General features: G+C 35.0%; 1 protein-coding gene across 1 annotated transcript; it reads right to left on the reverse strand.

The window, feature by feature from the left end:
• Positions 1-12,202: 12,202 nt before the first annotated feature.
• LOC142352908 (uncharacterized) lies at positions 12,203-35,283 on the reverse strand. Its single transcript, XM_075405063.1, has 9 exons — positions 35,239-35,283; positions 30,644-30,856; positions 29,335-29,559; positions 24,854-25,018; positions 24,287-24,470; positions 21,335-21,558; positions 13,690-13,908; positions 12,822-13,112; positions 12,203-12,388 (listed from the first exon to the last, which is right to left on the reverse strand). The coding sequence occupies exons 1-9, from the start codon at positions 35,281-35,283 to the stop codon at positions 12,296-12,298; spliced, it is 1,659 nt and encodes a 552-aa protein (XP_075261178.1). The 3' UTR covers positions 12,203-12,295.
• Positions 35,284-72,089: the final 36,806 nt, after the last annotated feature.

A 72,089-nucleotide genomic window follows, 5' to 3' on the forward strand; every position in this document is an offset into this window, starting at 1 on the left:
TTGCAAACAATTTAGTGAACAATTTTTTGCATCCACTAGCCTGAGTCAGCACGCAAGCTCATGCATCCGCTTTTATATCCGCAATTTACATAATAGACATTGGTTTGTAGGGCAGAGCTTTTTATCATGTAGGATCCGACGAAATATCCGACAAAAAGTAACCAGGCAATGCATTATCTGACAAGACATGACAACATTGTTAAAATTTTGTTAGATTTTGTACGATAAAATTTTTTAGAATCTGTGGGGCGCATGCTCTTATCTTAAAACTTGCTCTTATCAGATTTTCCGCTTTGAAAGTTCTGAAAGAAATTGTACTTCAGGGTATACTTTTTTTGCCATTGTAGCATATTTACAAATGATTTGGTTTTAATCCTCTTTCAAGGTCTTCAAAAACGCTAAATTTTTATTAAATTTTTATCACACTATTGGGGTCTCAATTCCGGCTTTCCTTTACACAATTTTTAAAAACGTCAACAAATTACTTCTGTCATTCTACCATCTAACCTATTGACGTTTCGCTCTGGGTAATTTTCAGTTTGTGTTCCTTCCCACCAGACAAAGGATAATCCAGTGTTTTGCAAGCACTGTCGGTATCTTTCCATGACCCCGCAATTGACAAGGAACAATCACTGTTGCGGATGCTGAACCCATTTCCGGGGGCAACCGGGGTTTGGGGTGTTTGAGGCTTGGAGGACTCTTGGGTGCTGAGTTCCTGTGCCGTGAGAGAGGGTGTCAAGTGGGAATCTGCATTGGATCCCAGACATCGCGAGGAGCTACTGGTTCCGATTGTGGGGGTGTGGTCTGCTTTGATTCGATCTTCTAGAAAATTAACTTAAGTTATTTGGATTAATTATCCAGACCATGTCGTTTGTTCTTTGGTTGAGCAGATAGGACCCCCCAAAGTTGTATATCGATTGTTAGAAAAAGTTTACATATTCGCAGAGAAAAACGACGTTACTAAAATGTAACGGCAATTTTACCTTTACGCAATATGTTGTAACAAACATAAGAATTAGAGCGAGCCACCCCCCCCCCCTCCTCCTGAAGTGTATTTTTAATGTACTGGAAGGGGACATGAACGGAAAAATCCAAACATTCATAGCAACTCTTAGTTTTGGGTGTGGAGTCTTTGAAGAATGAGAAAAATTGATTTTTCTTTTTAGTATTTCCACCACTACTGCTCCGAGCAGCAGCTAACCCACTTCCCGTTGACCCTGAACTGACTGAGGAGTGTCTGGGTGAACTGGTGGAGTGCAGTGCCCTCCTGTCCAGAGAACCGCTGGTAGTTTCCAGTTCGGATGATCCACCTTCGCCTCTGCCGTCATGTTCTTCTAGTTGGTTCAGAGGGTTCGTGTTGCTACGCTGCAGTACCTGAATTAACGACATGTGATACCAATTGATGCTCCCCTAGTCTGAAGATCGACTTATGAAAAGACAAATCTCAGAATTTATTAGTTGCGAAAAGATCGTACACGACAGATATATCGCATAAGAAAATTGGCTCGAATTTGTTCAGCTGTCGTCGACATCGACTCCCATAGAACTGTATTTGATATTTTGGTCGGCATTACACAAAAACCTATGAAAAAACTTTGAGTGATAAAATAATAAGTAATAAAACTCCTTCCGCAGAAGCCTTTTTATTAGTGACCTTTATTATAAATATGAGTTCATTTGACATTAAACTAATTCAAATTTAAGTTAACATTTAAAGTACAAAATTCACTTTTTGAGTGAGGTAAGTCACGTAAGAGCAAAACCTACGCACGCAAATGACTTAAAAACTCTTGCCAGAGAGAGAGAGAGAGAGAGAGAGAGAGAGAGAGAGAGAGAATCACGTCATGCGCCGTTAGAGCGAGCGAGAGAGAGAGAGAGAGAGAGAGAGAGAGAGATAGAGAAAGAAAGAAGTCATCTGGTTTCCAAGAGTCTTCCCAACAATTGTTCGGCAAACAAATTTAATTACTTCTTCTGCTAAATCAGGCACCTAGCCAATACTTGACAGATAATTATTAAATAACAGTTAATGATTGCAGAAAACAAAAAACCTGAATAAAAATAGAAATTTGTAGAATTTAATTCAATTATAAGTGCCTACTCTTGCTTTCAGAAGTTACTTTACAGTAACAACACCTATCGAATAAGTTTGAGTTATTAACTCAACGAAAAACGCTCCGAGGCAAAAATTCGGCGAAAAAATTGACAAAAGTTGGCAAAATTTTGCTCGAATTTGCTCAATTTTCTTTGTTGGTAACAACTCAAAACTGAAATCATTCCAAATGAAAGACATGCAAAACAACTAAAACAAAAAACTCTAACAACAAAAAGCGACATGTACAGAAAACAACTCCCCTTCTCCCTGCTCTTCCATTATTTCAGTTGTTTGACCTACACATTTAGTCTTCACGGGCGGCATTGACCTTTACATTCTGTTTTAAATACACACCAACAATTTTATCGACCAAAAAAAAACGCTTTACCAATACACCTCTTGAAGTCATAAGAAACCTCTAAAATCACAATATAGCTGCAATCAGCTTAAAGCTTCGTAGCTAGAAAAACAATTCTTTTCATAGCGCTGACGTGATCCCGGAGAAAAAAGTGCTGTTGTTTTTTTGAAATAAGGCTCAATCACTGAAATCCGACAACTGGATTTAAACGATAATCTCTTTGTTGCGGCGCCAAATGTTCTAGCCATTTTAACAAGTGTTATGATTACGCTGCCGGCCTTGGGTGTGTTTTATAACATCTTTTCTTATTCTTTCATGCAAGCCAAGGCTTCATATATCTATGATGAACAAGTAAAAGAATAATGCATCTGTTAGTATTCTTTAATTTAGCTGAAAAAATCTCTTCTTAACACAATAAAACAATTAAGCAATGTTTTGAAGTGGATCAGTTTACTCCATGAAATTTTACAGTCCAAGAAGCGGTTTATTTTTATGAGCTTAAGTCGAGAATTAATGCCCCGGTCGATAGTTTAAAATTGTACTCATGCTAATAGTTTAACGTTTCAAAAATAAATTAGTTCAAAATTTTTATGTTTGATTTTGGTTGGAAATGTTTTCATTTTGTATCACTCAACGTGAAGGAATCCAGATGCAAAAAAGACATATAGTAAAAAAAGAAAATAGCTGAAGAGGATGTCATTAAAAACAGGGATACGGATTGCCTGTACGTTTCAGGGATATTTGGTGTGACAAGGATTTCAAATGCAAAACCCGCAGATTTTCCAAACAAAGTTATTGAGATATTGATAGCGGACATTGCAAACGCTCGCGGACTGATTATTTCTGAAAAAAATTCCGAATAAATCCACAAAATCACACAATTGTATTGAAGTTTAGTTATAAGTGTCCTATACAAATTAAAACTAGGTTTCAAGTGATCTGGCTTTGTGCATTTCAAATCTTACATTTCTCAGGTCTGATTTTTCTCAAAAGGAATTGTTCAGTTTAAATTGGATTAGATATCTGCAAAAATGACCCACTTTCATTTTGTGTCGGTCGGCAAAGTTGCTGTGGAAGAGTGACCTTTGTTTCTTCTGGTATTTGCCAGGGAGAGAGGAGGAACAGGGTTCTTTATCACCCCCCACACCACTGGAACTGCCTCCCAGTTTGGGATACTTCTGATAGCTCTAAAACAACAGGTCATCCCAGGATGGGGTCCTCAACCCAAAAAAGGTATGGGCCAGATGGGCATGGGTCGCGGACGGGTTCAGACCGAACATATTCAATTTTAGGAAAGGGCCAGACGGAACAGACTTTGGTTTCCCTGGGCCAGATAGAACAGACCCGAGTCTTGGCTCGAGGACTTCATCCTGAGATGCAATGGAAAAACACGTATTTGTTGATCTACTGATACATACGTGTCATCAATTTCATATAATATCAAAATAGCATTTTTTCTGTCTCTATTCTTCAGATGAATGGAGAGTTTTTGACGGCTAAAGCTGGCTTTTTCTTCTGAAAATTTACGATTCACGCCTAATCTGTCACAAAGGGCGATGTTATGACAATTGTTTATTTTAATTGTTTATACAATTCGGTTAACTAGTTGAAAAATAGTAAAATCAAAGTGGAGCACATTGAAAATATTTTTGTAAAAATGTAATTATAATATATCATGACATCAACTAATATATGCCCGATAATATATATTTTATAATGCCAAGAGGCATAATCAGAAAATTTACATGGTAAAAGTAGACTGAAAAGAGTATGATTCAGTACTGATTCACAATGAAACTATGGACAAGAAAAGCTGTAAACCTGTGTCTCAGAGAGATTGTCAGTGTCAGTCTCTCCACTTGTGGCACTGAGGTGGTGATGTGCAGTATTGGAGGATGAGAATGAAGTTCCACCCCCTCCAACTGCAGACCCACCCGAGAATACAAGTGGGTCTGTGTCTGTGTCCAGTGATTTACTCTTCTGAAGTTTCTTAGAGTCCACTCTGCTCAGAAGGGATGTCTGGCTAGTGTGTCGCCTACAACACCCGGAACAAATTCAGAATTTGAAATATAATGTAGCCTGCATTATATCGAAAAAGTCATCCTAATTTCACTCTTGAAAGAAAGAAAAATTGGATCTTTTCCGTTTGTGCCCCCCAGTATTTTATGCTCCCCTCAGTTACAGAGCACGTGCCATTACACAGTAAATCATTATGTAAAAATATGGCACGTGCGTAACTTATGTCATACTGTAACTTCTCATGAAAAGACTAACATGTGCATAATAATTTTGTTGTCTCAATGAGAATCCGCTGATTGTATTTTGTTAACGGCGATGTTCGATTGGAAATCAGTGTCAATTACGTCATTAGGTTTGCTTGAAGAGTTTTGAAGAAGCCAACTGAAACCCGGGCGGGGTTCTTACTTCCAGCCAAACTGTTTAAGACCTTTTTAAATAAATAATCTTCAATCTCTGAATATGAATTAGTATATTATTCTTTTAGTTATACCTTTTGGCAGAACTCAGCTCCAGGAAATTGTCCATGAGGTTGTCAATCTCCAGTTCAATCTGAAAAAAGAGAGTTGCTTATTCCAGCTACACCCTGTGAAGGGGTAAATTTTATCCATTCTGTGGAATTCTAAGTGCATATTGGATCCAAAACCATCCACATGCCGCACATAAAGCTGCTCCTTTGTAACTTTTCTAGAAAATTAGGACTGCTGTAGCGATATTTTGTACTAATTCTGACTGAATCTTATGATATTGTGCTAAATATTGTCTAAACGTGCTTTTTAGTTTTTGCAACTTGGTATGTGTGGCCATGTCATGGTTATTCTTTCGTGCTTATTTCGTGAAGATCTTGTTTTTTGATACCCATGCAAAGATCACGTAATTTTTTTTGCATATCTTGATGATATCTTGCCATGTAACAAATAAAGATCTTGGCAAGATTTTACATGTTTTGACTATTGTTTCTTTTCAAAGGGAACCAGGTTTCGAATCACTGGGTAACAAAAGCTGTGAACAATATTCTTTTCTATTAATTATTGCTATAACTCTATAACTATTGAGTTAATAAATTGATCTTCAAATTTTAAGATGAAACATACTAACTGATGCATTTCAAGTTATTATTTCACCAGTGCAGTCATTAATATTCGAGCTAAACTAACAAAATAATTGAAAAAAATAGCATTTCGCTATTGTGAAGTGACTTGCAGAAAAGCAGGAACAAAACAAAAAAAATTGAGATACCTTTGAAGGTTCTCTGTTGTCATCTAAACTGAACGAACTGCAATCTTCATGTCTTTCAAACGTATAGGATTCCAAGCCGGACATTTTGGAACCCCTTTCTGAGCTACTAATATCTGCCATTCTTTTCATCCGGTTAACTTCAATTTGCAACTCGTAAATCTTGGTCCGATCTGAAAACTTTGTGAGGTCGAGTTCAGCGTTTTTCTTCATTAAATCTTGTTTTTCGCTTTGCCATAATCGTTGCTGTTTAGAGCAGTTGTCGATTGCAAGTTTCATTTGTTCGTGTACCAGATCAACGTTGCGTAGCTGGCCTTCGAGCTGAAAAGAAGTATCGATAGCAATTATAAAATAATCGAAAAAAGAATTGGTTTTGTCATTTGTCATTTTTGTTCAAGTAATGATCTGTTAATTAGCCAGTGAGTCTGCCTCGATGAATTAATTTTAATTAGGAAAAGTTGGCAAAAGAAAATAGGAAAAGTGGGTCCAAAAGATTGCTGCACTTTTTGTTGAAAAATCGAATATTTCTTTGCTATTTCAATGATTCACATCTCAGCAATATGCATTATGTATATATTTTCACATCTCAGCGTTAACACTTTATTCTTAGAAACTAGCACAAATATTTTGTTCGAAATATCAGTTTTTGTTTTTTGTGAAAATTGATTTTGATATTAAAATTGTTCGAAAAAGTGGCTAGAAAGAGGAGATATCTTTTTGGGAAATTTTGAAATAGAGAAAAGTAGTGCATGTGTTAGTCATCAACAGCAGCCTTGTAACAGGCTTTATTCAGATGTTACGAAACTTGAGAAATTTATGTAGAATAAATTATCCTGATCACTGAAAATTCAAATAACCTTACTTCATTCTCAATGCCAATGAAATAGTTGACCGAGTTTTCTTGAAAAGTTAATTTCTAACCAAAAGCAGGAGCACAAGAAAACAAAACAATTTAAATCTGGAAAAAAGATAAATAAATTCAACAAAACAAACGGCAAAAAAAGAAATTTTCCCATAAAAGTATCGGAAAAAAACGATTGAAATCTTAAAAAATGTTGAGATATAGAACCGCAGCGTATTAGTTTTTAATTCTGAAGAGAAAAGAATCACTCAGTTTTTTGAGAGTGAAAGAAATAAGACTAGATCAGATTATAATTAAAAAGGCAAAAAGGAATATATGTCTTTTTTTTGAAGCAAAAAAACTAATTCCTAAAGTATGTTCATCCTAAGTGAGTCACTTAGTGACTATGACTGTGTTCTCGAAGAGCAAAATTTTCACACTACATTTCATTGAAAACAAAATTTTAGAGGCAGTTTAATTAACTCATTTTCTCAAAAATAATGCGATATGAAAGTTAAAGATAATAAGAAATCATATTAAGTTATACTTGATAAGATATCATTTGGCTAAATTTGCACAAAAATTAGCTGGCTGCTATAAAATTCCAAACTCCTAAGCAAGACGGCTCAGTAATGTGCGTTCGCAAATTAAGTTCCGACCCCGCTCATCTACATTTTTCACTTAATTGTCTACCAAATGGGGAAGAGATAAAAAAAAATTAACATATCATTATATCGTTCAACAAATGTCTAAAAGAATAAAACAATCTACTATAGAGGGCCTATGAGACCTGTGGCTACCATAATATGACTACCAGAAAAGACAGCAATAAAATCAAATAGTTATAAATATTAATTACGACCAAATCTCCTTGTCCATCTTTTGAAAACCACTAATAACCAAATCAAATTGGCATCAGATAAAATTTATACTAAAAAGATTAACCGGTACTTTTTTGGAACAAGATTTGGGACTTTTCCTCAATGCGACTTGGCAACAAGTCGACTAAAAGTGAGCAAAATGGGGCAAAGTTTATTAAAAAAAATGCTTTTTATTAAAAAAACAATTAAATTCGAACTGATTAGAAACATTACGCATCAAATGAAATCATTGAGAGAGTCTTTTATACCTCAATAGAAAGCAACTGGGGCCTTTCATTATCCAGGATATGTCATACGACTACAAAAAGAACGACAAATACGTGCAAAAAACAAAAGATTTGCACGAAAACGATGTCCCCCAATCAATTAAATATTAAGCTGATCATTAAAAACAATAAAAATCTTCGTTTGAATTTTTTGCAGTTGACAAAATTTTTAAATAAAACGACGCCCATTATTGTGATACTGTGAAAAGAAAACAAAAACCTACAAAAGCGGGCAAATATACCAAAATCACAAAAATTGGTTTTATGAAAACTGGTTGTTCCAAGAAGAAAGACCATTTGAGGAAAATACACCCGTTACTAAGAGCAAATTGTATTTTAATAGATAAATGATGTGAATTGTATATAGAGATGCTGAGCTACAATTTAACACAAATAAAATTGGCAGATCTCAAAAATCTATCACTTTTTCTTATTAAAAACAAATATTTTCAAAATTCATAGCCAACAAAAGCTTTCGACTAAAAGAGTAGACAGTTTGTCTTGCAACTACTCGGAAAACTAATTGCGACTGTTATTAATGAGAGTAAATCATAAGACTGTGAAATAACATTAAATACAATCTGAACTAATAAGTTTCACAAACAACTTTACGAAACCACAGTTTTGAAGCCATTAAATTTATAAGTTATTAATCGCGAGAATATAACATCTTCATTTGCGTCTCTTCTGATCATCAAAATGTCTTTTTGTAAAACGATCACAAAATGACAACAAAAAGAACCAAAAAAACTGAAAAGTATCTAATCTTCACACAATTCTTCTGATACAAACTGTCTAAGCACTGAAAACATCATTTGAAACGTTTAAACAACAGAAAAATTATTGTTTCATTCAACAAAACATTAAAAAAGTTCTAAATAATGAGGCTAACTTACGAAATGATACAACAAAGTAAAATACGAAAAAAAACCCAAACCAGAACAAAGTGATAAGTTGAAGACCACTATTAATCTTTTTTTAGAAAATTAGTTCGAAAGTCAAAATAACTATTAGCTATTTACCGATATCAGTTAATAAGTTCATTCGCATATCTATACTTGGCCACTGAGACCTTTAATTAAACAGTATCTGGCATATGACAACAAAATTTAACAACGAAACACGGCAAAAAAAAACTCTACCAATTTCTGGAAGAGAACGGTGTCACAGCCCTTCAGACCTTATGTTATGAAAACAAAAAATGTGCTCAGCTTCAAATGTGGTAAAGCTTTTTTCAGTTAGATTGTTAAATAATATGACAATTTACAAAAGAAACAAAAACAATAGCAAAAATGGGCGATTATGCACAAAAGTCAGAAAATTTTGTATGAAAACTCGTAGTACCAAAAGCAAGAAAACCTTCTTTTAAGACAATCGGCCACAAAGTTAGTTTGTATTCTATAAGGAGGAAAGGTTGACCTGTACTTCCTGAGAATAAGGAAAATGTTGACTAAAATAACATAAAAAATTGACAAGTTCAAAAAATCACAGAAATTTCCTTAAAACAAATATATTCAATAACATAAGAGACAATAGATAACAACCGAAAGAAAAAAAAAGGTTCACTTGCACCTATTGACGAAGACATTTAGATCTTTGAGTTGTTAAACTTAAAAATCAGAATGCCAAAGAATTATAATTGAAGGAAAAAGACAAGAATTCAGTTAATTATTAATAAAACTCTTCATCAAAGCCTTAAAAACCCTCTGGTTCCCTTAAAACAAACTGTATCTATATTTGACCTCAAATTTACGTTAAATTGAGTTGTCATTAACGGAGCGGTGAATAAAAAGTGTTGTCAGTAATTAACATTAAAAAAACAAAAGCAAAATAATTTGAAAAAAGGCAGCATCAAAATAAAAACCAAAAAGTCTCTGATTCTAAGAATCCATGATATTATCGAACCTCTCACTGATTTTGTCGCCCGCCCAGCAAACCAACCAAAATTTCCAGGTGTTTGCGAATTAGATCAATTGTTGGGTGAAATTCTTCAAATATTAAAAAAAAAACAAGGATGCATTTTGTATAATTATCGAGTTAAATCTGCAAAAAACGGCAAAGTTTTAATTCCAGAAGACTTTCATACGGCGCCTAATTGCAACTAGCGCTCTTCTTGAGATTATGGAGTCTGTGTTAAGGTTTCTAGGTCACTAAGTCTGGCAAACTTTAACAAAGTGGACCAAAAAGCATATTTTGTGCCATTTTTGATGAAAAAAGTTTGAATTTTAAAAAATTTAGCCAAAAAAACTTTAATCAAACAATTCAGCAACGCTCTTCTATCCCTAACGGTAACAACAACACTCTGCCGTTAAAAATTTTAACTTATTTTGAATTATATTAGCGAAATTGTGCCAAATCGATTGGCCAAAATTGACCGAACAAAAAAAACCCATTTGAGTATATAGTTCCTCCGTCCCCAATAAAGTGGGGATCGGAACAATAAACTGATTGAGGTAACTGAACTGCTGTACGGATATAACAATTCAAGGAGATATTTTGCTGCAGGCTTGGTAATCGACCGAACAAAAAAACAAAAATTGACCGAACAAAAAATTGACCGAACAAAAAAAACCCATTTGAGTATATAGTTCCTCCGTCCCCAATAAAGTGGGGATCGGAACAATAAACTGATTGAGGTAACTGAACTGCTGTACAGATATAACAATTCAAGGAGATATTTTGCTGCAGGCCTGGTAATCGAGTTACCAACAACATTTGCTCGCCCTACTCCTTTTCTTTATCAATCACCTCAAAACAAAAACGGTGAAAGCACAAATCTTCGAAAGAAATAGGAGAATAGGAAGTACTATGTGCCTAACATGGGACAATTCAGCACTCATGAAATTAAGTCAAATTTTCATATGAAAGAATTCTCCAACAATTTCCTTACATAAAGCTTTTTCGGTTCGCAACGTCTATTTAAAACAAAATTTCAATTTTTTCATCTGAAAACTTCTTATGTATTGATTCTGTTTTTTTTGGAACACAGTTAAAATTGATTTTCGACACAATGTGGTTCAATGCAAAATTTTACAGTAAATGATCAAAATTTTCGTTAATCCTTTGAATTTTCAATATGCCCCGAGCTGCTTCTTAAACCTAAAAACTTTCAAAGGTAAATCTTAGTTTCTGTATGATCAGTAGCTGTCCCGTATTTCTATTTAGAAAAAGTTCCTAATTGCAAATTAAACTTCATTTAAGTGCGGAAAAGTTTGATTGTTTTCTTCAACTAGTTTCAACAATTACAGGCTAATAAAAATTAGTTTTTTTGGTAAATTTAATTGTATGATGCTCTTGACATTTGACCTAAGAACCCACCTAATTATCTCAACAGTCACTTGAAAGATTCCAATCTGTATACTTACATCTTTTTCAGTACTGTTGCTTTTGGCGAGGGTTACGAAGTGGATAAAAGCTTATCGTGCACTCTAAAATTCTCCTGTCTTTTTACGCAGTTTTTCGTGTAGAAAAAGGACTTTTGATAAATTTATTAGTTAAATGGGAATGAGAAATCTTGGTGTCAGGACAATTTACCCAATTCCATTATACCCAATGCCAAAATACCCAATGCCATTATTCCCAATTCCAATATACCCAATGCCATTATACCCAATGTACTTTGATATTTTCGTTCAATAATCCGACAACAAATTAGCAGTCGCTATTATTACCCGTATGTTTTAACAAACTTAAGGGCCATGGCCATGCCTCAGCGGCCCGTGGGACTTGATATAAAACTATCACAACCTAACATGGGATTAAATTATCCGATATCTTATTGGTATTAATAATGATTCTACTATGTTTAATCCCAGGTTTTTTAACTCTACGCGCACAATAAGATCACGATACTTTAAATGTTTTCATTAACTTTTCGTATTTGATGACTCATCATGTGTCCATTTATTCACAAGAAATTGCGTAATATTATTGGAGAAATTTTTGAGTGTATAGAGGAATTGAATGATATTACCTCATTGATCCTGGTCGTCAATTTCTGTCTCTGTTTCCACTGATTAACACAGATCATATTTGTATCCATTTATTTTGACAATCAAATTAACCGCTACAGTTCAAACCTGTTTTATCAGGTAAGGACAATTCATATAAAATCACATAATAAACAGATAGCGTTCTCCGCTTTGATCAGACACTAAAACTGATCCAAATTTACTGATTGCCATTTTTATTGTATGCAGAAAGATAGTTCGTGAACACTCTGATCATTGGGTTATGAATTTGACCGAATATTGCTTAAAATAGTGAGTAATTAAGACGATTATTTACTCTGTCACAAAACAAATCTAAATTTAATTTGTTTGTTTCTGTTAATGGAAACTCATTAAAAAATTGGACACTCTTCTTCAATAACAAAACCAAAGTGAATTACAATTGGAATCTTCTTAACCCACACGTGAACTCATAATTACATAAGAAACCCGTAGCTGACCACATTAATTCTGGTCATCAAGTTCTGTTTCTGCTTCAACTTTTCCTCTTTCAAGGAATGGATCTGCTGTTCCAGCACCTCAACCTCCCCCTTCCTCGCATTCTGACTCTTTTCCACGGATATCATTAGTTCCTCGTTGGTGAGTCTGAACTCGTTCACGACATCCAAGGTGTGGCTGCAATCAGAGAGGGCAAATGGTGCAGTTTGGTGGAATCCTCCCAGTTTTCAAGGTTGCGACTGTTGCGGTTCTGAAAATGGACACAAAGTTTAGTTTAGTTAGTAGAAATACGTCCCTAGTAATAAAGCGGTTTCAAATCACGCAAGGTTTTTTTGCAAGATGATTCAGAACTGTAAAGTTCTTAAAAGATGGTTCAATTCTCGGAAGATTCTTGCAAGAAATGATTCATGGCAAATAGTTTCATTCAAGACAAATAATCTTTTTATTGCTCTCAGTTGATGTTCAAAACTCTTATCGATGAAACTCTAATCGCTAACCCGAATTGATAAAAAAGTCAGGCAGTGCTTCAAAATATGGCAAGAGCAATGGAGATTTGTATTCTTCGACTACGAGGGCATATATGAGAACCACTTGAGAGTTAAAAACTCAAGACCAGCGCCCTAGTAGTTCGTTAATTCTGCTGGTTTTATATGCCAGGTGGTGGCTGATACAAAGGTACCCACCTGTTTCTGGTATATTTTGAGCGTGTTCGTATGTCTGTTGAAGATATCCACCACTCGCCTCTGTTCAGCCATCATTTTTTGATGCAACTGAAGACTCTCCTGTTGCTTCCTCTGCAACTCGAACTCCATCTTTCCCAGTTGCTGGCTGCAGGTGTCCAGGGATTCCTGTTTGTTCCTCGTCTCCCTCTGTAAGGCTATTAGCTTGGCACGGTTTTCCTCGATACTCCGCTGGGCTTCTTGTAGTAGATCACTTTTGGTCTCAAGTTGGCGTTCTAAGTCTACTTTCTCGGCCTAAAATTATGGAAGTTCCTGTCGGGTTTCAACTACATGTTGGCTTTTGGGATCCCCTTTGCAAAATAGTCGAGTACATAACGCATCACTTCATGGGAACAAACACTAGATTGGGTAATAAACTGTGACTTCAAAGTACAAAGCGTTTAGTGGAACAGTCTACACAAAAACAACTAATACTTTGAACGGACCAGGACTTGAAACGATCATACATATGGTAGTACACACAACCTATCAGCTAATAAAAATATAGTTTGAGTACGATGAAAAAGAATGGAAAAATAATAGTGAATAAATTGAACCAATTATGGTTTCTACTATCATGTTTTGTCCGAAATTGGGGAGATTGAGTTATTATAAACTAAGTCCTCTGTGGGATCCAAAACTGAGCGATAACAGTAATACCTGAATATCTTTAACGCTTCTTCTTCCAAGAACTCTGTCTACTCTCTTATAAACAGAGCTTCCACCTCCAAGAACTTAGGTAAGTCAGCATTTAAATTGAATTGAATTGAAACCAAGAGAAGCAAAAGAAAGTGCAAGGCTTTATTTTGCTACACGAAGAAAAAATTTTTACCTTTAGTTGAACGATCATATGTTTGCTGGTGGCCAAATCTGACTCGGACTGTAATCTCGCTTCATGGAAGTTGCGTCTGCACTGCTCTAAGAACAACTCAACTCGGCCTTTCACTCCTTCTAGAACCTTCCTGTTTGCCCTGTCCTGATCAGAGAGTCTCAAGAGTAACGAAGACTCTAATTTCCTCATTCGGGTCAGCTCATGTTTTTGCTCAAATACCTGAACAGGAATCAGTTTAAAAGAGCAACTGCAGCACGGAAATTAACCTGTTTCCCATTTCTCTTAGGAAAAACTGGATCTTTTTAATAATTGTTCTTAACAAAATCCGTTAACCAATCAGAGATCAGCAATAACGTTTGACACATGTGCATAATATTTTAAACTAAACAAAATAAACTAGGCCGTGCCATGCTATTTAGACGAATCGAAATATAACTCAAAATGCATTTCTAACTGGCAGATCGGTGGATGTGCTTTGCGCGCGTCATAGCTTCCAAGGACAACCAAGCCGAGCTTTATGGAATACATCCCACAGCACATGAGAGGTATAACCGTGAACAGTGATCGGCAATTCCGCTTGAATTAATATTAGGCTATCTTTTTTTTGCAACAAGTAAATTAAAATTATAACCATACGGTTAAATATACCTGAAACAAAAAATATTTCAAATCATTCAAACAAAATAGTATAATAAACATCAACAATTTTCTCAAAGAATCACATTTTAAAATTTTCTTTCGATTGTTTTCTTCCTAAAGATATAAATAACTTTTAAAAGCTCCTAGGTTACTATTCAAAGGAATTTTTTCATGTTGTGAGAGCAAGAAATCATTCAACGTTTACTTAAAAACGTTTCCATTTTTTGCCAACCGAAGCCAATATGGTAACTTATTCCATTTTTGTACGTATTGACGAATAATCGAATTCATTCCAAAGCTTCTTCGGCATTTTGTCTGACTTTGAATTGTTTTGTTCGAGTATTTTGATGAAGACTCAGATACCCGTAAAAATTTTCAGAATATTCTGGCCTAGCGATATCATAATAAAATTTTCTTAGCGACATTTTTGCTATTATTAGCTCAGCTGGTAGGGTTTTTGTCTGGATTAGCAGATCTCTCGCTTTGTCATACTTTTTGCGTAGAAAGCACACCTTTATACCCCAGTTAATCTGTCGGTTAAGGCGTTTTAGCTTTTTTGCAGATAAATTTTGGAAAAAGATTGCCGAAAATGATAAGTGCGAAAGCACAAGTGATTTTAAAAGAAGAATGCGCGCGTTCAGGGGAACTTGATGTCTTATAAGGTAAATTGATCTTATCGCATGAGCCATCTTTTTCAAGGTTTTATTCAGCTGCTCCTCAAAACTAAAATTCCTGTCAATTTGAATACCAAGATATCTGCAAATTTTTGTGTTGTGAGAACTTCGTTTTTGTAAAAAAAACGATCCGAAATCAGAATTATCGCGCGAGAAAAAGATTAATTCGGTTTTGTTTGTATTCAAAGTTAGTTTGTTCATATTTACATATTCTTCTGTTTTTTGTAAAATTTCCGTGACTTTTCCATGTAAGCTACTTTTGTGTCCACAACAGACAATACTTGTGTCATCTGCGAATTGAATTATCTTTTCCGTTGTGCTTATATTAGATGAGAAATCGTTCACATTTAAAAGAAAAATGAGTGGTCCTAAAACAGTTCCTTGTGGCACGCCGTGATTCAAAATTTCACAATCAGAGAATACGCCATTAGGTTTTACCTTTTGTCTGCGGTTTGCAAGAAATGAAAACAATAACTCTTCCGCTTCCTGGGAAAAACCATACATTTCAATTTTTTAAGGAAAATATTATGCGAAATCGAATTACACGCTTTTGCAAGGTCTAGAAAAATAGCCACAGTTTCTTTGCTTTTATCTAAATTAGCCGAAACTGTTTCAACCAGTTCTAGAACTGCATCTGTTGCAGACTTTTTTTCCTGAAATCCGAATTGCTCTTTGTTTATAATTTTATGCTTATCAATGAACTCTATTATCTGAGTCAGGCGCTCAAAAATTTTTGCAAAACTCGGAGTTACAGAAATTGGTCGATAATTTGTGCTATCTAATTTATCACCTTTTTTAAAAATTGTTGTTACATAGGATAGTTTCATTTTAGTCGGGAAAACATTCTCCTTAATGCACTCATTCAAGGCGAACTGTAGATGTATGCCTATAGCTAATTTGCAAGACTTTATGAGTCGAATTGAGATTTCACCAGGTCCTGCTGCTTTGTTATCCTCAAGCGAGTCAATGACTGAATAAAATTCTTTTCTAGTCACAGTTCTGAATGTGAATTCAAGTATATTAAGTTTATCAGGGTATTTACAAGCAATATCCGAACCCTTGAAAACTCCTAGATTAGCAAATGCTCTATTTAGACAATTGAAAATGTTTTTTGGTTCCCTTGAAATTTCACCTTGAAATGTCTAATCTGATTTCATCAACCTTGACAACTCCTTCACTCGGACTGGTCTTTTGTTTGATGAATTTCCATTTTTCCTTACTTGTTGGTAGTTTTTGGAAGAAATTGATGCAAAAATTGTTGTGCGCCTCCCTTAGTCTCCTATTAACTAAGTTTCTTAAGCGCTTAAATTCACTGTACGTCTCGCTGTCAGAACTTCTTTTCCATTTATTGAACAAAAATGTTTTTGGGCAATCAAATGTTTCAACTCTTGTGTTAACCAGAGCTTAGAATTCTTAGAAATTTCTCCCCCTTTTTTAACACTCTGAATTGGTGCGTGTTTTTCAATAATTTTCTCAAAATATCGATGAATGAATCAAACATATCGTTGCCATTCTCACATTGGTACATTCTAAACCATTCGGCGAGGGCAAGATCTCTGTTAATTTTAGAGCGTGAGAAAAAACGAAAACTTCTCATCGTTATTATGTTGTCACTCTCAGATTTCAATGGGAGGTTTGATTCGAAGATAACAAGAAAATGGTCGGAGTTAAAAGGGGTTGTTGTGACATTGTAGGCAATTATCTGATCTTTTGAAACAAAACAGTGATCAATAAGTGTAAAATTTTCATCAGTACCTCTGATTGCATCCCTTAGATTAACAATTTCTAATCCTGAATTTGACGCAAAAACGTCTAGATTACTTTTTTCTGTCTTGTTCAGATAATTCAAGTTGTAATCTCCCAGCAAAATAACGTTATCTGTAACGCTATATGCCCCCAATACTTCGGTTTTTAACTGATCAAGAAAATACTCACCAAGACGTTTGTTTGGGCAATAAGAAACGTTAACAAGTAATTTTTCAGTCAGAGGGTCTGTTATTTTAACCCAAATGGATTAAAAAAACTCTCATCAACCATTTCAAGGCTTCGTTTAATATCGGCGTTAAATTTTTTCGGGACAAAAATACCTACTCCTCCGCCCTTTGAAGCCCCTGTTTTGTCTGATCTACATTTTCCAAAGAAAGTATGCGACGCTGTTAAAATCTATTTTCAATGTTACAATCAGTGTCCAACCAGGTTTCAGTTACAGCGACAAACGTAGTAATGGGAGCTGTTTGCTAAAAATTAGCAAACTCTTCAAACTTGTTCTTCAAGCTTTGACAATTAATAAGGAAAAATAAAGGCGAGTTGCTTGTTCCACTGTTTTTTAAGTAACTTGAATACTCAATTAAATTTTTTAGATGAGGCCCTGGGTTCAATTCAATGTCCCCTGACAGCATGAGACGTACAAGTGAACAAAAAACTAACAGTTTCAGGAAGAAAACAAAAAAGTATGAATCAACTGTTTTTAAAAAACAACAAACATTAGGCTTGTTGGAATAATACTTTTCAAAAGTTCGCTTATGAATTTCAGCATGATTTTCTCTTCCCATAACTATGCTGAAAATTAAAAATATCAAGAAAAGTCGCATTGTGCTATATTTCAACAAACCATCAGCCAAATTTATAATGAGTTGGAGGTAAAAATGCTTGTTTTGGATGGAAACCAAAAAAATTGTTGTCATCATAGTGATCAAAATTTTTTCCAAAGTTTCGGTTGATAATTTTCGGTTTTATTTCAGTTTCTGACACAGTAAGCCCAAGATGCACGTAAAAGTTCCAAATATTTCTGACAAGTTTAGGTATACCATGACTGACTGATGGGCGTACTCCATCATTGCTGATATCTTTCGTTTCCAGTATATTATTCAAAAAAAAACAACGTCAATATCAAAACGCCACTCAAATCCGTTGCAACATTTTCTAACGCTTCATTATATTTGTCTATGTTTTCGTTATTTTTGCTGCGACCAAAAGAACTATCTTTAACTGGTGGAATTTTGCAAAGTGCAACTTTGAGTGGTGACAGTTTCTTTATAATTTCCGACGCAGTTTCCATTAAAATAGTAGCTGTTTCAAAACCGCTATTTCCCGAATCAATATATATCCAGCATGTATAATAAGATTTTCAATCTTGTGATAACCGTTGTATTGTTTCACAACATTTGATAAGTCTTGAACTTTTGCTGAAGGATAGGAGTGTATAGCAGTACTTGGGCTCAGATTTTTTGCTTGTACTTTTTTGTATGTACTATCCGAAAGAATAAGTGTCTTTGTTGATCTTGGTATAAACTTTTGATAAAAAAATCTTGGTTTGTTGTTGATGTTGTTGAACTTTGTTGTTGCCAAGCATTTGGTTCGATGTTTTTTTGTTTACTTTGTCAATTAGATTATCAACCATTTTGTTTTTTTGTTGTAGGAGGAAAGCATTTTCATCTTTAAGTTGTAATAATAATTATTCAAATTCAAACACTCACTTATCAAGTCTTCTTTCTTCATTTTTTCAAAATCTTTCCTCTCTTTATGTACCTCTGTCATTGTTTCAAAAAAAGCTGTGGTTTGTTTGTGTGTTTTACAAAAAACGCATGCGACTGAACAGTGCAATTACATAAACAGTGCAATTCTCTATTGGGTACCAAGGAGGTGGGGGAGGCATCTGCTGAAAAGATCCAGAAAAACTATTGTCGTAAATTGTTGACATATAATTTTTGCTCAATTTTGCATGGGTAATTGTTTGCATCCTCGTTACTAATACTTGAGTATTGATACTAGCTATCCAATCCAGTTTTTTGGGACTACTAAAAATGTGTACCATCTGTTTTCACAAGAATGTGTAGTACTGTTCTTAGTCACTAAAAACAATTTGCAACGATTAGACAGAATTTTCAGAGTTACAATGAACATAAATGTATGGGAATTTTTCATTGATCAATGTATATCAATGTTGGGATCCAAATATTGTTTATTGTTCTAGATCTTTTTAAAAATTTTTATGGTAGACTAACTAATGTGCCAAAAGAAATGTTAACCGATTGGGATATATCAAGTTTTTTAATTTCCCTTTTTTGTCACTAAGGATGTAAAAGTATGTATAAATTTTGCGCCAATCTTGACAGTTTCCTTCTAACATAAGTCCGGGCAAAAACAACTGTGTTTTATGTTTTTATTCTCGTCTCTGATTAGTTAAAACAGTTGCATAACTTACACCAAACTGCAATCAATTGATCAATCTTTACTCAATTATCATTTCATGTCATTTTACTATAACAACAGTAGTGAGAAATGAGTGATGGAAAAATATAGTCTAAGAACAGAGCAGAGTTTGACTTTTGCGTGATAGTTTTGGTTATTAACTGGGAGCTAAAAAGTTAATTCACCAGTAAGTCACGCAACTGTTGCTACCACGAAAAAACTAATTAAAAGTCAATACTCGCGCCAAAATTTTTTTCCCAGTATTCTGATTTAAGTAATTCCACTCTCTCAAAAATATAATGAAAATTTAATGACCAATTGGATACATGACCAAGTCATCTCAGCATTATATTGTAAACATAAACCGACTAATGTTGGAAGAATTGCTCTTGAACGAAAAACGAGGCAATTTAATTCAGAGGCTCTAGCCTAGATAAATTTTGCTTTACAGGAGAAAAAACAATTTACCACGCCGTGATTCGAACCATTGACCTATCTCTCCCTGACCAGGCGCACTGCCCACTCGGCTGTGAAATCGATTTTATTTTAGCAACAAGCTTTTCATCGGAGTAAGAGCAAAAGACATCACTAAAATATGAAGGAAAATATGATAAAAAAAGCGTGATAGAGCCACTTGAGAAGTCTAGGAAAGTTGTAGAAGAAAATAGCAAATTGGCCAAGCAAAAAATTTGCATACAAAACCAACACGTTTACAATACCAACACTTCGTTCAAGAGCAATTAATCATGATCAGTTGCCTGCTTTTGAACTTTGAAACTCTTTAAGTTACGTTCGGGAGTACTTTTATCATTGAACACTCTAGGCATTAGATATTCCTACGAACTCAAAAAATAAACATTTAATATGTTAAAGATATGGGGAATTAAACAAATAGCTGAAAAGCATCCAACTACAAGTGCTTCCAATTAAGTTTTGCTCTGATCACGTGTCATATAGGTGCAGAGCTACAAGTAATGTGTTGCACAATTGAAAATTCTGACAGTCTTGGGAATGTTTTTGAGCTTGAGATTCCGGAAACAATCCAAATTACTGTATCCTATATATGAAAAAAATATATCGCTTTCAAAAATTGTCAAACCTATGAATAATAATGAGATTAAAAATTTGAATGCAGAAAAACATCAAATTTATAACAATAGACAGCATTGAGGACAAATTTTTAAATTCAGTAAAAATGTTAATTTTGATTAGTTTCATGTAAACATGTGGTTTCGACGACTCAGCCAATCGGAACCCAAAAATATAACATTCTTGATGATAAAATTAAAACACAATGTTTTTAAAGAAAAAAACAGTATATTTCTTTTGTAGAACATAAATTAAGTTAATATATAGAGTAGATAAGAATTGTTGAGAGACCCAGAGAGAATGGGCTACGCGACCATCAAATCGAGAAAATGATTTGCAGAACATAAGAATTTGTTAAGAAATTGTTTGGAGTTTTTTCAAAATGAATTCTGCTACTTTATTTTTACTTCAAACTTTGTTGGGAGATGCGCTGCGTTTTGCAGCAGATGCTTTCTTGACGTTTAAGTTTTAATGTGTTCTTCTCAATGTCTTCCATTATCAACCGCAGTTCGAATTTATTACAAAAGTGTACAGATTAAAGTTAAAGCGATTTCCTCAAAAACGCAATATCTGAATACATCCAATTTTGTCGACCATTCCAAAGCAGTAAAAAGTTTTAATACTACATAAATTTTTATAAAAATAAATATACTGACATTGTTTATCCGTGAAATGCTTTGAAATTGTTTACAACTTGCTTTTTGTTTCTGTCAGCACTAAGCCTTTTCAAACAAATTTTCGAATTATCTGTTGCATTTTTTACGAAAGCTTTCACTTGTCTACTCTTTGATACAGAAACACTACACAAATGCGCTCAAAGCTATCTTGTTGTTTCTTGAAACCGTGGGATCGGTTTTTGACGTTATTAAGAAAAAGAACGGCGAAAACTTGTTCTTGAAGGTGAAATTTGAAATAAATGGCTACACAATTGCCTTCAATCCCTAACAACGGTCTGCAGAAAATTGCAAATTAAATTTTACTACAATGTCATTTCTAAGTTATTTAAAGTGCTTCGACGTTTTATGATAACAATATTACAGTGACAACCAAACCTGCTGCGTCAATTTGGCCTCATTAGTCGACTTCTCAAGCAGCTGTTCCTTTACAGCAATGACGTCACTCTTCAGTTTCGTGATCTCTGTCTCACTTGCAGTGTTCCTTTCATCACTTGACTTTTTCACCTCTCTCATGTCACTCTGCAAATTATTCAGCTGATATTTCAGTTCTTTCTGACGCTCATCCCATTGTTGCTGTTTTGATTTCTGTTGCTGTTTGGCTGAAAATAGGCAACACTTCAATTCTCCAAATTAACTGACTCGAATCTTGTTTGAGTTTTCAGAGGTATCTTTGAAATTGCAGATCATTATATGTGTATTTTAATCGGAGTGCTCATTTTTACGTAAATTTCAGTTTAATATTCAATTAGCTTCTGTTGCGAGGGTGTTGAAAATTTCTTGAAACAAGATTCGTGTCTTCAGAGGATATCTGATAGAGCCTCTTTATCAATAAATTATTTTAATTAAGAAAACAACGCATCAAAACATTTTTTCAAAGGACGTGCATTGATGCAAAAAGAACCCGAGTTTTGGATTAGTCCTGGTCAGTAAAATAACAATTTTTTTAGTCAAAAGTTTTTCTCTCAAAATTTTTCTTCTACTTGCCGCGAATTAGCGAAACTGTAGTTTTTCTGGTTTTTGATCCATCAACAGCATATTTGGCAATTATTGTTCAATTTCCACAGGAATTTTTTAGAAAAGAAATTTTTTTTTATAAATTCAAAATTCATTTATTTGTTAATGCGTAGTATCACGGTAGAATGCGTGGTTTTATGATAGAATACTTTGTTTCCTGCTCAATAAAAAGTTTCTTTACCCTATTTTCTTAATATCTGTCTTTCAAGTAGATTTATATCTTGTTTTTTTTTTAATTTTCATGGCTCTTAGTCGGGGCTTTTTAGCCGGGTGGTTCTGTAGAGGGTGTTTACTACGTACATGCCGAGCTTGCATCCACTTTAAATTTCATTATACTGGAAAAAAAAACGCCGTCGTGTTGGTTGCCAAACTAACCAGAGCTGAGAAGCACTTTTCGACATTTTGTGATTAGTCTTGATAAAAATTGTTCATTTTTATCATTCCCTACTAAAATTGGTTTGAACTTGCTCTCTTTTCCTACAACCTGGTCTGGCAAAATCATGGTTAATCTTTCTCAATGAAATTGCTCGCATCTTTTTTCTTGAAACCCTTGTAAACTTCTGCAAGTTCAAAAAAATGTTTTCCTGCCATGTTCCATGTAAAGATCTTGGCTAGATTTAAATTATTTTTAATGATTTTTTTAAAAGAATATATATTTCTAATTGCTAATGTTATTGTTAGTAACATCATTATGATTGTTTTGTTTTTACTGTTATTTGTATGCTGTTCTGTGAATAGTACCTTTTTACTCAATTTGTTCCCAAAAATCGATGTTTTAGGAATACAAAATTAGGCTGAGAAAACTAAATAACGAAAACAAAATTCAGGCAGCAAAAAACAATTGAGTATTACCTCGTGGTGATTATTACGACGGCGAAGCCGTTTTCTTGAATGGCTTTGAGAGGGCGATAACAACTGTCTTACAGCAATTGCATAATTTACGCATCACAGCAATTGAAGGCTATCGCAACAAGTGTATCAAATATGTATTATCATATTTTTATCAAAGTAATTTTTAGCCACTTTTTACATAGTAAATTTGGTTATAAAAGTGTATGATAACTAGTTGTCAAATTACGAAGCAGACTCCATAGTTTTAATTAGGCAATGACCTGTTTTTTAATTGGTAAATCGGGCAACTCTTGTTATGGCAACGAGAATAGATAAACGGAGTTTCTCACAAAAATATTAAAATGGTAATATTAGAAAAAGTGGCCTAGTGATTTCTGTTGAAACAAAACTTGTTTTCAACATTTTTATAAATATGACAAAAGATGAAATATGCTGAAAGGACCTGTCAGTGATTTTATACAAGCGTAACACAAAGAAGTGATTTGCAGAATTGATATAAGTTATCAACTAATTTTTTAACAGTCATTTTGAACGGCCGTCATATTCTGTATTGATTCCAAGACTTTGCAATTTTGAAAAAGAATAATATTATGGCAGAGCTCTGACCAAATTTTTCGTGCATGGCATTTGCATCATTTTCTTTTGCATACCTGGTCAAATTTCAGAGCATTTCAAAAACAAAATTTCAGCTCTTTTCTGCATTGAAATCTATAATTATTGCCATTTGATTCGATATCAAGGCAGTGATTCACATATTGTAAGAAAAGCGCTGAAATGCACTGAAATGTGCTTAAATTATTTAAGGAACGCGCCAAAATTTTCATGTTTTACATAATGTCAACGCACATCAACGCTTTTCCTGATTATTGGTATAAAATCGAATTAAATATGAAGAGATTTGGGAAGCAATGGCAGAAAGTACTAAACTTTGGAAAATACATCGTATAGCGGGGTTTGAGGCTTAGTGAGGGCGAGAAAAGTTTGAAAATTAGCTGCAATTATTGGAAATTCAGGGGTTTTAAGCGCATTCCTCACAAAGTTTTATCACACTAAAGCGCATAATGTTGGGTTTTGAGTCAAATTTTTTGAAAATTGAGCGCATTTCTTATATAATTTTTAGCAAATTTTTTACCCATGATCTGATAACGAATGACACAGATCACAAACCACAGGCATGGTCTAATTTGCTATATTTTCCTTTTCGAAGGAAAAAAACACAAGGGTCCCCCGTGACAGTACCAATTCAAAGCATTTTTTTGCAAGAAAAACGCTGATTGCGTTGAGATTATAAAAGAAATGAGCTAAAAATTTGTAAATGCCGCGCAATTTCTTACATAAAATTTATCTAGAATTCAGCTCGTCTCCTGCAGAAATTCAGTACTTTTTCTGCGCGTTATTCCAAGATTTCGTGTCATATTGTACATAAACTTTACAAATTTTTTCGCCCATTTATGAACTTACTCTGTTGTAGGAGGGACTTGTCGTCGTTCTCTCTGATTCTGTATCTCTCGTGCAGTTTGTTCACTTCCCCCATCCACTCCTGGAACTTACCAGCCAGGTCACCCCCAGACACCTGTTCTGCTAGCTTGGCCTTGAGGAACGATATCTGTGACTGGCATTCTGTCAGCTCGTGAAGAATCGATTCCTATGAACAAAAAACCCTTCGAAAAAATAATCCTTTTGAAATATTCAGCGAAATAAAAAAAACATTTCTACCGCTAAAAAAGTCGTCGCCTATCCTTATTCTCTCTGTCCGTTTTTTTCAAATCAAGGATGTTGCGCGGATAACTGGGAGCAAGAATTTGTACCCTGTAGATAGTGAGACTCTATCTGATTTAGGAAACCGTAGTTTAGGCCTCACCATGCTGCACCCAAATATCTCAAGGAAAGTCTCTAGCCCGATTTTAGTCTAACCGTAAAGTCTTTTATAAGTCTGGGTCTGGACTAGGCGAACTATAATCCATTGGATGAAAAAAGTTTAAAATATGAAATTAGACTGTAGATATAATGATGGGGGTATGTATGAACCTTTTCCTGTATGAACTTGTTCTCCCTCTCCTTGTAGTGTTTTGTTGTCTCTGATTCCTTGCACTCTCTCGAGCACAGATTCTCTGTCTCTTTCTCACTCAACTGCAACTTCAGTTTTTCCCTTTCCCGCCTCAACTCACCTATCTCGCCTTCTAATGAGTTGACCTAACCAAAACAAATCATTAATCAGTAAAAATTATTGACATTATTAAAGAGTTTACGGAATTTTCTCAAAATATGTATATTGAAAGATATATTTAAATTTATAAACGAAGTTGCCAGTGTTGAGGATAATGACGAAAAACGACAATCATTTTGTAAGAAATCCTCCTTTTCGTCGTTTTCGTCGTCTTTTACTTGACGTTTTTGATCAATTTTTTCCTCGTTATTTAATCGATTCTTCTCAATTCACAAAACACGCTGAGTTGGAAGAAGACGCTGAACACGGATGAGGTAGAGACCTCAACAATAAGCCTAAATATTACATTGGAGGGATATCAGCATAAAATACCCGATGCCAACATACATTACGTGACAAAACACAAAGTATAACTAATAATTTACGAGATTGTTAAATTTAAGTTTATTCCGCATAATAACATCTATGTGAGATAACTTAGAGTGTGATGGCGTATATAAGTTTTTAATGAAAAACTAGCCCATTTAGCCATGCATCAGCAGCCCATGGGACGTGATATGAAACAATCATAACCAATCATGGAATTTCTGTATCCTCATAAGCATCACATAAACTTGCTAGTTTTACCAACTGCTAACTGTTTGAACCCAACCTAGGGATGGGGAAATATAAGCTCAACATTTTTCCAGTCAGTTTTGGGCGATTGATGTATTCATCGTACAAAGTTGTGTATGTGTGTGTGTGTGTATGTGTGTGTGTCTGTGTGTGTCTGTGTGTGTGTGTGTAATTGTGTGTTTTTGTGTGTGTATGTGTGTGTGAGTGTGTGAGTGTGTGAACGTGTGAGTGTGTGAATGTGTGAGTGTGTATGTGTGTGTGTGTGTGTGTGTCTGTGTGTGTGTGTCTCTCTGTGTGTGTGTGTGTTTGTGTGTATGTGTGTGTGAGTGTGTGAGTGTGTGAATGTGTGAGTGTGTGAGTGTGTGAATGTGTGAGTGTGTATGTGTGTGAGAGTGTGTGTGTTTGTTTGTGTGTCTGTGTGTGTGTGTGAGTGTGTGAATGTGTGTGTGAGTGTGAGTGCGTGTGCGCGTGTGTGCGTGTGCGTACGTGCGTGCGTGTGTGTGTGTGTGCGTGTGTGTGTGTGCGTGTGTGTGTGTGTGTGTGTGTGTGCGTGCGTGCGTGTGTAAGTGTGTGTGTATGTGTGTGTGTGTGTGTGTGTGTGTGTGTGTGTGTGTGTGTGTGTGTGTGTGTGCGTGTGTTATCATTAGAACGCCCCAAGCGCAGATTATCTTATTTCAAAAATTAAACACCTCAGAGCCATGAGGTTTAAAATTTTGCGATAATTGAATTTCGTTGTCTTGCTCAAATTTTTCCGTGATTTTGACTCAAACGATTATCAAAATAGCTATCAAAATGTATTAAAATATATTTCACCAATTTCTGTATAACGCTGTAAGACTTTCTGAACGACTTAGAAGAATTAAGCGCTATCTGTAAACGAACAACGACAAAAAAGCCAGGTCGATTTTTACAACCAGCAATCAAAACAAAAATTGTTCGAGAAGTTGTTGCTTTAGAAGTCTTTTTGCACTTTTTATTAGTTTTTTAAAATAATAACAGACAAGTACGATGTAATACCACAGTTCATTTTAATACAGATCCGATTCACGTTTATCTAAAATCCAATCAGCAAAACTTTGTTTCAAGAGAAAAGCTCATGGTTCCTACAGCAGTCTTCATAACCGTAAGAGTTCTTGAGTTTTGAGTGCATCATCCGTTCAATTTAAAGTCTGATTACTTTTTCTCAATAAACAAATGTCTAATTGGCTTCTTGGAAAATAGAGGCGAACCTATTTTTGGTTTCAGCTGCTATCTATTGTATTTGAAAATAATATTTTAGAAAATATTAATAATATTTTTTGAAATTTGCAGCCGTCTTAAAATTAATTCTCTCAAACTGGAACTTAGTCTGATAAACAACAGCTCACAAATGTTCACAAATGTTCCAGTGAAGCAAAAATAAATCTATATAGTGCTCTTTTCAATAATGGAACGTCAGACTTTGAACATATTTGTTTTAAAAAAAACATCGGTGAAATTTTGTATTTTAACACTAGTTGAATCGTTTTTCTTTCAACCTGTAGCTTGGTCGCTTTTATCAGCTCCCATCTCCTTTCGGTTGAGGCAAAAGAAAACGTGCTTAGCAGAAGTTTTCAAAAACTTTTATTATTATTGTTGGTTATATAGTGAATTTCAAGACTCCTTTCTGGTCTCCTTTCAAATTCAATTCAAGTTACGTTGATTATGAATTCAGGCCGAATTGAAAACATAAAATGTGTTTATCGAATTACTTGCGTTTTTTTGCCTCAACGCCTTTCTCGTAAAATTTTTATTGAGTTCCTAATATTTGTATCAACAAAGTTTTTTTGCAGTTCTATGATATATTCTGAAGAATGAAACTTACCAATGGATTAATAATTGAGTAAAATTATTTCAAACATTCAGTTGATATGTAATGGTTTCAAGAACTTTGATTAATTTGATTTTAAAAATACAGAAATAATTTTCAGCTTTGAAAATCATTTACAAATAACTTTGTTTCATTGAAGACAGGCCCAATCCACTTCATTGTGAAATAAAGGAAGTTTTTGAGTTTCCAATAAAGGTGCCAAAATGGGTTTCCAAAAATCTTTGTGAGTTTTCATATTGGTCAATATTGCGGCTCTTTTACTTGTCCTTACACATAGCCCCTTTAAAAAAGGCCCTATTGATATTCAAATGAAACCCAAAGGAACATAGTTAATTTCCTCACTTAAAAGTGCCTCAATGGCTTCAACACTATGTCTTTTCCAAATTGCGAATTTTCGGGTTTTGCTCTTTTTTGTTGTTATTTTGTAGTCTTGTGAATCAGTGTCACTAATGGCAGGTGCCACAGTCTCCCTAATTAAAGGTCCCCTCGGCTTCCTATGGAAATAAATAGGTTAATCTATCTGGCGTTTTTTCAGTTGTTATGACTTTTGTAGTTATTTGACTCCAAAGTTCAAAGTAATTATGAACTTTATCCCTTTTGTTCATCTTTTTGTCAAACTGTTGTATAGTATCGTTAACGACCGGTGACACCCACTTTGCTATAAAGTACAATTTAGTTTGTTTTGTTTAGTTTTTGTTTTATATTATATTTTGACTTTTTTACTGTTTCTGTTTATGTTTTCAAAAATAGATAACAAGTTTTGCCCGTAATTGATATTTCTTTTTGTTTGTGTTTGCTGTTTGTCTTCTCTCGTAGTCTTATTTTTTGCAGGTATCATTGGTCCTCTACGTCAACATTATTTTCTTGCTCATAATATTTTGGAAGTTTTCTAGATTTTTTGAAAATTTGCATTCCTCATTTGGTTGGCAATTAAGTCAAAATTTGGATGGGCGTGGTCGGAATATTGTCTGCCAACGCACATTACAGAGTTTGCAATCAGATCAGAAGATCAAATGTAATGGTTTTTTGGTATTTTGGAAATTGTTAAATTGTTATGTAACCAGCGGGCGATTGCTGCTTTTATTCCTATATTATATTCATTGGTTAAGCTCAATATTACATTAGGAAAAGTGGCCCAGAAGTTGGTTGTTAAACTTATCAGAAGAGCGTTGGGCGGATTGCTCGCAAACGACCGGCTAGCGGTTCGTTTCTGTAGTTGGTGCTTGCTGATCCCAGCTGGGGCTTTAGGACGCTATCCTTAAAGCGTGCGCACATTAGGAGGAGGTGGAGGGGGTAAGCTTTGGGGGGTCAGGCGTTGGGGGTTAAACTTTAAAGATTAAGAAGTGGCCTTCGCACTTTGAATTCACGTTTCCTCAAGACAGTTTTGGTGAATCCATACATAGAGACTAATAAAGCGTAGAACACTAAGAGAGCTGATCAACCACCTAGTTGCTCCAGGCTTTACCTGTTTCTCAATTTTTTCGAGGACGAAAAGTTTAAAACGTGAGACAAAAAACCGGTCAAGAGAAAAATCGCATAAAATAGGCCGCAGGACTAATATAATTGCTACAAACTTCGTATGAGGATGATTAATCAATCTATAGATAAATCATTTTTTTCTGGTTGGCCAGTCCATTGTTCATGTCACCAATTTCACACTGGTTATTCTTAATTTGCGAGTAAGATTAACCGCTGAATTTTGCTGTTAATGCGCGAGAATTTCCGCAAGGGTAAATGTCTAATAATTCAATTTGCGTACCCACATCATAACCTCATAACCATTAATCTAAGTGAGCGGAAATGCTCTGATACCCAAATCCGGGGAATGCTTGCGAATTAATTATCAAAAAACAACCACTTTCACATTTAATCGCATACCATTGATTGCGTCTCCAAGTTTTCCTTCTCCAATTCATGTAGTTTTTCCACATTACGATCCAGGAGGCCAGAGCCACGATCGCCAGAACCATTTGGAGCCAGAGAAGAGTCCAATTCGTCGCCCGATTCTCCAGTAGATGCATCAGGAGAAGTGGGACTCTGAGATTGTGATGACGTCACCAGAGCGTCAACTTCATGTTTGACCTTTTCAAGTTCGAATTGCAGCTTCAGTTACTTTTTCTCTGATTCGCGTAATTTGGAGCTGAAGTCGCTCAACTCTTGCTCTAGCTAGAAAAGAAACAATGCATATTTAAACACACACGTGCAGGTTTTAGAGTGCCGGAAATCTGCAGTGCCAGAAATTAACAGTGCCACAAATTCCTATATACATAGCCAGAAGTTCCATGAACTTTTGGCACTTTCAAACTTGCCAGTTGCGTGTTTTAAGTAATACACGTGACTCTGCAGAACTTACCATGAAATTCTGAACAAAAATCTCGAACCGATACGCAGTTCTCGACAAGCGCCTGAAATTATCAGTGACACCCATCCTAAAACTAAAAGATCAAGCACAGATTTACTTAACCTACAATTAAAATTAAAATGAACCAGAGAAAGCGCTTCCCATTATAGCCTCCTCACTACTGCAACTTTACCATGGCTAAGAACTGTAATTTCGTGCTAGGGGCTATAATAGGGGACACCCGAAAAAAGAATCTTAATAATAGAGAAATTTTGATTTCAATTGGAGGCTGCAATCTTTGAAATCCCGGAAAATTGACAAAGTTCTAGATCCTTTTTATCATCATTATCGCATAGGGGAAATGAAAATGTTATTCACTTAGATACAAGAAAATCAATAGAACGCCCCCACGAATGAGCTCTCATTTTATTGGGGAGCGCACCCAAATTGATCAACTCAAAAACGAACTGGAATATCGTATATAAAATTTCTTAAATATAACTTATTTACTTCGAACGGAAGTTGCAGAGTACCTGTTCCGTTTGCTTATTAGATTCCCGGAAATTAAAAGAAGTCATTAAGAACGGATTAGAATTCTTCGTAACCATTCCCGGGTTGATCACCATAACGGAATCTATGGAACCTTTGAAACCATAAACAAAACCATTTATGGTTCTTAGAAACCATAGCAAGAACGTACAAGAAATTTTGGCCCTTCTTCGATGGAACCATTTATGGTATTACGTATGGTTTCCAAGAACCATTTATGGTCTTTTCATGGTTTCAAAGAAGGGTCAACCCGGGTTATCAGAAATGAGAGGTAATATTTTTGAAAGTTCAACTGACCTTTCTGACTTCAGCAGTTCTGTTTCGTTGTACTTCTTCCAATTTGAGCCTGAGTTTCTCCTTCTCACATGCCCACTGCTGTTTCTCTGCTTTGAATGCGACATCCTGGTCACTTCTCTCTCTTAAAGACTTGACAAATCTCTGCTGAAGCTGTTCTCTCTCTTTTTGCACCAGTTCATTGCTTCGTTTCTGCTTCATTATACTCTCGTCCAACTAAAATAATCAACACTAATCCAACTAAAAAAAACCAACACTTAACAATTACAAGCATCGTTGCTTATTTAAAAAAATGCTATAGTTTAGAATTTCACTTGACTTATGATATTTAAGTTGTTGTAAATTACTCGGAGTTCCAATCAGGAAAAGATCTATAATAAACTATATATCTATGACTTCGACTATCAATTCCAGCATTTTTTTTAATGCAGCAATTTAACAGTTCTCATTATTAAAAGTTTGCATTACTTTTAGATTGTTAGAAGAAATTTGAACTAGTTTGAGCACTAATAATTGCGATATACTACAATGGCCGCAGAGTAAGCCGACGAAAAATTTGATTATTTAAGAAAGTAAACCTAAAAACATACCGACTAACGTCGGAAAAATAGCTCTGGAACTACTATTGGGAGCTCGAATCAATTGCGGCCGACTTTGATCGGGGGCGGGGTAACTAGTTTTAGGCGGCTTCAAATGTCATTAGAGGCCATTTTATACCACTATAACCACTAATAAATTATAAAGTAGAAAATTTACACCAATTTCGACACACTTTCCATCTGACTTTTAAAAATGAACTGCCACCACTTGAGTTCAACTGCTCTGTGAACCATATAGAAATTTAGAACACGCAAAACAAATAAGTCAACGACGTGAAAGTCTATCGCCGTTTAACAAATCACCAAAACAAATCACCAAAAAGATTTACAAATATCTTCTCAACAAGCCAATGGGACCTGTTTTGGCGAGGATATGTCATAACATTGGAAATTAAAATCAAACACAGAAACTCAAAAAAATATACAAACAATTTACGAAAACACAAAGTGCTGAAGACATTAAAATCGTTAGCTGTTAACTAATTTATCCTGGTTATTATTTATATTGCTTGAGTTGTTATGTAAGTGAAGAACATATATGTTCCCCTGAGTCTCATTTGCAAATCTATGGGGTCTTTTGTTAAAGGGACTATGCCAAGAGAGAACAAAAGGAACAACCATTATTGTGTACTCACAAAACAAGCGCACCATCAAAGGCAAGAACACCAATTAAAAAATAACGTCATTAAAGACATTTAATCTAACTTCAAAAGAAGCATGAAACAGCATCCTTTTTAAAAGTGGGCAAATTTCTCTTTCTCTTTTGATTTATTGTTCACAATCATATCTGCCATTAGCTATTAATTCAATGCATCAAATAAGTTCTCTTGATCCTCTCTAGAAATCTCATTGGTCTTGTGATTAAATGGAATATCTCATAAGACTACTTAAAAGGCAACAATAGCAGGTAAAGCTCAAAAAAAGATTAAATTTTTATAAAAACACAGTGTCAAAGCCATAAAAATCATGAGCTGTTCCCTATAACAAATTATATGTTTTATTGGCCACATTTAATTAAAATAAAACCTGTTACTAATAGAACTTTGAAATGAAAATTGACTTGTATGTAGTTGACATGAAAAAAACTGTGAAAATGAAAGAAAAGATTGCTCCAATACACTTCGAATCCTCTTTATTGTTAAAAGGCACTTTAAGAGTCTCTCTATTGTTCCCCATCAAAGAAGAACACGACATAATTGTTCCAAATCATAGTTTGAAAAACCTTGTTTCAATAAATTTTAAATTAAACAAAAGGGCGCTCAATTAAATCACACTTAAACCCGGTTAATGCTTCGAAAAAAACGAAAATCAACAACTTTTTTAATTATAATTGAATTTGTTCAAAAAGTGCTGAACTGAAATTGCAATGTACAAAAAAAAGCTGAACTGAAATTGCAATTTTTGCGCTGGAAGTGTTAATTCTCAAAATTCATATTTTTTTCAAGTTTCATCAACGCTGTTGAACGGATTTTAGCCTTCCAAAGATTTTTGAACTTGATTGCACAGAAAAAGGTAAACAGACAAACGAATATATTCTCTCAAACGACGGTCAGGAAAAATTATTTAACGACGGGCAGAGGACGTTGTAGCGAATATAAACTATTTTAATGTGTGACTATTGATATTTAATTTTTTGTTAAGCAAAATAATCTGCTAACAAGAGTTATCCAGGTTGAAATGTTTGTGCATTTAATGAGTAAATCAATCAAGAGTATCTTTTTAAAAAATTTAATCAACAGGCAAAGTTTTCCCATGTGCAAATCATTTTATCAACTCATACAATAATAATTGATGAGCCGCAAAGTTGGAAAATAGCTATTAACAAAAATTATGTTTTTCATTTTAATTTACATTCGTTTCTACTTGCAAAGAGCTTAGGAAGGCTAAAATCCGTTCGTTCAACGGCGTTGATAAAAGTTGAAAAATATATTTTTCTGAATTTTGGGAATGAACACTTCCAGCGCAAAAATTGCAATTTCAGTTCAGCACTTTTTGAACAAATTCTAATCGCTAATTCACTTTTCAAACACAAATTCAAACTCAATCATTTTTGAATTCCATCTTAAAGACATTAAAGACATTTAATCTAACTCATTAAAGACATTTAATCTAACTTCAAAAGAAGCATGAAACAGCATCCTTTTTAAAAGTGGGCAAATTTCTCTTTCTCTTTTGATTTATTGTTCACAATCATATCTGCCATTAGCTATTAATTCAATGCATCAAATAAGTTCTCTTGGTCCTCTCTAGAAATCTCATTGGTCTTGTGATTAAATGGAATATCTCATAAGACTACTTAAAAGGCAACAATAGCAGGTAAAGCTCAAAAAAAGATTAAATTTTTATAAAAACACAGTGTCAAAGCCATAAAAATCATGAGCTGTTCCCTATAACAAATTATATGTTTTATTGGCCACATTTAATTAAAATAAAACCTGTTACTAATAGAACTTTGAAATGAAAATTGATTTGTATGTAGTTGACATGAAAAAAACTGTGAAAATGAAAGAAAAGATTGCTCCAATACACTTCGAATCCTCTTTATTGTTAAAAGGCACTTTAAGAGTCTCTCTTTTGTTCCCCATCAAAGAAGAACACGACATAATTGTTCCAAATCATAGTTTGAAAAACCTTGTTTCAATAAATTTTAAATTAAACAAAAGGGCGCTCAATTAAATCACACTTAAACCCGGTTAATGCTTCGAAAAAAACGAAAATCAACAACTTTTTTAATTATAATTGAATTTGTTCAAAAAGTGCTGAACTGAAATTGCAATGTACAAAAAAAAGCTGAACTGAAATTGCAATTTTTGCGCTGGAAGTGTTAATTCTCAAAATTCATATTTTTTTCAAGTTTCATCAACGCTGTTGAACGGATTTTAGCCTTCCAAAGATTTTTGAACTTGATTGCACAGAAAAAGGTAAACAGACAAACGAATATATTCTCTCAAACGACGGTCAGGAAAAATTATTTAACGACGGGCAGAGGACGTTGTAGCGAATATAAACTATTTTAATGTGTGACTATTGATATTTAATTTTTTGTTAAGCAAAATAATCTGCTAACAAGAGTTATCCAGGTTGAAATGTTTGTGCATTTAATGAGTAAATCAATCAAGAGTATCTTTTTAAAAAATTTAATCAACAGGCAAAGTTTTCCCATGTGCAAATCATTTTATCAACTCATACAATAATAATTGATGAGCCGCAAAGTTGGAAAATAGCTATTAACAAAAATTATGTTTTTCATTTTAATTTACATTCGTTTCTACTTGCAAAGAGCTTAGGAAGGCTAAAATCCGTTCGTTCAACGGCGTTGATAAAAGTTGAAAAATATATTTTTCTGAATTTTGGGAATGAACACTTCCAGCGCAAAAATTGCAATTTCAGTTCAGCACTTTTTGAACAAATTCTAATCGCTAATTCACTTTTCAAACACAAATTCAAACTCAATCATTTTTGAATTCCATCTTCTAACAGACTTCAATACCGTGCTCATTGCAGAGTGCTCGAAAGAAGCTGTCTTTTTTGAACCCAAGGGCACTGATAGACTAACTTTTGATTCGAAGAAACTTTTCCCTAAATTTGATCAAGGTTCAATTTCGAAAGCTGGAACTGTATTTGCAGACAGGGCAAAAAATTCAGAGAGACCCACAAACACAAACTTACAGCGCGAAATCCCCATAAAGACAAAAAGATGAAAGGAAAATTTTTCGCTGTAAAATCCGTTTTAATTTTTTGGCGCTATTTTTGAGGTGTTTTGAGGTGAAAAATGCTCTTTTGTATTTTTGAGGTGAAAAATGCGCTCGGTTTTACTTCTGCAGCTCCCCGCCCCCACTTTTCATTTTTTAAATAAGTAAATTAAAGTTATAACCAGGTGGTTAAATATACTTGAAACAAAATAAAATATTATTTCAAAACATTAAGTTAAAAACATCAATTTTGTTAAAAGATCATCTATTTCCTCGACCCTGATTGTATTTGTTACGCTATACCGACCTGCTCGACGTTGAAGTTGAGTTCGTCCACTTGTACCTTGTACATCTCACTGTCATTCTCTAATCTGTCTATCTCTGACCCCAAATGGGCACAGTGCAGCTCCAGGTCCTGTTTCTCCTAGTCGCGACCCTCTCCTGCAAAACGGCGGGGGAGGAAGTTGGGTGAGGCAGAACGGGATCTGAAAAAAAAGAAAAGTTTTGATAGCATTTTAGAACGAGGCGCGTTAATAGCTCGACTTTAATAGTGAAATGGACCGTGTGATTATGGTCAAAATTGACCACCCCCTGCTAGATATTTAATGTTTTTTGGGGGTTTTCTGTGGGGTCTTCTGTGGTGAGTATATACTCTAGTAAATAAGTTGTGCTCATAAGATGGAGCTTGAAATGATAGCTCAATATAAGAGCATGTGGACCAGTTGGCTCAGTGGAGAGCACAGGATTGCAATCAATTAAAAGATTTTGGGGTCGCAACCCACAAACGTCCCAAACTTTACTCTCACTATAACGGTGTTGACATAGAATCAACATAACGAGCAAAGAGTTGCGCTAATAGTGGTGTAATATGTAGCCTACAACATTCGTAAAAAATTGGAAAAGATAGGAAAAGTGGATTATGGTACCTGGAATTGGGGGTAGAGGGTATGGACAGTAGATTGGGAGGGACTGCCGATTGAGCTGTGTTATGGTCAGAGGTTCCGGCTGAGGAGGCTCCTCCGGTGGTAGAGGATGACCCCTGTTTTGACGAGGACACGGAGGTAGGAATTGTCAAGGGTGGCAGACGTTGCTAAAATTGTACCAGAACGTCACTCTCATATGAAACCAAAACATAATCACAGCTTGATACATTTATCAAGACATGTAAGATCTTGATACTCAACGAGACATGAAGTTTTTCTGTTAAAATCTTCATTAAAATCCATCTTAGGAAGTTGTAGTTTTTTTTGGTATCGTAGATGTTTACATCAAGTCAATTTCTGTAAAAAATATTTCTGAAAAATGTTATTCTCAAAATAAAATTTAAACTTTACAAAGAAAAACGAAGCAGGTATGGCTTAACAACAGTTCTATACAAACGATTCCGCAAAAATGATTCGTACGTTGTTATTATCGGAATGAGTTACTTAATATGATTAATAATTGAGAATGACTCACGAGAAGTACTTCGTCAGTGTCGTCTCTCTCGTCAGCACTGTTAGGGTCGGAATGGCTGGTGGGGGAGGAGTCGAACACGAGGGAGGGGGAGTCACCTCTCTGTTCATCCTCCTCTTTGACGAGTCAAACAAACCGCCTATCTTAGCCTCCAATTCCTGTAAATCAAAACCAATCAATAATCTAAGAGCTAAGGCGGGTTAAGGTCCTCGTTCAAAACGAAAATACCCAGGCAGACAGAAATCAGCTACGATCCAGACTTTGGCTCAGTATAACTTTGGTTGCGTTCATGTGCTCCTTTTTCCCCCAAATTGACAAGTAAATTTCTTTCATAACCAGTCGGTTTGTTAAGGTTTATATAACATCCGTTTTATTTCTCCAGTACAATATTTTGAAATCATAACTAAGGGTTTCGTATTTTTCTAAACATAATAGACGTATCCAGAGCGAAATGGGACATGATTTAGTGCAAATTTTATTACCGAAAAGCTTGAAGACACTTTTGTCAAAGAACCTTCCCGGAGTTAGGTCCCACTGGGTTTCAGCGCTGTACCATTGACTTTCAATTTTAACCAGTACTGAACCAGACAAATAGAAGTATAAACCTTTTGTCAGTCTGCCCAGACTACATCCCACTCTGTTCCTCTTCTTCGCAGCCTAATTTACATTCTTGGTCACAACTGCACAGAATGTTCCACCATCAGACTGTGCAGACAAAGAACTCACAGACTGCACATAGCAAATTTTGAAAATTTCGAATAACTGATCTCATGCTTGAATTTTTTAAAATGGTGATACCCTGAACAGCCATTCTAGCTCTAACTAAACCATATATTGGTGGGTTCATATATAAACCATATATTGGTGTATCGGAGGCGGCGGAGATCGGTGGAGGTCGGTAGCGGAGGTCGGAGGTCGGAGGCGGAGGTCGGTAGCAGAGGTCGGAGGCGGAGGTCGGAGGCGGAGGTCGGTAGCGGAGGTCGGCGGTGTAAAAAAGGTCTCTATGTGCTCTCGTAATATCAAAAAACATTTGCCGGTAGCGGAGGTCGGTGGTGAAGACAGTTTATGATTCATTCTGTCAAGAACAAAGGAAGTTTATTATTTCATACTATGCAGCCCATCGACATAGTAGAAGCTAAAAAGACATCATAAACAGTCCATAAAGTGTCATGATCAGTAAACTTGACATAATAAAACACATAATTGAAATGTAATGATTCAGCACTGAAATAGTATGTGAGGTAGGTCCGGGTTTATCATCAATTGATAATGAAAACACAATTGGCTCAAGTCCTGTGATTGACAAATAACCCAAGAAATGCCCGTGAGTTTCATTCTGGAACGCTTCACAGAAATTGGCTACAGCAAAATCTGCCTTTCAGGTATTCCATATTGATCTGACCATTAATGCCCATCTGCAATTGAGTAACATGCGCACCAGGAGAGTTATCGTTTAAGATTTTGCCATGATCTTGAAAAGTATTCCGCGAAAATTGATAGGCACATACATTACGAGCGTCTACCGGTGCCAAAATTTGTAGTAAATTTACTCGTTTTTATTACCAGATTTCACTTTTCCTAAGTTAATACATTGTGCGTGTGAAACATACTTTCGAACTTTGCGGATCAAAATGCGGTGCACTATATGGAAATTCCAGTCAGTGTTTTTCACTTTTAAAGTTGAAGTTGAAAAGTGAAAACTGATACAATTCCGTAAAGAGGGAAAGAAACAGTTTGAGAAGGAATTGATACTGACAGTGACTTTGTGTTCGAGTGTCTTCTTCTCCTTGTTCCAAGTCTTCTGTTCCATTTTGTATTGGAACTCACAACTCTCCTTCTCAAACTTTAGTCTCTTCTCCAGTTTGTCTTTCTCCTCTTGCACCTATTACGTAACATAAACAAGTGTTACATAACTCCATCCTGTTTGAAAAACATGCCTTCAGGCAAACTCAGGTATGAAAAAGTATGAAATTTGTTGTCATGTATTTATAGTTTGATGACAACTATCGATTTAAAAAATGAATTTTTTTTCTCATTTTGTCTATGTGCTGTTTCAAATAATCGGAAATCATTTTTGTTAATTTAATAGCAAAACAGAGAAGTTCTGATGAAGATCTTTTCGTACCACACTCAATTTGCCTGAACTTCAACCACTGAACCAAGTGTGGTTTTTGTTTCTCCTACTTTAACTGCCCACTACATATTAATGCGGTTTGAAGTTAAACTATTATAAACCTATTAAATTCCTTGATTGTTTTTGCTAATTTAGGATAATTTTATTCAACAAAAAAACAAAAAGTTGAAAACGTACTTAATAAATTGCAGCCCTACAAATTGCTCTGAATAATCAGATTAAACTAAATTGACCTATTGCGAAATATTTTGTCAATTAATACTTTTTGCTATGTTTGAAGATCAAAAAAAAACATTTTTCAAACTGATTTTACGTAGCATAATTTTCCAAATAGGAACATCTGATCTAGGAAACTAATAAGCCCAACGAATGCCAACCGAATTCAGACTGAAGCACAAACCATTCCTTAAAACGCGTTGGCGCAGTTGCTGATGAGAGAATTGATTTGCTAATTCAAAATTCTGTAAAGAAAACTTAAAAATTTCATGCTTAGAATTCGGTGAATCGTTTGATGAAAAAAATAAAGAGGGCAATCAACAGGCATGCTTAACAATATTTGATTAGCTTAAGATAAAAAAATTTTATCAATGGATAATTTATTCATCTGATTTTTTTTTTCAAGTTGGTTTCTTAAATATTTTCAAATGAATGCAATTTTTTTCTATAAGATGAAATTTATTGTATTTCATGGTGCCCATTCGTGTTTCCTGAGCACACTAAGGCAAAAACTAGGATGTGTTTGAATTATTTTGTTGGTCTTCTTGTCTATAGTAAATTCAAGCCAAAATGAATTTGCAGGGAATAACAAAAAAGTAGATTCAATCAGTGACAAGTTCTGGGGACATTTATTATTAGTTATTTTTTCCAATTGAAGATCAACCTTATATCCATTAGAAGCAGAACGAAAAACTCACATTATATAAATAGCTCAAAGAAACAAATATTTCAAAACTAATTTGTATGGGTCCTAAAATCTACGTAAACTTTTCTACGTAAACTGTACCAAAAACATTCTGATTTCAAAGGCCATGTTTTTTTAATGCTGTCGACCGTCTCAAATGGATTGAAGATTTTCTAACGGACACAAATGGATTATTTTGTCGTTCAGTTTAGGTTATTAAGCAAAACTACCAAAATAGTTTGATATATGGAATTTACTTTCATTATTAATCAAAATTTGTATTCATCTGGCCTCTAGATACATGTTGATTTAAATTTTGAACAATTTTTGAATTCTACTTACGTTGAATCTTCAATTGGATCTGATTGTTTTTGAGCATACAAGCATACAAAATGCGTTAAGAAGTACGATAAGTGAAAAAAATGGAAAATTCATAACCCCAGTTTTTTCTTCAGGTATAAAAAAACTCCAAAAAGACTGTATAGAACCCTCTCAAACTTAGTTTTTACAGAGCTTTTCAATGTATCCAAAATCATTTCTTGGCGGACATTAGCATTTTGTCAAATAGAAGGCGAGAAATGGTGTTTGTGGTGACAAACTTTGTTATGTAGAGGTATCCGCCAAATGATACTGTAAAATTTTAAGAGAGACACTAGCGGATAGACAACAATCAAGAATGGCAAAATGTGTAAAAGAGAATAAACTTTTAGATGTACCTCTTGATAATGGTAATGGATTCTGTGTCATGAAAAAACAACTTATCAATTAAAATTTAACAAAAGACTCGAACGCCCCTAAATTTCGAGGCAAAAAACAACAAATGACAAGATAGTCCTCACAATAGAAAAGGACATTAAAGGAAATTTTTCTAAAATGTTAAAAGAAGATCGCAATACAAAAAACTAATAAAAAACTCTACGAACGACAGCACACAACCAGCGCGACTGTATGGGTTGGCAAAAATTCGCAAAGAAAACACGCCAACGCGGCTTGTTTAATCTATTCCGGGAAACCTTAACTTCAAAACCTTTTGGACTCCACTTTGTGAAAAATTGCGGGAGCTAAAATCGAAGCATCGAACATTATAGCTAGAAAATAACTTGCAACTCTGTAGCTTGAGATGACAACTATCGATTTAAAAAATGAAAATTTTTTCTCGTTTTGTCTATGTGCTGTTTCAAATAATCGGAAATCATTTTTGTTAATTTAATAGCAAAACAGAGAAGTTCTGATGAAGATCTTTTTGTACCACACTCAATTTTCCTGAACTTCGACCACTGAACCAAGTGTGGTTTTTGTTTCTCCTACTTTAACTGCCTACTACATATTAATGCGGTTTGAAGTTAAACTATTATAAACCTATTAAATTCCTTGAGTGTTTTTGCTAATTTAGGATAATTTTATTCAACAAAAAAATAAAAAGTTTAAAACGTACTTAATAAATTGCAGCTCTACAAATTGCTCTGAATAATCAGATTAAACTAAATTGACGTATTGCGAAATATTTTGTCAATTAATACTTGTTGCTATGTTTGAAGATCGAAAAATATATTTTTCAAACTGATTTTACGTAGCATAATTTTCCATATAGGAACATCTGATAAATGAAACTAATAAGCCCAACGAATGCCAACCGAATTCAGACTGAAGCACAAACCATTCCTTAAAACGCGTTGGCGCAGTTGCTGATGAGAGAATTGATTTGCTAATTCAAAACTCTGTAAAGAAAACTTAAAAATTTCATGCTTAGAATTCGGTGAATCGTTTGATGAAAAAAATTAAGAGGGCAATCAACAGGCTGGCTTAACAATATTTGATTAGCTTAAGATAAAAAAATTTTATCAATGGATAATTTATTCATCTGATTTTTTTTCAAGTTGGTTTCTTAAATATTTTCAAATGAATGCAATTTTTTTTCTATAAGATGAAATTTATTGTATTTCATGGTGCCCATTCGTGTTTCCTGAGCACACTAAGGCAAAAACTAGGATGTGTTTGAATTATTTTGTTGGTCTTCTTGTCTATAGTAAATTCAAGCCAATATGAATTTGCAGGGAATAACAAAAAAGTAGATTCAATCAGTGACAAGTTCTAGGGACATTTATTATTAGTTATTTTTTCCTATTGAAGAGCAACCTTATATCCATTAGAAGCAGAACGAAGAATTCACTTGATATAAATAGCTCAAAGAAGCAAATATTTCAAAACTAATTTGTATAGGTCCTAAAATCTACGTAAACTTTTCTACGTAAACTGTACCAAAAACATTTTGATTTCAAAGGCCATGTTTTTTTATGCTGTCGACCGTCTCAAATGGGTTGAAGATTTTCTAACGGACAAAAATGGATTATTTTGTTGTTCAATTTAGGTTATTTAGCAAAACTACCAAAATAGTTTGATATATGGAATTTACTTTCATTATTAATCAAAATTTGTATTCATCTGGCCTCTAGATAAATGTTGATTTAAATCTGGTTTTAAATTTTTAACGATTTTTGAATTCTACTTACGTTGAATCTTCAATTGGATCTGATTGTTTTTGAGCATACAAGCATACACAATGCGTTAAGAAGTACGATAAGTGAAAAAATGGAAAATTCATAACCCCAGTTTTTTCTTCAGGTATAAAAAAATTCCAAAAAGACTGTATAGAACCCTCTCAAGCCTAGTTTTTACAGAGCTCTTCAATGTATCCAAAATCATTTCTTGGCAGACATTAGCTTTTTGACGAATAGAAGGCGAGAAATGGTGTTTGTGGTGACAAACTTTGTTATGTAGATGTATCCGCCAAATGTTACGGTAAATTTTTAAGAGAGACACTAGCGGATAGACAACAATCAAGAAAGGCAAAATGTGTAAAAGAGAATAAACTTTTAGATGTACCTCTTGATAATGGTAATGGATTTTGTGTCATGAAGAAAACAACTTATCAATTAAAATTTAACAAAAGACTCGAACGCCCCCAAATTTCGAGGCAAAAAACAACAAATGACAAGATAGTCCTCACAATAGAAAAGGAAATTAAAGGAAATTTTCCTAAAATGTTAAAAGAAGATCGCACTACAAAAAACTAATAAAAAACTCTACGAACGGCAGCACACAACCAGCGCGACTGTATGGATTGGCAAAAATTCACAAAGAAAACACGCCAACGCGGCTTGTTTAATCTATTCCGGGAAACTTTAACTTCAAAACCTTTTGGACTCTACTTTGTGAAAAATTGCGGGAGCTAAAATCGAAGCATCGAGCTTTACAGCTAGAAAATAAATCTGTAGCTTGAGATGAATGATCAACATGTATCACCAGATGTCAAAATTTTATAAACTAATATCCCCGTCTCGGAAACCATCGAAGTTCTTCGACGATGTATTTATTCCAGTGACACCGCTCCCGCTTGAAAACCATAGATTTCCTGGATATGGCAGTCTACGTTGATGAAAAAGGCAAGGACCTAAGCCAACAGACAATGGAACAATTTTAAATTACCGTAGCTGCGCTCCCTCCCGCATTAAAAATATTCTACAGAACACTATCCATAGACTTTTTCTATCTACAAGCAACTGGCAATATTTTGACGAAGTCCTAAAAGCCAACAAAAAATTATATCGAAGAAACTAATATCCGAAAAACTGGTATTCAGGCGTTGTGAGTCAGATAATTGGACAAAATTTTAAGTGGCTCTAAAAAGACTGGAAAGTTGATTTAATAGTCAACAGTTGTCATGTTGCTCAATTCGAAAATTCAATTTTAGCGAATCAAAACATTGAAACGTTCCAGGATGTACTCGAAGCGGTAGGAAGTCAGTTACAACTTAAAAAATCTAAATTCAAGTATCTTGAATAAAATAATGAAAAACGAATTGGAAAACGAAGTTTCTGAAAATTTCGTTCTAACGATAAACAATTTTCCACGAACCTGTTATTTTACTGTTTTGTTTATTAATTGAGTTCAAAGCATTTCAATTATAAATAGAATAACATCAAGTTGCCTTTTACCTGATGATGCTAGATATGGCGAAAACGTTTGAACATTAAAATTTTGTAATTGACTTTGCTTTTTTGACAACTTATAGTATCATATTTGTATCGCTCCAAAAAAAATTGTAGTACAAAGATCACTAACACCCAATTAACTTTGGAAGTTCGAATAGTAATGCAAAAGCTCTGACGAAATTGCTTGCAGATGAACACCCTAACTTGACAAGCAAGCAAATGAAAGCCGATGATAAAAATTTGTGATCAAACTCTATCTTCACATTATAGGAAATGACGGAATGATAAAATAGGGATGATGAGCAGCTCATTTTTGCAGTCTACTAACTTTTAGTGTTGACTCTGCGGGACTTTTGCGTTCTTGCATTAGGTACAAGATGAAATCCACCTTCAATTTTCACAAACTTACAGAAGTAACTCTTGGTGACTATCTAGTTTCAGAAATTCTGAATTCGTCAATTTGAGTCATTATATCCATTTAGCTTAGTCTGTATTGTTAGATTTTTTTTACGATGCATTATTAACTACATCCAGCATTGAATTGGTAATCTAAAATCTTTTGGCATAAAGTGGCTGGCTAAGCTGAAACCAACAAACCAACAAACACCACCCATTGGGTACCGCGGGTAGCTAAAAATGTGGGTGAGGGTTTACTAAATAATGTACTGTTGAGAGTTATAGAATCGAGACTCTAGATGTCATGCTCTAGATTGAATTGGAACAACGTAATTGTGGTATTAGCTAACACAAAATACTGCTAAAGAAAAAGTTGAGAGGAGTCGAACCTACTATTGTGGAAATCCCGGCCCGGCATGCTACCGCTGCACCAAAGTTGTGGTGAAGGTTCAACTTTTTAGAGTCGTATACCACAAGTTGCGTTATCATAGAATCATTCAACCAGATAGAGTAAATTCCTCAATTTTAATAACCGATAGCGAATTTGACTTCTGTACAGAAAACCAGAGGTCCAATTCTTCTGATAACCCAGGTCTAGACCTCGACTCATGAAAAGACTTTAAAAGTCTAGTGGGGGGGGGGGCCAATATTGACTAAAATTACACGGTCGAGGTTCCTAGTAAAAGTCCAGCTTCAGTCTTTTCATGGGTCGAGCTAAAGTCTTTTCATAACAGATAAGAGTCGAGTTAAAGTCTTTTCATGGGTCGAGTTGAGGTCTTTTCATGGGTCGAGCTAAAGTCTTTTCATAACAGATAAGAGTCGAGTTAAAGTCTTTTCATGGGTCGAGTTAAGGTCTTTTCATGGGTCGAGTTAAGGTCTTTTCATGGGTCTAGTTAAGGTCTTTTCATGGGTCGAGCTAAAGTCTTTTCATAACAGATAAGAGTTGAGTTAAAGTCTTTTCATGGGTCGAGTTAAGGTCTTTTCATGGGTCGAGTTAAGGTCTTTTCATGGGTCCATTTTTAGTCTTTTCATAAGCAACAAAGTCCAGCTAAGGTCTTTTCATGGGTCCATCATAAGTCTTTTCATAAACTGATTTGAGTGTCTTTATTTCGTGAGCTCTCTTTACTGTCCAAGACCACAAGAAAAATTCAGAATTTTTCTTGCAGCCCCAGAAAAAACCGAGGCTCTTATAAGACACTTTTTAAAATCTAAAGGAATCCCGGATAGGCCAGGATTCTATAAACATCTAAACAAAAGCACAAAGAAACAAGGCACAATAAATAAATAAACAGCACATGGGAGAAGGTCCCTATAAGGGCACAAAAGGGAGGGACATTTATCAAAAAATCATTTTTTTTAAATTTCCCCCCAAAACTTGCAAAATTTGGCCATGATGTAAATTCTTTACATCATGGCCAAATTTGGCCTGCCACACGTTTGTTATATCAGTTTGAACCGCCTAGACCCAATAGTCGAGAAATAACAAGACATTTTACATAAAAAACAGTCGAATTTTTTGCGTTTCCGAACTTAACATTTCTACTCTACCACTTTTTGAAGTATTGACCCCAAAGCAAAAATTGCAAAATTATTACAATCTAATTGAATAGTAGATACTATGAAAAGAGTCTGAGCAACATTGAACAACTCCTTGACCCAGAGGATCACATCATATTTTTGAAATACGAAACGACATTAGAGAAACATTGGACGAAATTGCAAAACTTGACTTCATATATCACTAATCTTGAAATTCTTTACATCATGGCCAAAGTTAGCCTGCTACACGTTTGTTATATCAGTTTGAACCGCCTAGACCCAATAGTCGAGAAATAACAAGACATTTTACATAAAAAACAGTCGAATTTTTTGCGTTTCCGAACTTAACATTTCTACTCTACCACTTTTTGAAGTATTGACCCCAAAGCAAAAATTGCAAGATTATTACAATCTAATTGAATAGTAGATACTATGAAAAGAGTCTGAGCAACATTGAACAACTCCTTGACCCAGAGGGTCACATTATATTTTTGAAATACGAAACGACTTTAGAGAAACATCTGACGAAATTGCAAAACTTGACTTCATATATCACTAATCTTGAAATTCTTTACATCATGGCCAAAGTTAGCTTGCCACACGTTTGTTATATCACTTTGAACCGCCTAGACCCAATAGTCGAGAAATAACAAGACATTTTACATAAAAAACAGACGAATTTCTTGCGTTTCCGAACTTAACTTATCTACTCTACCACTTTTTCAAGTATTGACCCCAAAGCAAAAATTGCCAGTTTATTACAATCTAGTTGGACAGTGGATTCTCCATACCAAGTTTGGTTTGATTTGGACAACTCCTTGACCCGATAAAAAAGACCTATTTTTAAAATTATTTATTTGAAATATTAGCAAATTTCCGTACGAAAAACTAACTTTTTTCCTAGGCAAGCTATACCAACAATTCTTTTTGTTTTACCATCTAGTTACCCATGGGATACTCGATACCAAGCTTGGTTCAATTTGGACAACTTCTTGATCCGATAAAAAAGACCTATTTTTAAAATTCCTTTTTCGAGAAATTCAAAAAGTTCCGTATGAAAACCCAATTTTTTTTCCTAGGCAAGCTATACAGAAAATTCTTTTTGTTTTACACTCTAGTTACCCATGGGATACTCGATACCAAGTTTGGTTCAATTTGGACAACTTCTTGATCCGATAAAAAAGACCTATTTTTAAAATTCCTTTTTCGAGAAATTCAAAAAGTTCCGTATGAAAACCCAATTTTTTTCCTAGGCAAGCTATACAGAAAATTCTTTTTGTTTTACACTCTAGTTACCCATGGGATACTCGATACCGAGTTTGGTTTGGTTTGGACAACTCCTTGACCCGATCAAAAAGACCTATTTTTAAAATTATTTATTTGAAATAATAGCAAATTTCCGTACGAAAAACTAACTTTTTTCCTAGGCAAGCTATACCCAAAATTCTCTTTGTTTTACAATCTAGTTACCCATGGGATACTCGATACCAAGTTTGGTTCAATTTGGACAACTCCTTGACCCGATGAAAAAGACCTATTTTTAAAATTCAATAATTTCAAGTTATTCGAAATAACAGGAAATTTCCGTATGAAAAGCTAACTTTTTTCCTAGGCAAGCTATACCAAAAATTCTTTTTGTTTTACAATCTAGTTACCCATGGGATACTCGATACCGAGTTTGGTTTGGTTTGGACAACTCCTTGACCCGATCAAAAAGACCTATTTTTAAAATTATTTATTTGAAATATTAGCAAATTTCCGTACGAAAAACTAACTTTTTCCCTAGGCAAGCTATACCAACAATTCTTTTTGTTTTACCATCTAGTTACCCATGGGATACTCGATACCAAGCTTGGTTCAATTTGGACAACTTCTTGATCCGATAAAAAAGACCTATTTTTAAAATTCCTTTTTCGAGAAATTCAAAAAGTTCCGTATGAAAACCCAATTTTTTTCCTAGGCAAGCTATACAGAAAATTCTTTTTGTTTTACACTCTAGTTACCCATGGGATACTCGATACCGAGTTTGGTTTGGTTTGGACAACTCCTTGACCCGATCAAAAAGACCTATTTTTAAAATTATTTATTTGAAATAATAGCAAATTTCCGTACGAAAAACTAACTTTTTTCCTAGGCAAGCTATACCCAAAATTCTTTTTGTTTTACAATCTAGTTACCCATGGGATACTCGATACCGGGTTTGGTTCGATTTGGACAACTCCTTGACCCAGAGGATCACATTATATTTTTGAAATACGAAACGACTTTAGAGAAACATCTGACGAAATTGCAAAACTTTACTTCTTATATCACTTATCTTGAATTTCTTTACATCATGGCCAACGTTAGCCAACCACACGTTTGGTATATCACTTTGAACCACCTAGACCCAATAGTCGAGAAATAACAAGACATTTTAAATAAAAAACAGACGAATTTTGTGCGTTTCCGAACTTAACTTTTCTACTCTACCACTTTTTGAAGTATTGACCCCAAAGCAAAAACTGCCGGTTTAATACAATCTAATTGCTTAGTAGATACTCCATGCCGAGTTTGGTTTGATTTGGATAACTACTTGACCCGATGAAAAAGACCTATTTTTAAAATTCAATAATTTCAAGTTATTCGAAATAATAGGAAATTTCCGTATGAAAAGCTAACTTTTTTCCTAGGCAAGCTATACCAAAAATTCTTTTTGTTTTACAATCTAGTTACCCATGGGATACTCGATACCGAGTTTGGTTCGATTTGGACAACTCCTTGACCCAGAGGATCACATTATATTTTTGAAATACGAAACGACTTTAGAGAAACATCTGACGAAATTGCAAAACTTTACTTCATATATCACTTATCTTGAATTTCTTTACATCATGGCCAACGTTAGCCAGCCACACGTTTGGTATATCACTTTGAACCACCTAGACCCAATAGTCGAGAAATAACAAGACATTTTAAATAAAAAACAGACGAATTTTTTGCGTTTCCGAACTTAACTTTTCTACTCTACCACTTTTTGAAGTATTGACCCCAAAGCAAAAAATGCCAGTTTAATACAATCTAATTGCTTAGTAGATACTCAATGCCGAGTTTGGTTTGATTTGGATAACTCCTTGACCCGATGAAAAAGACCTATTTTTAAAAATACTTATTCAAAATTGTTCGGAAATAATAGGAAATTTCCGTACGAAAAACTAACTTTTTTCCCAGGCAAGCTATACCAAAAATTCTTTTGTTTTACAATCCAGTTACCCATGGGATTCTCGATACCGAGTTTGGTTTGGTTTGGACAACTCCTTGACCCGATCAAAAAGACCTATTTTTAAAATTATTTATTTGAAATAATAGCAAATTTCCGTACGAAAAACTAACTTTTTTCCTAGGCAAGCTATACCAAAAATTCTTTTTGTTTTACCATCTAGTTACCCATGGGATACTCGATACCAAGTTTGGTTCAATTTGGACAACTTCTTGATGCGATAAAAAAGACCTATTTTTAAAATTATTTATTTGAAATAATAGCAAATTTCCGTACGAAAAACTAACTTTTTTCCTAGGCAAGCTATACCAAAAATTCTTTTTGTTTTACAATCTAGTTACTCATGGGATACTCGATACCGAGTTTGGTTTGGTTTGGACAACTCCTTGACCCGATCAAAAAGACCTATTTTTAAAATTATTTATTTGAAATAATAGCAAATTGCCGTACGAAAAACTAACTTTTTTCCTAGGCAAGGTATACCAAAAATTCTTTTTGTTTTACAATCTAGTTACCCATGGGATACTTGATACCGAGTTTGGTTCGATTTGAATAACTCCTTGACCCGATGAAAAAGACCTATTTTTAAATATACTTATTCAAAATTGTTCGGAAATAATAGGAAATTTCCGTATGACAATCTAACTTTTTTTCTAGGCAAGCAATACCGAAAATTCTTTTTGTTTTATGCTCTAATTATACAGGGGATACTCCATACCGGGTTTGGTTTCATTTGGATAACTTCTTGACCCGATAAAAAATACCTATTTTAAAATTAGTTATTCGCAAATATAGCACATTTCCGAATGCGAACCTAACTTTTTTACTAGGCAAGCTATACCAAAAATTCTTTCTGTGTTACGCATTAAATACCCAGGGCATTCTCCATACCGAGTTCGGTTTGGTTTGGACAACTCCTTGATCCGCTTAAAAAGACGTATTTTTAAAATTAGTTATTCGCAAACAACGCAAATTTCCGAATGCGAACGTAACTTTTTTACTAGGCAAGCTTTACCAAAAAATCTTGTTGTTTTACGCTCTAATCACACAGGGGATTCTCCATACCGAGTTTTGTTTGGTTTGGACAACTCCTTGACCCAATAAAATTTCTATATTTTTGAAAATAGAAAAAGCTAATAATAAGCGAATAAGTCGATATTTCCGATTAAAATACGAACTTTTTTCTACAAAAAAGTAGACGGACCATTCTTTTGGCATTACAACCTAAATAGTACTGGTAGTCTGGGATACCAATTTGGTTCACATTGAACAACTCCTTGACCCGATAAAATTTCTATATTTTTGAAAATAGAATAAGGGAATAAGTCGATATTTCCGATCGAAATCCGAACTTTTTTCCAAGCCAAACTATACCAAAAACTCTTTTTGTTTTACGCTCTTATTACACTGGTGATACTCCATACCGAGTTTGGTTTGCTTTGGACAACTCCTTGATCCGCTTAAAAAGACCTATTTTTAAAATTAGTTATTCGCAAATATCGCACATTTCCGAATGCGAACCTATACAAGAAGACAACACGCCAAGGCAAGGGAGACGGATATATTTTTAGTTTTAATTAGAATTGATGGTATAAGAAGACAACACGCCCTCTATCACCGCTAGTAACGCACATCACAACCATTAAACTTTTCATTCTACTTAGAATCAGTATGCAAGAAGACAACACGCCCTCTGGTAAAATTGATAAGGCAAGTCAGACGGAATTATTTTCAGTTTTACTTAGAATCAATGGTGTAAGAAGACAACACGCCCTCTATCACCGCTAGTACAGCACAATACAATCCTTAAACTTTTCCTACTTAGAATCAGTATGCAAGAAGACAACACGCCCTCTGGCAAAATTGGTAAGGCAAGGGAGACGGAATTATTTTTAGTTTTAATTAGAATTGATAGTGTAAGAAGACAACACGCCCTCTATCACCACTAGTAACGCACATCACAACCATTAAACTTTTCTTTCTACTTAGAATCAGTATGCAAGAAGACAACACGCCCTCTGGCAAAATTGGTAAGGCAAGTCAGACGGAATTATTTTCAGTTTTACTTAGAATCAATGGTGTAAGAAGGCAACACGCCCTCTATCACCACTAGTACAGCACAATACAATACTTAAACTTTAACTTCTACTTAGAATCAGTATGCAAGAAGACAACACGCGCTCTGGCAAAATTGTTAAGGCAAGTCAGACAGAATTATTTTGTTTTAATTAGAATTAATGGTGTAAGAAGACAACACGCCCTCTATCACCGCTAGCAATGCACAAAACAACACTTAAACTTTTCTTTCTACTTAGAATGAGTACGCAAGAAGACAACACGCCCTCTGCCAAAATTGGTAGAGCAAGTAACAAACTTACTTTTAGCATTACTTAGAATCAATGGTGTAAGAAGACAACACGACCTCTAGCACCGTTGGTAAAGCATAAAACAACACGCCCTAGATTTCTTGCTGATTACTTGAACAAAAACAACCGAGAGACAAAGTTTTAATGAAGAACAACTAAATACTTTAATTCATAAAATTTGACAAATAAGATACAAATACACTAGTTCCTATCTCAATTTGAGTTTACAACAAGGTGGAAGTTTAGTCATGTTCAAAGTGTTGCAACATTGTAACAAAAAAAAAGATTTTCTTGAAATTCTATCGGGAAAAGCTTGCAAGCGATGGTGGACAACGGAACATGAACGAGTTTTTCAGTTTCCTCAGCGATGTACCCAAAAATGGTATTACTTTGCGAACCTCTTTTTTTAAAAGTCTGAGTCGACGTAAAATTTTGTAAACTTTCAGACAGATTGCTCTTCCGTTGTCATTCTCATAAAAAACTGGAGTTCTCCAATCACAATTTCGTCCAATTTGATGGCTACAAACTGATCTGCTTTTCTAGCCTTACTGTAAACTGATGACGTAAAATAAAACTTTTTGTGCAAGCGACCAAAGATTTGGCAATTTGGATTGACGGAAGCAAATGACCGCGAAGCTTCGGTTTCTTTCATGCTGAACGTCTCGTCAAACTTTTTCTTATCAGAATGCACAAACGTCGCCATACAGTCATTTTAAACCTTCAGTTTTTCGATTAGTTTGTTCCGGAGATATCGCGTTACTAACAGCTGGCAATGATTAACTGTTCCAGTTAGTGGACAAATAACACGATGGTTTGCGGATTCAAACATTGAAGCAGATGGAGCAAACAGTGGTCCAATATTTTTAGCTTGCCATCCTAGATGTCTTAGTAGGTGAAAGTTTATCGACTCGAATTGATTCGTTTTTTCACTCATGCTCAGGCAAAACTCGTTCAAAAGGGTATCGCACATATCTGCCTCGTTGTTACTTTCATACAGTGAGCGAACTGCGAAAACAAGATTATTAAGGTCCTCAATATCACGGTTTCGGTCTTCACCACAAAAGAAGTCAGGGAACACAATGGGCGCCAAATACAAGAGATACACTTTGAACTCTTTCGCTTTGAAGGTTGCAATGTCTTTCAACGGCCGTATTTTTCGAGTGATTTCTTTTGGCGCTTGTATTTTAGAAACTATAAGGTCCAGTTCCGTTTTTTTTCTTTTCGCAATCTTTCGTAATAGTAGAGGAAAAGATTTTTACAAACACCTAGAAAAAGCTGGTGCATTACATCAATAGGAGATGTCAAGGGCTGGTGAGGTATCAATGAAAAAACGGAACTTCTTCCCTTGACACCCTGAGTTTTCATTTCAAAATCCGATTTGCGGCCATTCTTCTTTTTCAAGCGCTCTTGGCTTCCATTCTCAAGGGCCTTCAAGTTTTCAAGATGCGAATTGAGTGACCTCAGATTGATAACTTCGTCATGAGGGTAACGATGAACCCTATCAATATGAAATCCTCTTTGCGTGCACATTGTACATCCGTAATAACCATTACATTGTTTCATATTAAGGATCTTTGCCTTTCCAATCCGGTCCGCTATCAAAATTAGAGGCGCGTAATTTACAGTCAGGCAGTTTCCTTGAAAGTTAAAGGTATCTGGTGAGCTCAACTCTTTTTGCAAAAAATCAAAAACATCGTTGAAATTTGGATGCTCAGTTCCAACATACAAAGCCGCCATTGATATGTTTTGAAATCGCTGGCGCTCAAAGGGCGGTAAATCAGCAACTGCTATGAATAATGGCCATGCTGATAGAGGGGGTGACTTGCATACAACAGCTCCGTCAGTATTCAGAATAAGACTGATTTTGATTGTTTTGTCCCGCACTTTGAGTTTTGGAATTAAGAGATCACATTCGGGTGCTCGCTGTTCAGCATATTCCAACATCAGGGCAAGGTTCTGTTCAATAATTTTCAACAAAAACAGCTTGAATTTCAGGAAAATGAGCTCTCCATGTGTAGAACTTTGCTTAGAGTGCTCGAATTGAGTTACTTCATTTAAGAGCTGAGACTTCATGGACCAGGGCGAAACCGTTTTTTTACTGAACAAGCATTGATCTCTTTTAAGCAAAGCAGCCAGAAGCTGATCAGAACCACTGTGTTCTGCAACAATTGATAACAGAGAAGCCGCTAAATTTCCGGAACTCAATGGAAGCACATCAGAGATTTGCGCGTCCTCCTTCACCAGTGAAAACAGTTCGCTATACTCGGGCTCTTCCACTTCCTCGCCAATATTATCAGTATCATAGTTGTGGTCCTCGCTGTCAGAAGAAACTATTTCCTGCAGGTTATTGATGCAAATTGTTTCACCATCACTAACATCGGAACTCAAATCACTATTCACAGCGCTCAGGAAATCTTCTTCTATGTCCCATGTCTCATTTACAGGAGCATCAACATTATTTTCTTCGAAAGACTGAATACTTAGGTTGGAAGTTTCGTCGAAAAAATTTACAAGTGTTTGCAAGCCTGAAGGTTTTTCATCGCTAACGCATTTGAATCGCGGCATCGTTCTACGTTTACGCTTTGACGGAATTTCAGATGACTCAATTCTTGTCTCATGCAGGTCTTTATTTTCGCAAAGGCAATCGCAGTTTCCCAATCCGAAAACATCATCATTATAATAAGCGCAAAGCTCATCCCCAGTTTTTATATCTCTTAATGCGCGTAGCCTAATACAGGGCCTGCCTCTGAATCCTCCTTTCATGTAATAATCCACGTTCGGTCTACAAGAATGATTTGCCCAACGAGCAACTCCAACGAGCAGCTTTTCGCCCTCCATAATAGAAAAATCACCATAATCTTTTCCAGGAGGACTTTTAACCAGCAAACCGACTGCACTACGGATCTCGCCTGCTTTTATTGTCTGCTTTGAATTATTTCTGAGACAAAATCCTCCATAGCTATGAGGCTCGATTTGTAGACCATCCGAAAAAGCGGAATCATATGCTGCTGCTAAAACATTATAGATGGTCTTGAGTTTTCTATTATTTTGTAATTCACTTAGAAATACATCTCTTGGCCACAATTCGGTAAAAACATGAGGACTCCTTTCAAAACGAGATAGGTATTGTAAAGACAAAAAGCCTTCAGCTTGGGCAAAATACTCAGCGTTGTTCATAACAAGACAACAATTATTCTGAAACAAACAAACTTTAGAGCACAGCAAATAAAATTTTTTCAAATTTTTCGAAACTATTAAGTGGCCGCGTTCTCCGGCAGCTCTTACTTTCAACCGATCAACTCTAAAAGAACCAGATAGCCCTCAACATGGTAAACCTAAGCACAATAAATAATGTTCAAAAGAACGATAGAAAACATTGATGATCTAGCAGATTTAGATTAACGTTGATGTTTTTAAAGCCAAAATCAGCGCCTGGCAAAATTTTTTTCAAAATCTCCTGCTTCAGTGTTCAAGACATTCAGCTAGTTTTCGCAAAATTTGGGGAATGGAGTAGGCGAATTCGAAAACCTGCGATTATTTGGAACTACCACTCAAGATCAGTTACAAAATAGCCATTAAATTGGGCACCCTTCAATTAGTTTCATGAATTGAATTGCATTACCATGTTCAGCAAAAAAATGGCGAAGCAGCAACTTAGAAAACGCAGAACTCTTAAGAAGGAAAAAGTCACTTGAGCAAACATAGCCATGAACCAATGTAAGACTATGAAGCTCGCTATGTTCAAGAATACCTATTTTCCTAGCCAAGAGGGAAAATTTTGCCAAAAGTACTGCTTAAAATATCTGAATTCAAACACTCAATAAAGTTACAGACACTTCTGTACACTAAATATCTTCAATAGCTTTAACTGACTCAATACAAGCAACAACTAATTTCGAAATAAAAGCTCCAAACAATAAAACATGTCTACAGAACATTGCCTTAACTATTTTCCACCATCAAAACTTCACCATTCAAAACTTCAATACATCTGCGAACTCACTGAAACTGATCGGGCAGTGCCTCAGCAATTGTGATCAAAATTTGAACCATCGGATTGACAGCTAGTTCTTGCATCTCCGTCATGTCGACTGTCGACAACCAACCCAAAAAGACTTGAAAACCTGGCTCTCCTATGTAAAAATCCATGTCCCACTCAAAAATTCCATACCCGACGACCATGGTCAGCTTTTGAAAACCATTCACGATATCAAGCACTACTCCGCTGAAGTGCAGCTGAAATTGTATTACCTCAAACTGATCACACATGAGTGTACCAGGAACATCAATAAGGAGAACACAAGACATTTGAAGCTGAAAATCTTGAGAATACATAAACCGGGGTTTTCAACATAAAATTATTCGCAATATATCGTTCAGGCAACAATACGCGTTACAGTTTCGGTTTTTCTTAGAATGAGTAGCGCAACAAGACAACACGCTTTCTAGCTTCACTAGTAACGCACACAGCATCCAACAGAATTTTGAATTTAATTAGAAAGAAGAGTGCAAGAAGACAACACGCCCTCTAGCGCCATAAGTAAAGCACAAAACGTCCCCTATATTTCAGTTTGCGGAGAATTAGTAGTGCAAGAAAACAACACGCCCTCTAGCAACACTAGTAACGCAAACAATAAGTCCTTAAATTTACTTAAAATTGTTAGAGCAAGACAACACGCCCTCTAGCACCACTAGTACTAACGCAAACAACAAAGCCTTAAAATTAATTAAAACTGTTAGAGCAAGAAGACAACACGCCCTCTGGCTCCATTGTTAACACACACAAGAACACGCCCTTAATTATTGATTTGGCTTAGAATTTTTAGTGCAAGAAGACAACACGCTCTCTTGTTCTTTTACAAGTTCAAGCAACAAACCCCAACATTTTGGTTTTCTTAAAATTCGTGCAAGAAGACAACACGCCCTCTAGCACAATAATTTATGCACACAGTACCGACTATTTTTTTACTTTGCTTAAAATTAGTAGTGCAAGAAGACAACACGCCCTCTAGCTCAATTAGTAACGCACAAAACAAGACGCCTTGAAATATTGATTTGGCTTAAAAATTGAAGTGCAAGAAGACAACACGCCCTCTAGCACCAATAGTAACTCAAACAATTCCTTAAATTTTGGTTCGACTTAAATTTGGTGCAAGAAGACAACACGCCCTCTATTACCACTGATAACGCACACAAAACTCCCTGAACTTTTCGCTTTACTTAGAAATTATTGAGCAAGAAGACAACACGCCCTCTAGCTCCATTAGTAAAACACACAATAACCCGCCCTAAATTATTGATTTGGCTTACAATTTGTAGTGCAAGAAGACAACACGCCCTCTAGCACCACTAGTAGCACACACAACACGTCCTAAATTATTGATTTGGCTTAGAATTTGTAATGCAAGAAGACAACACGCCCTCTAGCTCAATTAGTAACACACACAACAAACTTACTAAACTATAGATTTGGCTTAGAATTTGTAATGCAAGAAGACAACACGCCCTCTAGCATTAGTAACGCAAACAACTCCTTAATTTGGTTTCGACTTCAGTTCGTGCAAGAAAACGCGCTTTCTATTACCACTGATAACGCACACAACGCACCCTAGCTTTGTTTTGCTTAGAAACTATAGTGCAAGAAGACAACACGCCCTCTAGCACCATAATTTATGCTCATCACCGACTATTTTTTATTTTGCTTAAGATTACTAAAGCAAGAAGACAACACGCCCTATAGCACCATTAATAACGTACACAACCCGTCCTAAATTATTGATGTTACTTGGAAGAAGTAGAAAGAATTGTACAAAATCAAGCTAAAAACGCATTGCAATCCTTTTCACTAATAAAAAATTCTCTTTCACATTTTGGCACTCTATTAAAAATTCAGACTTCAAAGTTGTAAATTTAAATACACTAACGTCAGGACTCATTCAAGATAGACCTATACAAACAACTTACTCCTAATTACTTCGTACAAAAATCATCACATCTATTTCATCAAGGGGTTAACTTTAGTTTGAAAGTAAGGGCATTGAATCGGGCACCGCAAAGTTTAAACAAAATAAAGAGCTATTTGCATAATTGGGCTAAATAAAACTACATTTCGAAACAAACAAAAGAAACGACGAAGAATGGTTTTTTGCAATCGTTTACGTAGAACAAAGTATTGCCAAGGATTATCCCAATGTTCTGATTTTGGGTTCTTTAAACTTGTTCGCTTTCGCTGCTCGGATCTTCCTGTCTGTTTAGAAAGATTTTCCTTTCTCTCCCAGCTTGATTCGCACTTTCTCTGGCCTTTCTGTACTCCAGCCTTGGAGTACGCGGGTACTTTTGATGGACAACGTCTGCAACATACAGTTTTTACCATAAAAATATGAGAATTATTTACAGAAAAGAAAATTAAGATTTTTCAACACATCTCCTACTAGAGTTGATCCACAAAATTTACCCAAAACTAAGTGACACAGCAGAAAAATGAATAAATCGCTATAATCTGATTTCTTATGTTTCGAAAATGAAACCCATAATTCAAATTAATTCAAACAAATAAGGCAAAAAGGCTTGAAAGCTTCAAAGTAGGTGGTCAAAGCACTCTGGGGAAAGACATGAACAACAAATTACCAAAAAATTTGCGGGTTAAAGCTGGGTCCGCCTCCTTTCGATTTAGAGAATTTTCAGCTTCCATCATTTCATCGATAAGGCCGTCCTCACCAAAAAGTTCTTTCCTTAGAGCTCGTCCAAGTCGTGATGGATACTCATCAGCCGTTAGCTTGTGCATTAGATCAACTCCCTTGTGCAACACAGGGGTAATCGGATTTGTCCTAAGAAGCTCTTCGTCAAAATCGACACTTTCGAATCCAGCAGCTTGCAGCAAATGGACCTCATCTAACTCGGCAATCTGAACCAAAAAATTAAGATGAAGTAAAAGTCTGGTACAAGCTAACTACTCTCAAACAATTACGTGATCAGATAATAACAATAAATAATTTCCTCCAATGATCAACACGTAGCTAAATGAGTAGAAACCTCCAAATTCAAGATTCAATTGAATATGGAACAAAAAAAAACAAAAATTTAATTCTAATTCACCTTTTCTTCGAAGTCTGTAATAATTTTCGTCTTCTTTTTGTCAGCACACTTTTTGAATTTCTCCGAGGCTTCTTTAGCTTTCAAGACTCGTTTTTCGTGGCCATCAAGAAAACATTTGAATTCTTCCCCGCCGCAAGCAGTGCCTTCTTGTAACATACATGGGTCCTCCTCTGCGATTTCATCAGTTAGCGGCTGCATCAGAAGAGGAATTGCTGGAGGCGCGGCTGAAGCACTTGGCTCTTCTGGCTGCGTCAGAAGAGGAATTTTTGGAGGCGCGGCTGAAGCACTTGGCTCTTCGGCAGAAACTTGACTAGAACATCGTCGTTTCTCACCAGACTTTTTGACCAGAGTGGACTGAGGGCCAGCTTGACTATCATAATCGTCCTACGAAAAATCGCTGTCGCATTGACTATTGGAACGCCTTTTCGTTGCACTAGACGGGCCACTTCTTACCTGGTTCAGTTTCGTCAATCTTTTTCTCTCTCGCGACATGCTTTCCGAACTTCCCTTCATAAGGAACTTTACGTCAACTTCAGCCTTTTTCCGAAAGATTCGAACAAACGAATTTGGAACTAGACTCAGCTTCTCGTCTAAAGTAACACCCCGCGGCCAGCATTTGGATTCGACTTTTAGGGTGAAGTATTCATCTCCATCCACAAATAAGAAGGCCGTATCCATATTAGCTTTTCGAAGCTGTCGTGTCGGATTATCTTCGGATCCAGAACTGTAAACTGGAGCTTGAATTTTCCTACCAGTTCTAGTCTGTGACGCCATTTAGTTATTTGGACCAAGAAAGATCTACAAGCAATTTAGACGTTGAACAACTCAATTCATACCGATTTTTAAAAATGTCTAGTAGCTCAAATCAACTTCCACGATCAAGTGAATGCTAATAGTAGTGCAAGAAGACAACACTCCCTCTAGCACCCCTAGTAACGCAAACAACTCCCTAAATTTTGGTTCGACTTATATTTGGTGCAAGAAGACAACACGCCCTCTTATACCACTGATAGCGCACACAAAACTTCCTGATCTTTTCACTTCACTTAGAAATTATAGAGCAAGAAGGCAACCCACCCTCTAGCTCCATTAGTAATACACAAAACAACACGTCATAAATTATTGATTTGGCTTACAATTCGTAATGCAAGAAGGCAGCACGCCCTCTAGCACCACTAGTAGCACAGACAACATCACACCCTAATTAATTGATGAGGCTCAGAATTTGTAGTGCAAGAAGACAACAAGCCCTCTAGAACCACTAATAACGCAGACAACTCCTTAATTTTGTTTTGACAAAAATTCATGCGAGAAGACAACACCTTTTCTATAACCACTGATAGCGCATACAAAACTCCCTAAAATTTTCGTTTTGCTTAGAAATCATAGAGCACGAAGACAACACGCCCTCTAGCTCCATTGGTAACACACAAGATCACGCCCTAAATTATCGATTTGGCTTAGAATTTGTAATGCAAGAAGACAGCACGTCCTCTAGCTCAATTAGTAACACACACAACAAAACTTAATAAACTATTGATTTGGCTTAGAATTTGTAATGCAAGAAGACAACACGCCCTCTAGCATTAGTAACGCAAACAACTCCTTATTTTTGTTTCGACTTAAATTCGTGCAAGAAAACAACACGCTTTCTATTACCACTGATAGCGCATACAAAACTCCCTAAACTTTTCGGTTTTCGATAATCAGAGAACAAGCTAAGAATGACTTACAAAGCTTTTCACTCCTCCAACATTCCACTACACTTTGACTTTCTAGTAAAACTCAGTTGACAAGGTTGTGAATTTAAACATGCTATCTTCAAGACAGAACGGTGAATAAAAAACTAACAAAATTATAAACTAAAAAAAATTCATCAAAAACTTAAAGATTGGTATAAAGCACCTAAATTGTTTAACAATTACACTAAATCTGAGTCTCGAGTGCAAACTCCACACAAATTAAGTTGAAGCATTTTCTCTCAATGTAACTAGCACCTTTTATCTAGCAATAAAGAAAATTTCTGAAATGGGTTGAAGTGATTCAAAATCGAAGGACAGCAAAATCCTGAACATACATAGTTGTTTGTCAAACAAACAAAATACTGTAGCACCAGCTCTACCAATTGTGCTCAGCAATTAGATTTGAGAAGCGCCTTCGGTCGCCTTTTTTTGAGCCATCAGTTCCCTCTTTCGAGCTTTTGCGTCCTCACTGTACTGTCCTGTCTCATTAATGCGTGCCCTTGCATTGAGTCCCGCTTTATTCGCTGCAGTGATTGCAAGCTTCATAGCAGTTGGAAATTTCTCATTGGGGAATTTTCTCTGCACCGACCCTGTTTGTAAACAAAACAGCTTTTTAGGATAGTGTAGTCGATAAACAAACATATGCCAAGAGCCAAAAAAAGAACTCCAGCTTTTGTAAAACAGAATCAGGGAAAAATTGAGAGAGAAACTAATTGCGTTATGTGTTGGAGCATAAAACAGTCTTTTTTTGAAGCCTAATTGAACAGCAAAATATTAGATTACGCGTTGAAACAAATAAAAATTCACTGAGAAACATAAGCACAAGATCGTTTGGTGCCATTTGTCTCTGACTTTTCTTCCTAGGCAAAATCATATTTTGGGAGAGCCCATTTTTTCCAAAAATGAATGGTCGCAGAGCCAGTCCGTATTGATCTGGCAGGTGTCCAATGTAAACGTAGTCCAAGTCTTGACCATCTGTTCCATACTGTTTAGTGGGTTTTAGCTCAACTTGTGACATCAACCCGGTGTCGTCAACGAATTCGGTTGCTTCTAGGCGTCGCTCTAAGTTTTCGGGAAGGGGGTCAAACCGCTTAATTGCAGAACTCACCTATAAAAAATGAAAATTATCATTCAAGAAAAAACACAGCTGTTAGCAATAATGCACATATTCCGTCCAATTAAAATCATTGTTGCAAAAACAGTTTCATTGAAAAAAATTGAGAAAAATATTGAGAACTAACTTGATCACCTAATGCGTTCTTCATTTTGGACATTTTTTTTGAGGTAGTCGTTAATGGCACCTTGGTAAATGACACTCATCTCATGCATGTGGTCCTCAATTTTCTGACACCTTTTTGCCAACCTCTTGTGCTCACTGCAACACTAAAAGCACAGCAAGTGCATCAGAAAGCATAGGACTTCCGATAGAAGCGTACAGCAACAAGGCCAATACTTCTAAGACAACAGGAAAATTGAAACTATCGGAAATTTAGCAAGCATAACATTCGACTTATATTCAAGTTAAAAAAGCTAACGTTAACACGCTGAACGGCATCGGTGGGCTCAGCAAAAGAGGGTTGATTGTGAATCGGTGAATTTGGATCAACAGGCAGTGGAGGTTGCGTTTCAGACAATGTAGATTGATCAAAAACAGCATGTGCTTGCGATGATGCGTTTTCGAAAGCAGTTGGGTCGACGGGATGGATACCGAGTTCCTTTCTGTATTTTTCCTCCAGGTCTTTTAGACTGAAGAGGCTTTGCTTGAGGACAACATATTCTTTCCCCACACCATCTGGGAAGAAAAGTCTCACGTCGTTTTCTTTTGAAACCAGTTTCTCAATTACAGTAGCATTCCCCCAGATTTTATCACTGGCAGTTATTATTCTGAGGTCATCGTGATTGGTTGACATGATTAACCATTGATTACTGAGTTGCATTTCGGCTCTAAGATAACATGCCCTCCAGAAGCATAAGTAACACAAGCAGAACTTTTCCTACTTAGAATCAGTATGCAAGAAGACAACACGCCCTCTGGCAAAATTGGTAAGGCAAGGGAGACGGAATTATTTTTAGTTTTAATTAGAATTGATGGTGTAAGAAGACAACACGCCCTCTATCACCGCTAGTAACGCACATCACAACCATTAAACTTTTCTTTCTACTTAGAATCAGTATGCAAGAAGACAACGCGCCCTCTGGCAAAATTGGTAAGGCAAGTCAGACGGAATTATTTTCAGTTTTACTTAGAATCAATGGTGTAAGAAGGCAACACGCCCTCTATCACCACTAGTACAGCACAATACAATCCTTAAACTTTAACTTCTACTTAGAATCAGTATGCAAGAAGACAACACGCGCTCTGGCAAAATTGTTTAGGCAAGTCAGACAGAATTATTTTTTTTTTAATTAGAACTAATGGTGTAAGAAGACAACACGCCCTCTATCACCGCTAGCAACGCACAAAACAACACTTAAACTTTTCTTTCTACTTAGAATGAGTACGCAAGAAGACAACACGCCCTCTGCCAAAATTGGTAGAGCAAGTTACAAAATTACTTTTAGCTTTACTTAGAATCAATGGTGTAAGAAGACAACACGCCCTCTAGCACCGTTGGTAAAGCATAAAACAACACGCCCAATATTTCTTGCTGTTTGATGCTCTAAACAAATTGGTGTTACCCCATACCAAGTTTTGTTCAATTTGAACAACTCCTTAGTCCGATAAAAAGAAACCTGTTTTTAAAATTCGCTATTCGCAAAAATCGCAAATTTCCGTATGAGAATCTAACTTTTTTTCTAGGCAAGCAATACCGAAAATTCTTTTTTTTATGCTCTAATTATACAGGGGATACTCCAAACCGGGTTTGGTTTCATTTGGATAACTTTTTGACCCGATAAAAAATACCTATTTTAAAATTAGTTATTCGCAAATATAGCACATTTCCGAATGCGAACCTAACTTTTTTACTAGGCAAGCTATACCAAAAATTCTTTCTGTGTTACGCTTTAATTACCCAGGGCATTCTCCATACCGAGTTCGGTTTGGTTTGGACAACTCCTTGATCCGCTTAAAAAGACCTATTTTTAAAATTATTTATTTGAAATAATAGCAAATTTCCGTACGAAAAACTAGTTTTTTCCTAGGCAAGCTATACCAAAAATTCTTTTTGTTTTACAATCTAGTTACCCATGGGATTCTTGATACCGAGTTTGGTTTGGTTTGGAGAACTACTTGACCCGATAAAAAAGACCTATTTTTAAAATTCAATAATTTCAAGTTATTCGAAATAATAGCAAATTTCCGTATGAAAAACTAACTTTTTTCCTAGGCAAGCTATACCAAAAATTCTTTTTGTTTTACAATCTACTTACCCATGGGATACTCGATACCGAGTTTGGTTCGATTTGGACAACTCCTTGACCCGATGAAAAATACTATATTTAAAAATTAAATATTTGAAATAATAGCGAATTTCCGTACGAAAAACTAACTTTTTTCCTAGGCAAGCTAAACCAAAAATTCTTTTTGTTTTACAATCTACTTACCCATGGGATACTCGATACCGAGTTTGGTTTGGTTTGGACAACTACTTGACCCGATCAAAAAGACCTATTTTTAAAATTATTTATTTGAAATAATAGCAAATTTCCGTACGAAAAACTAACTTTTTTCCTAGGCAAGCTATACCAAAAATTCTTTTTGTTTTACAATCTACTTACCCATGGGATACTCGATACCGAGTTTGGTTCGATTTGGACAACTCCTTGACCCGATGAAAAATACTATATTTAAAAATTAAGTATTTAAAATAATAGCGAATTTCCGTACGAAAAACTAACTTTTTTCCTAGGCAAGCTATACCAAAAATTATTTTTGTTTTACAATTTAGTTAACCATGGGATTCTCGATACCGAGTTTGGTTTGGTTTGGACAACTCCTTGACCCGATCAAAAAGACCTATTTTTAAATATACTTATTCGAAATTGTTCGGAAATAATAGGAAATTTCCGAATGCGAACCTAACTTTTTTCCTAGGCAAGCTATACCAAAAATTTTTTTTGTTTTACAATCTAGTCACCCATGGGATACTCGATACCGAGTTTGGTTTGGTTTGGACAACTCCTTGACCCGATCAAAAAGACCTATTTTTAAATATATTTATTCAAAATTGTTCGGAAATAATAGGAAATTTCCGAATGCGAACCTAACTTTTTTCCTAGGCAAGCTATACCAAAAATTATTTTTGTTTTACGATCTAGTCACCCATGGGATACTCGATACCGAGTTTGGTTTGGTTTGGACAACTCCTTGACCCGATCAAAAAGACCTATTTTTAAATATACTTATTCAAAATTGTTCGGAAATAATAGGAAATTTCCGAATGCGAGCCTAACTTTTTTCCTAGGCAAGCTATACCAAAAATTATTTTTGTTTTACGATCTAGTCACCCATGGGATACTCGATACCGAGTTTGGTTTGGTTTGGACAACTCCTTGACCCGATCAAAAAGACCTATTTTTAAATATATTTATTCAAAATTGTTCGGAAATAATAGGAAATTTCCGAATGCGAACCTAACTTTTTTCCTAGGCAAGCTATACCAAAAATTATTTTTGTTTTACGATCTAGTTACCCATGGGATACTCGATACCGAGTTTGGTTTGGTTTGGACAACTCCATGACCCGATCAAAAAGACCTATTTTTAAAATTATTTATTTGAAATAATAGCAAATTTCCGTACGAAAAATTAACTTTTTTCCTAGGCAAGCTATACCAAAAATTCTTTTTATTTTACGATCTAGTTACCCATGGGATACTCGATACCGAGTTTGGTTCGATTTGGACAACTCCTTGGCCCGATGAAAAATACTATATTTAAAAATTAAATATTTGAAATAACCGCAAATTTCCGTACGAAAAACTAACTTTTTTTCCTAGGCAAGCTATACCAAAAATTCTTTTTGTTTTACAATCTAGTTACTCATGGTATACTCGATACCGAGTTTGGTTTGGTTTGCACAACTCCTTGACCCGATAAAAAAGACCTGTTTTTAAAATTATTTATTTGAAATAATAGCAAATTTCCGTACGAACAACTAACTTTTTTCCTAGGCAAGCTATACCAAAAATTCTTTTTGTTTTTACGATCTAGTTACCCATGGGATACTCGATACCGAGTTTGGTTCGATTTGGACAACTCCTTGGCCCGATGAAAAGTACTATATTTGAAAATTAAATATTTGAAATAACCGCAAATTTCCGTACGAAAAACTAACTTTTTTCCTTGGCAAGCTATACCAAAAATTCTTTTTGTTTTACAATCTAGTTACTCATGGGATACTCGATACCGAGTTTGGTTTGGTTTGGACAACTCCTTGACCCGATAAAAAATACTATATTTGAAAATTAAATATTTGAAATAACCGCAAATTTCCGTACGAAAAACTAACTTTTTTCCTAGGCAAGCTATACCAAAAATTCTTTTTGTTTTAAGATCTAGTTACCCATGGGATACTCGATACCGAGTTTGGTTTGATTTGGACAACTCCTTGGTCCGATGAAAAATACTATAATTGAAAATTAAATATTTGAATTAACCGCAAATTTCCGTACGAAAAACTAACTTTTTTCCTAGGCAAGCTATACCAAAAATTCTTTTTGTTTTACAATCTAGTTACTCATGGGATACTCGATACCGAGTTTGGTTTGGTTTGGACAACTCCTTGACCCGATAAAAAAGATCTGTTTTTAAAATTCAATAATTTCAAGTTATTCGAAATAATAGCAAATTTCCGTATGAAAAACTAACTTTTTTCCTAGGCAAGCTATACCAAAAATTCTTTTTGTTTTACAATCTAGTTACCCATGGGATACTCGATACCGAGTTTGGTTTGGTTTGGATAACTTCTTGACCCGATAAAAAAGACCTATTTTTAAAATTCGTTATTCGCAAATATCGCAAATTTCCGTATGAGAACCTAACTTTTTTCCTAGGCAAGCTATACCAAAAATTCTTTTTGTTTTACAATCTAGTTACTCATGGGATACTCGATACCGAGTTTGGTTTGGTTTGGTTTGGACAACTCCTTGACCCGATAAAAAAGATCTGTTTTTAAAATTCAATAATTTCAAGTTATTCGAAATAATAGCAAATTTCCGTATGAAAAACTAACTTTTTTCCTAGGCAAGCTATACCAAAAATTCTTTTTGTTTTACAATCTAGTTACCCATGTGATACTCGATACCGAGTTTGGTTTGGTTTGGATAACTTCTTGACCCGATAAAAAAGACCTATTTTTAAAATTCGTTATTCGCAAATATCGCAAATTTCCGTATGAGAACCTAACTTTTTTCCTAGGCAAGCTATACCAAAAATTCTTTTTGTTTTAAGATCTAGTTACCCATGGGATAATCGATACCGAGTTTGGTTCGATTTGGACAACTCCTTGGCCCGATGAAAAATACTATATTTGAAAATTTAATATTTGAAATAACCGCAAATTTCCGTACGAAAAACTAACTTTTTTCCTAGGCAAGCTATACCAAAAATTCTTTTTGTTTTACAATCTAGTTACTCATGGGATACTCGATACCGAGTTTGGTTTGGTTTGGACAACTCCTTGACCCGATAAAAATGATCTGTTTTTAAAATTCAATAATTTCAAGTTATTCGAAATAATAGCAAATTTCCGTATGAAAAACTAACTTTTTTCTAAGGCAAGCTATACCAAAAATTCTTTTTGTTTTACAATCTAGTTACCCATGGGATACTCGATACCGAGTTTGGTTTGGTTTGGATAACTTCTTGACCCGATAAAAAAGACCTATTTTTAAAATTCGTTATTCGCAAATATCGCAAATTTCCGTATGAGAACCTAACTTTTTTCCTAGGAAAGCTATAACAAAAACTCTTTTTGTTTTACAATCTAGTTACCCATGGGATACTCGATACCGAGTTTAGTTTGGTTTGGACAACTCCTTGACCCGATAAAAAAGCCTTTTTTCTAAAATTCAATAATTTCAAGTTATTCGAAATAATAGCAAATTTCCGTATGAAAAACTAACTTTTTTCTTAGGCAAGCTATACCAAAAATTCTTTTTGTTTTACAATCCAGTTACCCATGGGATACTCGATACCGAGTTTGGTTTGGTTTGGACAACTCCTTGACCCGATCAAAAAGACCTATTTTTAAAATTAGTTATTTGAAATAATAGCAAATTTCCGTACGAAAAACTAACTTTTTTCCTAGGCAAGCTATACCAAAAATTCTTTTTGTTTTACAATCTAGTTACCCATGGGATACTCGATACCAAGTTTGGTTCGATTTGGACAACTCCTGACCCGATCAAAAAGACCTATTTTTAAAATTAGTTATTTGTAATAACCGCAAATTTCCGTACTAAAAACTAACTTTTTTCCTAGGCAAGCTATACCAAAAATTCTTTTTCTTTTACAATATAGTTACTCATGGGATACTCGATACCGAGTTTGGTTTGGTTTGGACAACTCCTTGACCCGATCAAAAAGACCTATTTTTAAAATTAGTTATTTGAAATAATAGCAAATTCTTTTTGTTTTACAATCTAGTTACCCATGGGATACTCGATACCGAGTTTGGTTTGGTTTGGATAACTTCTTGACCCGATAAAAAAGACCTATTTTTAAAATTCGTTATTCGCAAATATCGCAAATTTCCGTGTGAGAACCTAACCTTTTTCCTAGGCAAGCTATACCAAAAATTCTTTTCGTTTTACAATCTAGTTACCCATGGGATACTCGATACCGAGTTTAGTTTGGTTTGGATAACTTCTTGACCCGATAAAAAAGACCTATTTTTAAAATTCGTTATTCGCAAATATCGCAAATTTCCGTGTGAGAACCTAACTTTTTTCCTAGGCAAGCTATACCAAAAATTCTTTTCGTTTTACAATCTAGTTACCCATGGGATACTCGATACCGAGTTTGGTTTGGTTTGGATAACTTCTTGACCCGATAAAAAAGACCTATTTTTAAAATTCGTTATTCGCAAATATCGCAAATTTCCGTATGAGAACCTAACTTTTTTCCTAGGAAAGCTATAACAAAAACTCTTTTTGTTTTACAATCTAGTTACCCATGGGATACTCGATACCGAGTTTAGTTTGGTTTGGACAACTCCTTGACCCGATAAAAAAGCCTTTTTTTTAAAATTCAATAATTTCAAGTTATTCGAAATAATAGCAAATTTCCGTATGAAAAACTAACTTTTTTCTTAGGCAAGCTATACCAAAAATTCTTTTTGTTTTACAATCCAGTTACCCATGGGATACTCGATACCGAGTTTGGTTTGGTTTGGACAACTCCTTGACCCGATCAAAAAGACCTATTTTTAAAATTAGTTATTTGAAATAATAGCAAATTTCCGTACGAAAAACTAACTTTTTTCCTAGGCAAGCTATACCAAAAATTCTTTTTGTTTTACAATCTAGTTACCCATGGGATACTCGATACCAAGTTTGGTTCGATTTGGACAACTCCTGACCCGATCAAAAAGACCTATTTTTAAAATTAGTTATTTGTAATAACCGCAAATTTCCGTACTAAAAACTAACTTTTTTCCTAGGCAAGCTATACCAAAAATTCTTTTTCTTTTACAATATAGTTACTCATGGGATACTCGATACCGAGTTTGGTTTGGTTTGGACAACTCCTTGACCCGATCAAAAAGACCTATTTTTAAAATTAGTTATTTGAAATAATAGCAATTTCTTTTTGTTTTACAATCTAGTTACCCATGGGATACTCGATACCGAGTTTGGTTTGGTTTGGATAACTTCTTGACCCGATAAAAAAGACCTATTTTTAAAATTCGTTATTCGCAAATATCGCAAATTTCCGTGTGAGAATCTAACTTTTTTCCTAGGCAAGCTATACCAAAAATTCTTTTCGTTTTACAATCTAGTTACCCATGGGATACTCGATACCGAGTTTAGTTTGGTTTGGACAACTCCTTGACCCGATAAAAAAGCCCTTTTTTTAAAACTCAATAATTTCAAGTTATTCGAAATAATAGCAAATTTCCGTATGAAAAACTAACTTTTTTCCTAGGCAAGCTATACCAAAAATTCTTTTTGCTTTACAATCTAGTTACCCATGGGATACTCGATACCGAGTTTGGTTTGGTTTGGACAACTCCTTGACCCGATCAAAAAGACCTATTTTTAAAATTAGTTATTTGAAATAATAGCAAATTTCCGTACGAAAAACTAACTTTTTTCCTAGGCAAGCTATACCAAAAATTGTTTTTGTTTTACAATCTAGTTACCCATGGGATACTCGATACCAAGTTTGGTTCGATTTGGACAACTCCTGACCCGATCAAAAAGACCTATTTTTAAAATTAGTTATTTGAAATAACCGCAAATTTCCGTACGAAAAACTAACTTTTTTCCTAGGCAAGCTATACCAAAAATTCTTTTTGTTTTACAATCTAGTTACTCATGGGATACTCGATACCGAGTTTGGTTTGGTTTGGACAACTCCTTGACCCGATCAAAAAGACCTATTTTTAAAATTAGTTATTTGAAATAATAGCAAATTCTTTTTGTTTTACAATCTAGTTACCCATGGGATACTCGATACCGAGTTTGGTTTGGTTTGGATAACTTCTTGACCCGATAAAAAAGACCTATTTTTAAAATTCGTTATTCGCAAATATCGCAAATTTCCGTATGAGAACCTAACTTTTTTCCTAGGCAAGCTATACCAAAAATTCTTTTTGTTTTACAATCTAGTTACCCATGGGATACTCGATACCGAGTTTAGTTTGGTTTGGACAACTCCTTGACCCGATAAAAAAGCCCTTTTTTTAAAAATTCAATAATTTCAAGTTGTTCGAAATAATAGCAAATTTCCAAATGAAAAACTAACTTTTTTCCTAGGCAAGCTATACCAAAAATTCTTTTGGCTTTACAATCTAGTTACCCATGGGATACTCGATACCGAGTTTGGTTTGGTTTGGACAACTCCTTGACCCGATCAAAAAGACCTATTTTTAAAATTAGTTATTTGAAATAATAGCAAATTTCCGTACGAAAAACTAACTTTTTTCCTAGGCAATCTATACCAAAAATTCTTTTTGTTTTACAATCTAGTTACCCAAGGGATACTCGATACCAAGTTTGGTTCGATTTGGACAACTCCTGACCCGATCAAAAAGACCTATTTTTAAAATTAGTTATTTGAAATAACCGCAAATGTCCGTACGAAAAACTAACTTTTTTCCTAGGCAAGCTATACCAAAAATTCTTTTTCTTTTACAATCTATTTACTCATGGGATACTCGATACCAAGTTTGGTTCGATTTGGACAACTCCTGACCCGATCAAAAAGACCTATTTTTAAAATTAGTTATTTGAAATAACCGCAAATTTCCGTACGAAAAACTAACTTTTTTCCTAGGCAAGCTATACCAAAAATTCTTTTTCTTTTACAATCTAGTTACTCATGGGATACTCGATACCGAGTTTGGTTTGGTTTGGATAACTCCTTGACCCGATCAAAAAGACCTATTTTTGAAATTAGTTATTTGAAATAATAGCAAATTCTTTTTGTTTTACAATCTAGTTACCCATGGGATACTCGATACCGAGTTTGGTTTGGTTTGGATAACTTCTTGACCCGATAAAAAAGACCTATTTTTAAAATTCGTTATTCGCAAATATCGCAAATTTCCGTATGAGAACCTAACTTTTTTCCTAGGCAAGCTATACCAAAAATTCTTTTTGTTTTACAATCTAGTTACCCATGGGATACTCGATACCGAGTTTGGTTTGGTTTGGACAACTCCTTGACCCGATCAAAAAGACCTATTTTTAAAATTAGTTATTTGAAATAATAGCAAATTTCCGTACGAAAAACTAAATTTTTTCCTAGGCAATCTATACCAAAAATTCTTTTTGTTTTAAAATCTAGTTACCCATGGGATACTCGATACCAAGTTTGGTTCGATTTGGACAACTCCTGATCCGATCAAAAAGACCTATTTTTAAAATTAGTTATTTGAAATAACCGCAAATTTCCGTACGAAAAACTAACTTTTTTCCTAGGCAAGCTATACCAAAAATTCTTTTTCTTTTACAATCTATTTACTCATGGGATACTCGATACCGAGTTTGGTTCGATTTGGACAACTCCTTGACCCGATCAAAAAGACCTATTTTTAAAATCAGTTATTTGAAATAATAGCAAATTTCCGTACGAAAAACTATCTTTTTTCCTAGGCAAGCTATACCAAAAATTCTTTTTGTTTTACAATCTAGGTACCAATGGGATACTCGATACCGAGTTTGGTTTGGTTTGGACAACTCCTTGACCCGATCAAAAAGACCTATTTCTAAAATTATTTATTTGAAATAACCGCAAATTTCCGTACGAAAAACTAACTTTTTTCCTAGGCAAGCTATACCAAAAATTCTTTTTCTTTTACAATCTATTTACTCATGGGATACTCGATACCGAGTTTGGTTCGATTTGGACAACTCCTTGACCCGATCAAAAAGACCTATTTTTAAAATCAGTTATTTGAAATAATAGCAAATTTCCGTACGAAAAACTAACTTTTTTCCTAGGCAAGCTATACCAAAAATTCTTTTTCTTTTACAATCTATTTACTCATGGGATACTCGATACCGAGTTTGGTTCGATTTGGACAACTCCTTGACCCGATCAAAAAGACCTATTTTTAAAATTCAATAATTTCAAGTTATTCGAAATAATAGCAAATTTCCGTATGAAAAACTAACTTTTTTCCTAGGCAACCTATACCAAAAATTCTTTTTGCTTTACAATCTAGTCACCCATGGGATACTCGATACCAAGTTTGGTTCGATTTGGACAACTCCTTGACCCGATAAAAAAGACCTATTTTTAAAATTCAATAATTTCAAGTTATTCGAAATAATAGCAAATTTCCGTATGAAAAACTAACTTTTTTCCTAGGCAACCTATACCAAAAATTCTTTTTGCTTTACAATCTAGTTACCCATGGGATACTCGATACCGAGTTTGGTTTGGTTCGGACAACTCCTTGACCCGATCAAAAAGACCTATTTTTAAAATTAGTTATTTGAAATAATAGCAAATTTCCGTACGAAAAACTAACTTTTTTCCTAGGCAAGCTATACCAAAAAATCTTATTGTTTTACAATCTAGTTACCCATGGGATACTCGATACCGAGTTTGGTTTGGTTTGGACAACTCCTTGACCCGATCAAAAAGACCTATTTTTAAAATTAG

The sequence above is a fragment of the Convolutriloba macropyga genome, chromosome 14 (assembly GCF_964194025.1).
Source record: "Convolutriloba macropyga chromosome 14, txConMacr16.3, whole genome shotgun sequence".
In the NCBI taxonomy this organism is placed as follows: Eukaryota; Metazoa; Xenacoelomorpha; order Acoela; family Convolutidae; genus Convolutriloba; species Convolutriloba macropyga.

Coding starts and splice junctions, on each gene's coding strand:
- LOC142352908 (XM_075405063.1), bottom strand. CDS start 35,283: ATGTACAAGGTACAAGTGGACGAACTCAACTTCAACGTCGAGCAG. Junction 21,559..24,286: donor CAAGTCCCTCCTACAACAGA/GTAAGTTCATAA, acceptor GCCTATTTTCAG/CCAAACAGCAACAGAAATCA. Junction 12,389..12,821: donor TCAAAATATACCAGAAACAG/GTGGGTACCTTT, acceptor GTCCATTTTCAG/AACCGCAACAGTCGCAACCT.